The sequence below is a fragment of the Ochotona curzoniae genome, unplaced genomic scaffold (assembly GCF_017591425.1).
Source record: "Ochotona curzoniae isolate NIBS_2020 unplaced genomic scaffold, NIBS_Ocur_1.0 contig_1071, whole genome shotgun sequence".
NCBI lineage: Eukaryota > Metazoa > Chordata > Mammalia > Lagomorpha > Ochotonidae > Ochotona > Ochotona curzoniae.
In genome coordinates this window covers 25,373,294-25,445,382 of record NW_024464939.1, presented here as the reverse complement: position 1 = coordinate 25,445,382, position 72,089 = coordinate 25,373,294, and the positions used below count along the sequence as shown (strand labels likewise).

Genomic DNA, 72,089 nt, shown 5'->3' with positions numbered 1-72,089 from the left:
GTAATATGGACATTTTTATTAAGTTGATCCTACCAATCCAGGGGCACGTTAAGTTTCTCCATCAGTTACTATCCTCTTTTATTTTAATGTTTTATAATTTTTCATTATAGAGATCTTCCACTATCTTAGGTTAGGTTAATTACAAGGTAACTGATATTCTGGGCCCAGTGGCGCCGTGACCTAGTGGCTAAAGTCCTCGCCTTGAACATGCTAGGATCCTAGATAGGCACGGTTCTAATACCAGCAGCTTCACTTCCCACCTAGCTCCCTGCTTCTGGCCTGGGAAAGCAGTTGAGGATGGCCCTATGCTTTGGAACCCTGCACCCGTGTGGGATACCTGGAAGAAGTTACTGGATCCTGGCTCCGGCCATTGCGTTCACTTGGGGAGTGAATCATTGGACGGAGGATCTTCCTCTCTCTCCTCCTCTCTGTATATCTGACTTTGTAATAAAAACAAAAACAAAAACAAAAAAACAAACAAGCAAAACAAGGTAACTGAGATTCCATTCCACTATTTTAAAAGGGACTGTACTTAAAATTTCTTCCTTGGCCATGAGTTTATACTAGTGCCATTGATTTGTGTTTATTAATTTTGTAACCTGCTACCCTACCAAAGCTCTTACGAGTTTTAACATCTCTGGATTGAATCTTTTGGTTCTCTTATGTAAACAGGGATGATTTTAATTTCTCTGTTCTGATTTGAGTTCCTTTAATTTATTTTTCTTGCCTAATAGATCTGGCAAAGACTTCCAATACTATATTGAATAGCAGTGATGAAAGTTGACATCCTTGTCTAGTTCCATTTCTTGGTGGAAAAGCTTTCAGTCCTTACCCATTTAGTATTATCCTGGCATTATTTTTTGTTTGTTTTTGTATATTGCTTTGATTATGTTGTAGAATGTGCCTTCTATGCCTATCTTGCTTCAGGTTTTTAGCATGAAATGGTGTTGGATTTATTAAATGTGTTCTCTGCCTCTATTGAGATAATATTGTTTTTATTTTTTAATTTGTTGATGTGGTGTATCACATTTATTGATTTGTGTATGATATTCGACGATCCCTGCATGCCAAAGATAAATCCCACCAGGTCCGGGTGAATGATCTGCCTGATATACTGTTGGATCCTATTAGCTCGTAATTTATTGAGGATCTTTGCATCTATGTTCATCAAACGCATTGATCTGTAGTTCACCTTTTCTGTTGCATCTCTACCTGTCTTCAGTATTAAGGTGACATTGGAGTCACAGAAAGATTTTGGAAGAATTGCCTCCCTTTCTATTGTTTGGGATGGCTTGTGGAGAATTAGGGTAATTTCTTCTTGAAACACTTGCTAGAATTGTGCAGTGAAGCTATCCGGTCCAGGGCTTCTCTTGGTTGGGAAGGATTGAAATACTAATTCAATCTCATTCCTTGTTATTTAGATTCTTAAGTGCCTCATGATTCAGTTTTGGTGGGTTGTATGTGTCCAAAAATCTATCTGCTTCTTCTCAGTCTTCTGATTTGTTGGAATGTACTTGCTTGTAGTAATTCATAACAATTCTATCTATGTCCAAGGTGTCTGCTGTCATATGTCTTTTCTTTCTGATCCTATTGATTCATCTCTTCTCCATCCTTTTTTGATTGGTTGTGCTACTGGGAAATCTATTTTTTTAAAAGGATTTATTTATTTATTGGAAAGTCACATATACAGAGAGGAGGAAAGACAGAGAGGAAGATCTTCCATCCGATGATTCATTCCCCAAGTGAGCGCAACGGCTGATGTTATGCTGATCCGAAGCCAGGAGCCAGGAACCTCTTCCGGGTCTCCCTCATGGGTGCAGGATCCCAAGACTTTGGGCCGTCCTTGACTGCTTTCCCAGGCCACAAGCAAGGAGCTGGATGGGAAGTGGAGCTGCTGGTATTAGAACCAGCGTCCATATGGGATCCCGGTGTGTTCAAGGCGAGGACTTTAGCCATTAGGCCATGGCACCGGGCCAGGGAAATCTATTTTGTTGATTTTTTCAAAGGCTCAGCTCCTCGGTTCATTGGTGTTATGTATTGTTCTTTTAGCCTCTATTTGGTTTATTTCCCTCATTATTTATTTTATTTTTTCCTGCTCATCTTGAGATTGCTTTGCTGTTGTTTTTCTAGCTCCTTAAGATCTATGGCTAACTCATTTATTTGGTGCTTTTCCAATTTATTTTTTTATATTTAACTTATTGTTATTATTATCATTTCATGATACAGTTCTATAGTACCTGGGATTTCTCTTACTCCCTCTCCAGTCTCCTGCCCCCTCACTCAGTTCCCCTATATTATTACTATAGTATAGTTCTTCATAAACAGTCGTATATCCATCATTGCAGGCATGGACAATGGCAGAGAGTCCAGCATCCTATTTTCAAGATATAGTAACTAGTTTCATTGGGAGTCCATGTTTGGTCTGGAAGTAGAGATGCATACTGCATCTTTTCCTGATGTTCAATTGAAGAGAGCTTGATTATCATGTGTCTTAGTGAAGATCGCTTTTCATCAAGCCTGTTGGGAGTTCTATGCCCCTCCTGGATGTTGTTTCCCAATTCTTTCTCTAGATTAGGGAAATTTCCTTTATTGTTGCATTAAATGCATTTTTAAACGCAGCTTCTCTTTCTGCACTTTCTCGGACTCCCACAACTCATGATATTCTGCCGCCCAAACTGGAAGGTTCCCTGCTGCTGCCGCCCACGCCCGAGTTGCAGAGCGGCCAGAGTGGCCTTCAGTCACCAGGCCATCCCGGAGAGGTCTGCCTTCTCCCCACCCCGACGGAATTTCTCTCCCGTGGTTGACTCGGACTCGCTGGCAACTCAAGGGCATGTCTTAACCAAGATCAGCAAAGAAAACAGCAGGCACCTTGTGCCACCTAAACATAATCCATTCCACTCCTTCTTGCAGCAGACGCTCCATGACAAATCAGGGCCCGGGTCAACGAAAACTCCATTTGTCAAAGAGGCCCTTGATGAGACCCCCAAAGAAGCACAGTGAGTGTTTAGTTAGCGAGAACGCAAAGTACACATTTACAGTAGACAGATGCGTGAAGGGCCTTCTTGTAGCCAAACAACTTGGAACAAAACTCGCGGCCAATGAGCCCCTGTCATTTTCTGTTGAATCGATTCTAAAAAGACCTGCGTCTGCCATCACTCATGTTTCCCAGTAGTAAATTGCTAAATGGAAAGCTGAAAAAAAAAAAATATATATATATATATAATAAAAAATATATATATATATTTGGCCTTTCAATAGTGTCTTTCAATTCTTAAATACTTTTTTTTTTTTTTTGCTTGACCTAACTCTGTTTCCAGCTTTTTGTTTGTTTCCCCCTGGTGACAGGAACTATCTTCTAATTCTGAGATTCTTTCTTCTGCCTCCTTCATTCTATTTTGGAGACTCTCCACTGTACTTTTAATTTGCTCCACTGTATTCTTCATTTCTGATTTATCAGATTTCATTGATTCATTTTCAGTGTGACATATTCCTTAAATTCCTTGAACTCCTGCTTTACGTGCTTCTCGTTGTTGATAAGAAGCTTTATAGGGCCCGGCGCGGTGGCGCAAGTGGTTAAGTCCTCGCCTTGCAGGCCGGGATCCCATATGGGCGCCGGTTCTGATCCCGGCAGCCCCGCTTCCCTTCCAGCTCCCTGACTGTGGCCTGGGAAGGCAGTCGAGGACGGCCCAAAGCTTTGGGACCCTGCACCCGCGTGGGAGGCCCGGAAGAGGCTCCTGGCTTCGGATCGGCATAGTATCGGCCCGTTGCGCTCACTTGGGGAGTGAATCATCGGACGGAAGGTCCTCCTCTCTGTCTCTCCTCTCTGTATATCCGCCTTTCCAATGAAAAAATAATAAAAATAAATCTTTAAAAAAAAAAGAAGCTTTATAGCAAGGGTTTTGAATTCTGTGTCCCCATTTTCTCGATGTCTTCCTCAGTCAACTCTAAGGTTGGCAAAGGCTTTTGCTCCTTTGCATGGGAGTCTTTAGTAATACTCATTGTGCCTTTGTTTCTTCTTTTGCTCCTGGTCATTGTACTTCTGGTTAGCAGATTCCTCTCCTTGGGGCAGATTTCTAAACTGTGTCTCCCACAGGTCTACTGATTGTGTTTGGTACCAAGTTCTTCATTTGTAGTCATTTGTGCCACTCCTTCTAGTGAGTTTCAGCTCCAGGCTCTAGGCTTCCCTCATGGTCTCTGTAGTCCCAGCTTTTGGCTCATCACTCTCCACCCCCTTGAATCCTGTGCTGTGGCTACACTGTTGCCTGCATAGCCTCTCTCCCACTCCTTTTCTGAGCAGTGCCAACTGTCCTAAATAACTGGGTTGTTGTCAGTGTTGCTCTTGCTGAAACCTGCTGACTATTAGTTCTGAAGGTCATCTGGACCTATTTTGGGTGGAACCCATAGAATGCCAAATGGGTAGTGTTTTCACTGTGGAAACAGTGCAATGCGCTGAGCCGAATGTCAGCTTGCTACGAGCTTAGACATGTGCAGCTCATTGTCCTACCAGCCCCACTGACCAGCTTCTGCCTCAGTACACAAAATGGCACCTGATGTGACACTGATGGGTTTCTGGGTCTGCTGGCCATTAGGTCTGGGGGCCACCCAGACTATTTTGGGTGGACCTGTAGGATATATATATATATATATATATATATATATATATATATACCTTAATATGCCTCTCTGTATTTTTAGAATATATATATAATACATATTTAGAATATATATATTTAGAATATATAAATGAAAAAGAAAGGGACAACTTATAAACTATCTCATCATATTTTATCAATAAATTGAAAATCTTTACTATTATCACTAATAACATTTCTATTGCATCCTAAATGAGAACACATAATCTTTTTTTTTAATTTTTGGTTTATCACCTCTTAATACAAAACTCTAAAAGTCATTTGTAGGTTTATGCTGATACTTGCTTATGAAAAAGATCTTTTACAGTACAATGTGGATCCATTACATGTTTTTCAATTCCATAAACTTTTCAAAAGATTTTTTAAAATCAGGGATTAATTAGTAGGGCCACACAGATATCTCATATTTGAATAACAGTTTAAATCCTGGCTGCCCCATTCCCAATCTGGATTCCTACTAATACACCTTAGAAAGCAGCAAATGATGTAAACATACTTCAGCCCCTGTCACCCATGTGGGAAACTAGGAGGGAGTCTGTGAATCTCAAATTCAGGTTGGCCAAGACTTGACGGTTGGATCCATTTGGGGTTGTGAAATAGCAGATGGAAGATATCTATCTATCTATCTATCTATCTATGTATCTATCTATCTACCTATTTCCCTCTCCCCTCCCTTCTCTGTGTGAGTATATATGTGTGTCCCTTTCTGTGTGTGTCATGCAACCTTTCAAATACATAAATGAAGTTTCAAATAAACAAATGCAGCTTTAAAACAAAGGATCTAGTACTAGGGCCTCTGCCATCCACATGGAGATCTAGATGGACCTGAAGGTTCCCACCTTTGTCCCAGTTCAGCCCCAGATTTTGTGGCCATTTAGGTGATAGGGGGTTGTGAATCAGCATATGGAAGACCAATTTCACATGGTTTCTAGAGGGAGACTTAAAATGAAGTAGAAAAATCCATTTCCAAGTTCTTTAAGTATATAGAGATATGAAAATAGTTGATATGTTTACATAAATTTGAAAAATAAATTCACATGATGATTTTCAAGCATTTGACCTTAAAATACTTTTGTTTCTTCTTTTTGGGAGGAAATAAACTTCTATTTCGTATTTATTGTTAAAATGCCCTTGTAATTGGATAATCAAATGTAAATGTATTAGTTCCCCACTAGATGGAGTAATACTAATGAACCTTATCAAAGTAAGTTGAAACTGTTGAAAGCTGTTCATTAAAGATTAAAATATACACACCATATACAAATGAACAACTCCATATGAGTAATATGCCCTAGTGTTAGAGCTAAGCCCATAAAACTTTTACTTAAAAATAAAGTGACTTTTTTTTTTTTTGGTGAACTTGTTTAAGGTTTTTTGATAGAACACAAATAGGCATGAACAATAAAAGATAAAAATTCTTCCATTGGAGTTAATAAAAATTAAAATATCTGGTCTTTAAAAGACACTACTGTTAAAGGAAAATAGAAGTGGCAGATTGGAAGGAAGCCTTTGCAAAGCATATATCTGATGAAGGATGAACAAAGGGCCCTAACATGTCTACGAGAAGTGAGGCAAAGTAATAACAAGGAATTAGACAGGAGAGACATTTCACCAACGAAGAACTCTGGATGACACACAAGCACTGGAAAATAACACAGTGCCATTAATTGCAAGAGAAAACCAAATTAAAATCACAGTGAGATCCTTTTATCCAGTTATTTGTCTAAAATTAAATGAACTGACAGACAAGGAGCAAACAAAATGCTAATAAATTGCTGGTGAGATAGGAAATTAATGGTGTTGCAGTAAAAAGAAAAAAAAATCAGTGCACTCTCGTGGTGGCATCAAAACGGTATCAGATGCCCTAAGTGTTTGGACCCCTGACCCAAGTGGGAAACCTGGATGAAGTTTCTGGCTGCCGAATTCAGTCATGCACAGCACTGTCTGCTGTGGCCATCTGGGGAATGAAATACTTGGTGGAAGATCTCTCTGTCTCTCCCTCTCTCTGCAATTCTTTCAAATAAGTAATTCTTTTTTAAAAATGGTTCAATAATGTCTTCTATCCTCAAATACAAGGCATATGCCCCAGGAATCCCATTCTCACATATTTATTCAAGAGAAATGAAAACTCCATGAAGACCTAAAGGTGCATATTTACTCCTAATACCCAAAAGCTGGGGTGGGTGACAAATATTCATCCATTAATAAATGGCTAAACATTTTCCAATAGTGAAGAATTTACGGAAGAAGCATTTCCATTGAGCTTCGGAAAGATGGACTTATTTCATCAGACAGCAATTTATGGTAATCATTCCAGAAATAATGTGCATGGATATAAAATCAAGAAGATGCTGGAGCAGATGAATGAAATAAATGAATGGCACTTTCATCTGAGGTAGCAATATCAGGTTAGCTACAGGACAATGTTACTACAACAATTACGTTCAGCAAGCCTGGCCCACAAGCATTCTTTTTACTGTCCTTCAAAAAGTTGCTATTTATTTCAAGCCAGCTCTCCTAGCTTTGCATTAAATTCACTTAATCTTGTACGTTTTCTGCCAAAAATCTCATCCAAACCACTGTTTTTCCAATTGAATCATTAGTCTCTGGTTCACATACACGTGGTCTCTATCTCTGTGATATTAAGCAATGTATATGATTTCATCAATGATTCAGAACTCCCTTCTCAAGACACAGACTGAATGTTCAGGGTTTGAAGAGCTTCCAGGAAGCTGATCACATGGAGATTTCTGGCAGGCAGGGCACCAAGAAAGAGCAAACCTCATTCTACACATCTGTTTATCCGTATCCCTTGAAAGATCCTTTATACCAAACTGATAAAAGTGCTTTCCTATGGCAGCACGGTGATGTAGCAAGTCAATCCTCCACCTGTAGCACCCACATCCCGCACGGATGCCAATTCAAGTCCCAGCTGCTCCATTTCTGATCCAGCTAATGTATCTGAGAAAAGCAGCAGCAGAATCAAGTACTTAGGCCCCTGAATCAATGTGGGAGATCTGGAAGAAACTCTTTGCTCCTGCTTTGGACCAGCCCAACTCCAGCCATTACAGCCATATGAGGAGTAAACCTTAGGGTAGAAGGTGTCTGTCTCTGACTCTCATTCTCTCTCTCACTAACCCTTCCAAGTACAATAAATAATTTCTTTTTTTTTAAATAAAAAAAAAGATGTTTTCCTGAGTTCTATGAGCAATAGGAGGGGTGGCAGGAGTGCAGATTTGCAGCCAGTCAGTTAGAAGCATTGGTAAATGCCTAGGGCTTGTGACTGGCATATAAAATGTATGTGGGGAGGGGAAGTCCTGAAAACTGAGACCTCAGTCTGTGATATATGACACCCTCTCCCAATAGAGTTTTGTAATTGAATTAAATTGAGAGAACATTAACTGGTGTCCCCTGCAGCCCTGATTGCTTAGTGCATGGGAAAGAACTCTCGCATATGTGCTGTCGTAAGTGCATGGAATTGTGAAGGCATAGTGGGGAATATTGAGTCAGGATTGTTTTTTTTCCTTTCTGTATCTTTCGATCCCCATTGCCTCCTATATTAAGTGGCCGCAATGGCCAGAGCTGAGCCAATCTGAAGTCAGGAACCTGGAGCTTCTTCCCAATTGGCCATGTAGGTGCAGGGTCCCAAGGCTTTGAGCCATCCTCACCTGCTTTCCCAGGCCACAAACAGGGAGCTGGATGGGAAGAGGGGCTGCTGGGATTAGAACCATTGTCCATACAGCATCCCAGTACATGGGGGATGAGAACTTTAACCACTTGACTACAGTGTAAGGCCCCACAGAAGCAAAGTCTAAGTGATTTATGGAGACCAGAAAGCAGAAACATGTGTATGTTGGAAGAAGTTGATAAGAGCATGGATAGATAAGTATACAGAGTAGATAGATATACTGAAGATATAGTTAGTAGATTGATATATGGAAGAATAAATATAATATAAAACACGCAGTATTAATTCATTAATTTCAGAGAGAGCACTTGTATCTGCTGGTTCAGTTCCCACATGCCTGCAATGGCCAGGGCTGGACAAGGAGGAACATAGGAGCTGGCAGCTCAGTCCACGTTTGTTACATTGTGGGCAGGAATCCAACTCCATAGGCTATCGCCAGTGCCTTCCTGAATCCCCACCAACAGGAAGCTGGAGCCAGGACTTGAACCCAGACATTTCCTGCATATTAGGCAGTAGGCCAAGCACCCTCCTCTACTTTTATTTGTAAACTATGCTTTCAAATTTTCTTCTTAGGATGCATTTTATTATAAACCAACATTAGTACAATAAGGCAAATACCTAATTATGAGAAATAGAGATGCATTGAGATGAATGCTCCAAAATGTTTTTCTAGTCAAGGTTCAATGAAATTTGGAGACAATTGTTATGAAAAAAGAGAAACCATGAACCATGGTGAAGAGGAAAATGAGGAAACAAGATCTAAAACTTCAGCAGCTGATGGAGGATGATGGATGGTTGAGATCAGCCCGGAGGCGTGAGCAAAAGAGACAGCCAGTAAGGGCTAAAACAGAGGACTTAGCAGTGAGAGTGCTGTGGGAAAGCTCCTAGGAGAGCTTTAGAAATAAAATGTCTGGGGCTCGGTAAGTCAACACTTAGTAGGACACAGAGGAAAAAAGCAGCAAAATAACAAAAACAGAATGAAGAGGATGGATCCTTTGTGAAGATATGGCAATCAAAAGGCAAGAATGAATCCGATTAGCAACACTGTAAGATGCATATCACTGTAGAGGCCACCATTTGTAACACTGGTTTGGTGGAAGAATGCATTCTAAGGTATGAATTTCCAACTCACACAAATAAAAAGCAGCAAATGCATGATCAGAGACAATAGACCGAAAAGTAAAATAAATGATCACATTGTGATCCGTGGAGACATTTAAAATTTGATGAATTCCAAAGGAAATGCTTTAAAGCCCTTAATTCATTTGTACTTGTAAACACCATAAAATGTTGTGAAAGACCGTGACATAATTGCAAGAGCAATTCTCTAAAACCTTGAGAGAACTCCCATCTGGACACAATGTAAAGCTAAGATAATGTCTAGAAATAGACACAGGGTGTAGGAGTGAAAATATTTTTATTCTCAAACTCTCAGTCACTGCAAGTGAATTTGGAACATTGCTATAAAATATTATTTTAAATAATCTCTACACTTTCATGCTTGTTTTAGACCAAAATTTGCTATGTAACCTTATTTTGCATCAAACTTACCTGACAAATAATAACTCACTGAAGCCCCTAAAGGTGTTTTGAGACCAAGTTTTCCTCTTTGTCCTCTGTGTGAGCTGGATGTGATTTCACCCTCTCAGTCTAAAGCATGGGCCTCTCCCACTCGTCTCCTTCTTACACTTGCCTTGGGTATCCTTCCTATTTGTCTTGCTCTTTTAAACTAAAGATCTTTTATTTGTGTTTGTTTGTTTGAAAGGCAGGGCAGTAGAGAATGAGAGAAAGAAGGGAAAAACAAGAGAAAAACAAATGTCTCCCAGCTGCTGGTTTATTCTCCCACAAGGTCACAACAGCCAGGACTGATGCAGGCTGAAGCCAAGGAGCTCATCCTGGTTTTCTACATAGGATTTAGAGGCCCGAACACTTGATCCCTCCACTGCCACCTTCCCAGACTCATTGGCAGGAAGCTAGATCTGAAGTGGAGCGCCTTAACGGGAACTAGCACTCCAATATTGTGTGTGACTGTCTTAAATGGCAACTTAACACTCCATGTTATTTTTTCATGTTTAGACTTAAACTAATTTTCCCAAGGAAGAATTTGCCATAATGCTTAAATATTGCTGCTCACTTCCAGGTACTTCTTTTTTCATAACATTTACTTGACTTGCAGTTATTTTTTACTGCCTGATTCTCCAGAAGACTGTAAGCATTACGAAGGAAAGGACATTACCTGGCAAACAACCAGTTACCAATAAATAGTAATCATGGCATTGGAACACTGTGCGCTAACTTGCTGCTTGACGCTTGTGACATTGGCATCCCATATCAAAGTGCTTCTTCTAGTTCTGGATGCTCCAAGTCCTGTGCAGTTCCCTGCTAATGTGCCTGGGAAAACAAGGAAAGATAGTATAAGTTCTTGGACTTCTTCAACGAGTATGGGAGACTAAGCTAGCACACCAGACTCCTACTCTAGTCTGCCCAAGATCTGGTTCTTGTAACCATTCAGAGAATTAATTGGCAGATGAAAGCACTTTCTTGCTCTCTCTCTCTGATCTCTGCATCTCCCTTTCTCTGTCATGCAGCCTTTCAAATAAACCTTTAAAAATAAATAAGCAAAGCAAATATTAAGTGAATAATTAATGACAATAATAATAACTGATGACTGTCTCGGTTCATTTCCTATAACAGAAAACTGAGGCAGGGTAACTTTTCTTTTAAAGATTTATTTATTTGTTTGTTTATTTTTAGATTTGCTTATTGCAAAGTCAGATATACAGAGAGGAGGAGAGACAAAGAGGAAATTTTCCATTCATTGATTCACTCCCAAGTGGCCGCAACAGCTGGAGCTATGCCAATCCGAAGCCAGGAGCCCGAAGCCAGGAGCCTCCTCCGGGTCTCCCATGTTGGTGCAGGATCCCAAGGCTTTGGGCCATCCTACACTTCATTCCCAGACCACAGTAAAGGAGCTGGATGGGAAGCAGTGCCACCAGGATTAGAGCCAGTGCCCAAATGGGATTCTGATGCTTGCAAGGTCAGGACTTCAGCTGCATACAGGAGAGTAACTTTTAAAGAAGTTTATGGGAAGCCCAAGAGTGTGGTATTGGCATCTGGTGAGCACCTACTGTTGCAGACCGTGATGGAGGGCATCACACAGTGAGACAGAGCCAGTACAATAGCTTGGATTTCTCTTCAACTTATAAACTCCTAATGTGACCAGGAGGGGATTGCCCTCATGACTTCATCTGATTGTTACTTCCCAAAGGACCCAACCTCAAATATCATGCAAATTTGGGAAAGAAGTTTCCAACACATGGATTTCTGGTGCATGTAATCAGAGCATACCACAGGCCAAATAGAAAAATCAGACATTAGTACAGAATCTGTACCTACAAATGCAGACATGGAGGAAATACTTTTAGATTTCTGCAGTTTGATTTGGTTTCTACTTCAAAGCATGATTATATGAAGCTGGCCTAAGTTTTGTCTTTACCTTGTCATGAGCCAAGGAATGGAAAGGACATTTATTAGTCCTAGATGTGATCTGCCCCCTTAGTCACTTGGGATAACCATGTAAGCTGGTGTCTTCTTTGTTCCTATTCCTTTGAATTAAGGTTTCTCTGCTTCTCAGCATCCTTCAGTTTGTAGGATTCCTTTTGTTCATTGGTCCTGCAACCAGGTCCTAAAGAACAAGCTGGGAGGCTGTTGTAGCTCCCCATCTATTCAGAACCACCAAAAAGTGCTTCCTGCAGGACTCTCTCTGGAGTCCATCCTGGCAGTGAGGCAGTGAGACCCATGCACCTCCCTGGGTTTGGGCTGGAGGCAGAGTAACAAAGGGAGAGACAAGGAGCTTCCATGTTCTGGTTCACTCTCCAAATGGCTACAGCAGCCAGGACTGCATCAGGATAAAGCCATGAACCTGCAGCTCCATCCTGGCCTCCCACAGGGGTGACAAGGGCATGTGTATCTGCATGATCTGATGCTTTCCAATGCACATTAGCAGAAAGTTGGATCAGAAGCAGAGTAGTGGGGACTCAAACCAGCATTCCAATGTGCTGGAGGCATCACAAACAGCAACTTAGCCTGCTGTGCCGTAACATTGAGCACTCTTTTTTTTTTAATCTTTAGGCTTCTGATTTTAAAACTCAAGGGTCAAAAATACAGGGTTAGGCTGCAGCAACAACCAGCAATAGTTGGGACTGGTGGCAGGCTGGGCCACACTAGGCTGCAGCATCTGATGGCAAACACCAAGATTGGGGATGGGCTATGCCGAACTGGGTCAGAACAAGCACCAGCACTTGCAGATTCTGTGGCTGGGAACAGGCCTGGTTGGGGAGCGAAGAGGACACTCCAGCTGGGATGCAGTTCCCACTGGTGAGCAGGAGATTGGAACGGAGGTGGCAAACTGGCTGCAGTATACCTTGGCATGGATGTGGACTGTGTCTGGGGTGTTCCAGACTGGGCTAGGCTCCAGCACCCATTGATGTTTGTGAGAGCCAGGGTTGGTATAGGATGGGGTGGGCTCTCACCTAGACCATGGGGTTGGTATAGGATGGGGTATAGCATGGGGTTCAGTTCTCACTGAACCATGCGAGGCTGGATTTAGGGGTGGACTAGGAAGGATTGGGCTGTAACACCCAACAGTAAGAGCCAGAATGAGTGTGGGCTGGTCAGGCAAGGCTGCTATACCTGTCAGGACAGGAGGTAGGCCAAGTCAGGTTGGGCCAAGAACCTACCAGTGTGCATGAGATCTGCCAATGGGAGATGACCTGATAGAAGAGCTTGGGGAATTCCTCTGTCAGGACAAAATCCCTGCAGGTGAGCACAAGAATCAAGACTTGGAACATCTCAGACCAGGCCAGGTTATAGTACCTGCCAGCATATGTGTGTCAGTTCTGGGAGCTGGCCAACCTAGACCAGTGCATAACACTCACTGATAGGCCCCAGAACCAGAACAGGGTACAAGACAGGCAGGGCCTCAACACTAGCCAGCTCACATTATGACCAGGGCTGGGACGGCTCAGGTTAGGCTAGGCTGCAGCACCTGTCAGCACATGCTGAGGTGAGGTAGACCATGCCAGATGGGGCATCGACCTGCACATGTAAAATCGGGATGGTTGGGGGGCATGCAGGCAGGAGCCAGAGCAAGTACAGGCTGGTTGGGCTTTGTTGTAGCTTCAGCTTGCAAGTGTTGAGAACAGGGACACGTTCAGTTAAGCTAGATTGCAGAAAGTATAAGATCTGGGGCTGGGAGTAGGGATAATAGGGAAACTGTTGGTACCTCTCTGGTAGGGTGTAGCTCCCAGAAGTGAGCATGAGAAACAGGGTTGCAGATGGACCTGATTAGACAGTTAGTTGCACCCACTGGCGTAAGTGTGGATTGGATAATAATGGGATCAGTCGGGCAAACTAGTCTGCAGCACCGATTGATATGTACAAAAGCCAAATGGGATGTGGGACAGACTGGACCAGTCTGCTGCATACACCATCATGTGACAAAACCAGGACTGGGGCAGGCCTGGTGTAGTAGAGGTTACTGGAGCTTGCTCCAAATGGGACGCTATTCTGTGTGCATGAGGGCAAAGTATGTGGTGGGCAGGGTTGGACTGGGTTGCAGAATCCCTTGATTTGCTTATGAGATGGGGTTGAAGTAAGAACTGACCCAGCAACTGCCACCACCCGTGGACAAGGATAAGGGGGCTGGTGGTGCCACACTGAGCCTGATCCTGAACTGGCAGGCACATATAGAAGGAGCCAGGTCTGGGGTCACCTCAGATGAGGTTTCTTTATAGACTCCCCTCCCCCAACTGAACCAGTGGATTCAGATTTCCAATCATAGTATTTGTGGTCTGAGCGTGGAGCACGTGTGTCAGAACTGAGACTTGTCAGTTGCTAAAGACAGTACAGTTGATGACATGCCCGGATGCATCTGGGGGATATGGCAGTTCACTGGGCCTGCAGAGGACATCTAGTTCCATAGCAGAGAATGAAGGGCAGAACAAATCGGACAACTCTCTCAGCAGTGTTAATAGGAAGTATCTGGGTGAATAGACTCTAAAGTGGGCTATGTCAGCCAATGGATCTCGGAAGGATGCCCTCATCCTTGGAGCAATGAAATCAACAGCATTTCAGAACTATCAAAACCACTTGGGCAGTACCCTTAGAGCAGGCTCCCCACTGGGGACCCTAGGATGACACTGGGTGACCATCAGGCACTGAGCACATGATTAGCAATAACTGCCATCATCACAGTTATTTCATTTTAAAATTGAGGAAACTTAAGGCTACACAGTTGCCAGACAAATTGGCAGGGATATGAAGCCTGATATATGAGTCAAAAATCCATTCATTCTCTTTATATTTTTCCTCTACCTTTAGTACAAGGGTGCTTCAAGAAATTTATGGGGAAATTGAATGGAAAAAAATTCTTTTTGTGCAGCACTTTATTTTAAAGATTTATTTATTTTTATTACAAAGTCAAATATACAGAGAGGAGGAGAGACAAAGAGAAAGCTGTTCTGTCTCATTATTCACTCCCAAAGTGAGCGCAACAACCAGTTGTTTCAACTATTATATCGGCAACAGGTTTCATTCCTGTGTCCTAATTATGGACTGCTTTTCATATGTTTGTGTTTTTTCTTGATGATTGCATTATTTAAAATAGCTTCCAAATTAGTGCTGCAGTCTCTTATTTCGTAGTATGAGAGGGTGTATTAGGGAAAATAGGGATTGTGCTATTAGGTGTGAATTCAATGTTAATGAATCAACAATTTTGTCAAATAAGATGTCCTTAAGCAGAATAACAAGTAAAGAAGGTTACCTAATTAGTCCACTTATGAAAATATTGTGACTAGAGACTTGCAGGAACCTAGCTATATGTGTCCCCTGGGAGCAGTGATTCCATAATTGCTAATTTAGTGTTCAAGGTGACTTTGTAAAACCTAGCTACTGTAACAAGAGTTAGTTATATATTCATTTTAATAAACTAATTATTCTTTAATTTTTTTTTCATTATGGAGCCTTTCAAATAAACTAGTAAAAAGTAAAATAATGAAGCCACAGGGAACTGTCACCAAGCCTTAACAATCAGCTCATTACCAATCTGTTTCTTCTTTAACCCCTTCTGCTGGGGTCCAGCTCCAACTGAGTTCAGAACTTGAGAAGGGTGCATGGATGAGGCACAAAGAGGAACAAAATGGACCACTACAATTCAAAGAACATACAATGCGACAAAGCTGTCCCCTTTGCTTATTATTTTTTATTTTTAAACTACATTTACTTCATTTTATGACACAGTTTCACAGGCTCTGGGATTCCCTCAACCCCTCCACAATCCCTTCCCCCACACTGAATTCCTCCACATTGCTAGAGTAGTACAGATCATAACCAGTCATGATTCCTTCATTGTGGACATGGACCATGCAGAGTCCGGCATCCTTTTGTCCAGATAAATTTAGTAGTTTCATTGGGAAGCCATCCTTGGTCTGAAAGTAGGGCTGGCAGAATATCATCCCGTGCAATGAAAAGCCCCTACACAATTTCAACAACAATTTACAACGTCATGAAGTTAATTGACATGCTATTGAGTGACCAATATGTTAGAAAATGCAAGTTTCTAACCAATCCTATGACTACTTCATTGACATCTCAATTATAGTTTATACACAACCGGCTTCTATACACCTTAAAATAGTTATATGGTACTATTCAGCTGTCTCATGTCTATTTTCATTAATATATTTATACTTAAAGTATTCAAGTGTGATTTCTACTGAACTATGTGAAATTTAGGAAAGTCCAAGCAGGTTTATAATTCAAACAAGCCATATGTTAACAATTGAGGAGCAGAACAGTTTTAGGAGGGGAGTGCAGAGAAATCTTCAATATCTTAGTGAGGAGTAACTAATCTTTGTGTTCTACCTAGTTAGTTATATGTGAGTCCAAGCTGACCATTTTCTGTCTGGTTCTAAGCTTTCCTTGTTGTTCTCTGTCTAATCTGATTTTAATTTCTTTTTTGGGGGGAGCTCCAGAGCGATCCTGATGGTCATTGCAAGAGAGGGTGGGGACCCAAAGTTGGAACTGAATTAGGACCAGAGAAAGCTCCCTTCCTGAAGGAAGTTTACTGTTCTGTGGACCGCTCAGGGCTCCTGGCTGTTGTTCCGATGACATTAGATCCTGTGAGGAAGGATCTGGGCTTCTTCCATCCCGTGTGGGAGATCCGATAGGGAATGGATGACCTCAGAGTTCTTGGCTTGTGAGGGCACTCCAATTCCCCGTGGTCTCGTTGGCAGTTGGGATGTAGTCCTTGGTGCCTGTACTGATAGTCCTTGGTGAGGATCCAGGAGTCTCCAGGGTTGGGATACAAGCCTCCTCCTGTCTGCCTGCTCCACTCTGGGGTCCACCCCCCCACTCTGTGACTATGACCTCCTGTTAAGGGGCTGTCAGGGTCGCTTTTGGAACCCAATGTATGCCTTTATAGTTTTTGCTAATGTCTAATGCAGTTTCGAGTCTGCTTCCTGTAAGTTACCTGTTACAATCTTGACAGGTTATACTTCATATCTTCCTCACACACTCTAAGGAGGTAGAAGATTTCTCTGCTCTCCCAACCCATTACGAAAAAACATAGGGTATTAAAAGTATTGCAGGCTTTTCAGTTCTTTGATGTAGATTACAAGCAGCCTGTCTTTCATTGATTGCTAGTTCATTGGTTACAACACAATATCTTATTGCATGCGATACAGGCTATTTGAGGTTGAAATAATATTGCCTTTTACAGGTACTATTGTCCAGATTGACATAATATCATCTTAAATTAAGGCAAACATGTGCTATCTAACCTTTTGGAATTGGCTTATTTCCCTTAGCATAATGGTTTCCAGTTGGCCACAAAGAACTGCATTATATTTTTTATGTTTTTTTTAATAGCTGAGTAGATAAACCATTGCTTTCTTATCCAATCTTCTGTTGCTGGGCATTTCAGTTGCTTCCAAGTTTTTGCAATTATTGATTGTGCTGCTATGAACATAGGGGTGCATGTTGGTTTCTCCTGTAACAGATGTTTTGGATATATTGCTGGGAGTGCTATTGCTGGATCATATGGCATGCAGATTTTCTGTTGTTTGAGGGTTTTCCATACTGATTTCCATGGAGGCTGCACCAACCTGCATTCCCACCAGCAGTGGAGTAGGGTTCCCTTTTCCCCGCATCCTTGCCAGCAAGTGTTGTTGATGTTGTTTTGTATGTGAGCCATTCTTACTGGCATTAGGTGGTACCTCATTGATGTCTTAATTTGGATTTCCCTTATTTCCAGAGAACTTGAGAATTTTTTCATAGGCTTTTTTTGCCATTTGAGTTTGTTCAGTTGTAAAGTGTCTGCCCATTTCTTGAGTGGTTTGTTTGTTTTGGTGTTTTGGTGTTCTGGAGGTCTTTGTATATTCTGAAGATTAGCCTCCTATCACCTGGGTAGTGTGCAAAGCTCTTCTCCTATTTTGTGGATTGCTTTTTTAGTTTGTTGATTGTTTCCTTTGCTGTGCAGAAACTTCTTAGCTTGATGTAGTCCCATTTGTTTATTTTTGTCCCCTTTATTTATACAGAAGCAATCACAAGCCCTGGCACAGACTTTTCACATCATGGTCAAATGGGTGTATCCAAAAATAATTCTGCCATTTGTTTCACCTAAAAACAATAGAAGTTCCTACTACAATTCGTATTCCAAAACTCAATCTTGTATCACAAGGAAACAGAGGACCTAAAGATCAAGGAAAGAATGAAATACAGGTCCCTTGATTAGCATAAAGTCAATGGGGACAGCCAAGGCAGTATGAATAATACAAGGTCCTTTTGCAAGACATTATTATTGACATAGACCTCCAAACTCACATTGAGTAAAAAGCCAACTCCATAGTAGCAAACAATGCCTGAGTGGATAAGAATTCTTCCATAGGGTAGTCTGGTGTCCATGCAAAGGAAGGCAGAGCTGCATTCAGGCGGTTGTAGACAGGAGAGCCTACCACACAATGGGAAATTCCTTGCGACCCTGCCTGCAATGGAACAATACTCTTCACACCCTTCGTGTCCCCAACATTCACTGCACGGACCCCAGCACCCTTCTCTACCCATCCTTTCATCACCTGGACTTTGAACAAAATCCAATATATTGTATTACTTCAAGATTATTTATATTTTATGTCTTTAGCTCCTGTTAACTTTATGAAAATATAAGGATAGAAAGTAAAAAATTTTATAAGGTGATATGGAAAAATGATTACACAAATTAACACTGAATTCACATGTTGATTTACTCCTCAGTCTTTATGTATAGAGTAAATTAAAACATTGAGTCAGGAGCCAGCGTTTTGGCATAGTCAGTTAAGCTGCCACCTGCAATGCTTGCATCTCCTTCAGACACCTGTATCTGGATACAGGTAGGTGCTCCATTTCCAATCCAGCTCCATGATAACATCCTGGGAAATAACAACAGAAGATAGCTCAAGTGCTCAGACATGTGTATGCCTGTTGGGGACCCGGATGAAGCTCCTGGCACCTGGCTTCAGCCTAGCGCAGTCCAAGCCATTGCAGCCTAGAGGAGTGAAGATCTCTTTCTCTCTGTACTTTACCTCTACCTCTCTCTTTGTGTAACTCTGCCTTTTAAATACATCTTAAAAAAACAAGATAAAAACAAAAAAAACTTGAAATCATCTTGATTAGATCTTTCTTTTTCATTTAACATTAAATTATTTTTCTAGATCTCTAGATATCTGACTCTGAACAATGAGCAATGCCCCACCCCTGGTTTCACAGCAAGATTCCCTTAGTTGCCTGACATTAACAGCCCAGAATAGTTATCTGTCTGCCTGTTGCATAGTAACTGGATATTCCATAATAGTTTCCTTTGCTAAAAAAAATTTTAAAATCTGCTGAGCTGTCTTTGTAAGCTCCTGATAAAACTGTACAAAACTGGATATAGTCAGAGATTAAACCAAACTGACCCAAGAGTTACCTTATGGCTAATTATAATAATGGACATAAAATTAGATATTTTAAGACTTACCTATTTGAAAGGCAGAGCCACAGAGTGTGAAACAGATATATCGCATCTGCTGTTTTACTCTCTAAATGGTTAAAACAGTGGGGCACACAAGGCCGAAACCAGGAAGCAGGAACTTCTGTCTGGTCTCCCACATCGGTGCAGGGACCTTAGCACCTCAGTTATTTTCCGTTACTTTCCAAGGTGTATTAAAAGGGACCTGGATCACCAACACCCCATGGGATGCAGAAGTTGTAGGCAGTGGCTTTACACACTAAGCAACAATGCCAGCCCCAAAAGTAGGATTTGTTTATGCCCATGTTCATGGGACTTTCCACAGCCTTCTATTCTGCACCTAACACGTTCTGTGAATTAATTTTGTCAAGCTCTGCCATATCTAAACTCCATAAATCACCAGACCTTGTCTGAACGGGAAGGTACACTGGGCTTTTTATAATTTCCCCCATTGTTTTGCAAATCTATAACAAAGCTTCTCTTTCTCAGAAGATGCATTTGGTGCTTTTCTAGCAAGCAGTGTGCATGGCAGCCTGGGCCTGTTGCTTGTCAATATGTTCTTCTTAAATACTATAAAATGTAATTCTTTACATATTGTCATTTATTAAGTCATACTATTCATTTTCTGATGATATCTACTGTATATATATAAGAGATGGGTAACTGATTATTTAAAATCAACTTTTTTGAGTTAATTGTAGAGTCATATCACTGTAAGGAGAAAATATAGTACAATATGCACTTTCCTGTTTCTCACCAATGGAAACATCTTACAGAGCAATTTTTTAAAGATAGATTTATTTATTTATTTATTTATTTTTGCCATGACACCCACTCCAGGAGGAGTCCTTGGTTTATTTTGCTTTTTTTTTTTTTTACATTAACATCTACCATATATATAAAACAGCTAAGTGCAAGCTTAACATCAAAGTTTCTATGCAGTTACATCTTGTTTAGCATTAATAATCATAAACTGATAAAGTTTTTTTGGGGGGGAGAAAATTAAGCCACAATTTAAACTTTGCAGTATATAGTGATTAAGCATGGTTTTACAGAACTTTGCATTTTAACAATTCAAGAATAGAAAAGTTTTAGACAGGTGAGTAAGGAAATCCCCAACAACCCAGTGAGTGAGGAAGAATTTAACTCTACATCCTACCTAGTAAAGTCCAGGAGAAGCAAATAGAGAGAACTTGACCAATAAGTCTGTTCCAGACTTTCTGTATCTATATCTATGAGTCTTTCTGTCTATCTGAAAAGCCAAATGGGAAGCCTGATCAGTAAGGTACAAGCTACGTGATTATCAATTAGCTGACCTTTATTAGTCTCTGTCTATCTGAACTAATTTGGGGGCATACAAGCAACCCAGATGGTCTTTGTAAGAGAGGCTTGGGAGCTAAGGCTGGAACTAGATAAGGATCAGAGAAAACTCCTCTACTGAGTCCAGAAGGAAATTTACAACCCTTTTATCTCAGAGTACCACTGGGGCTCCGGGCTGTAGTTCTGATGTCACCAGACCCTATGAGAAGGTTTGGGGCTGCTAACATCCTGTGTGGGAAATCCAATAGGAAATGACTGACCTCAGAGTTCTCAGCCTCCGAGGGCATTCTTATTCCCTAGTATCCCTAGGCAGCCAGGATACGGTTCTTGGTGTCCATACTGATAATCCTCGACTAAGTATCCATTGGTTTTGTGGCAATAGCACTTGGGAAGCCTCCAGGAGTCTCTGGGACTAGGATACAGAACTCCTCTTACCCTCCTGTTCCACCCTGAGATCCCCTCCTGCTCTGCAGAGCAATTTTACAACCTGGATAAAAACACTGATGCAGCCAAGATACTAACCTTAGGGTTGGCAATGTGGCTCAGAGGGTTAAGCTGATTCCAGTTGCCTTCATCCTTCGGCTACTGGTTTCGATCCTGGTTGCTCCACTTCTAACTCAGCCCCCTGTTAATGCACCTGGGAAAGCAATACAAGGGGCCCATCACCCACATGATAAACGCAGGCAGAGTTCCTGTCTCTTGGCTTCAGCCTGACTCAGCTCCGGCTATTGGAACCAGTGCAGGAAAGATGTGTGTGTGTGTGTGTACACAGATGCACTGATATGTGCTTGTCTGTCTGTAACTCTACGTTTCAAATAAATTTCAGTCCAGGACATATAGGATAAATTCCCCCAAATTAAACCTTCCAAAGACCTCCCTTCATCCATCTGAGGGAAAACAAAAACAAAAACAAAAACAACAATAAGGGGAATAGCTCAAGATTTGGCAAGAGGTTTCTAGCTGGAATCCATTGACAATTGAAACACAAGATATGAAGGACAGAGTTATTGGGTCAGAATTAAAAGAGGCAGAATTAGAAAATGGGAAACGGATGGTGAGAGGTCTCGGGAAGCAGTTTATTTGTGTTGGGGAGCACATATGATGGCGAGGCTGTAGGATGGTGGTACTCATGTTTGTAATCCCTTAAGAACATTAGTGGGGAAACTGGAAATTCAATAGTCTGTTATTAATAGTACTGCATTAATTCCAATATCCTAGTGTCATGGTTATGCAAGCTGTGACTATTAACAGAAGCTGAGGGGTGCAAAAGGGGCACCAGAAAGGACAGCAAAGGCTGCCTGGTACCCAGGTTCGTTCCTTTGCGTTGAGAAAGAACTCACAGTGATGCAAGCAGTAGATATTTTGTTGAGAATATTGAAGTATACACTGCAGAGTAAGGAATTAAACTACCTTGAGAGTTTAATCCACTGAGGGCAGCTCCAACTCTGAACTGAGTTTAACAGTATATGTTTAATAAAGGAGAGGTTAAGGGAATGATCATGGGCTTTCTGGGAAGCACATGGGGATGTCCCAGAATCTTCAGATGGCTTAATGTTTTCTGTCATGGTGGTTGGTAAGCAGTTCGTTTAACATACTGCTTATCACAAAGAGTGTGCAATGAGTTTGAGGCCAATCCAGGTCAGCCTCTGCCCCTACACAGGTGTGAATCCAATCTAGGCAGAAGAGGTATAAGGAGTTATTCGAACATCCCACTCTGGAACCGGGGGCCATTTCCTCCTCCTCACAGCTCACAAAATTTGTGCTGGTCCACTCCTCCAACAATCAGATAAAACCTGGCTTTTACCTGAGAACCCTACCCCCAACCTCTCCCTGTGACAATTCCAGGCACCAATCCCCTGGGGCCTGCCCTCAATCCCTTCCAATCCCCTCACCCCCTCCCAGCTTGTCTCACCTGAATGACATAAAGAGCCTCCAGGCGCATTTCGGCTCTCTCTTCTTTTCCCTCTTTCCCCCTCTTTCTCCCTGTTCCTGCCCCGCTGGAATAAAACCTCCTAAAGTACCTCTTTGCATCTGGTGTTTTCAGCTCACATAGAAGAACTAGTTTGTGGAAATTAGCTGAGCCTAATAAGGTAAAAACTTTAATTGCTTTTAAATAACAAGAGGAACCAATAACAACTAGCTCCAGGTGGCTCAATTGGCTCCCTCTAACCCGCTATCTCACAGGGACGCTGTATCATCTAACATTTCTGCAAGTCTGAAAGGATTTCCAAATAAGGTAGCTTTTGAGGTGGGCACGTGGTGCTGTGGCTGTCACTGGGCACATCTACATCCTCCAGTGTAGTTCAAGTCCCAGCTACTCTGCTTTTCATTTCAGCTTCTTGCCAAGGGTCACTCAGGGAGGCACTGCCTAAGGGCTCAAGTGCTTAATCTCTGACAGGTGAGAGACCTGGGTTGAGTTTTGGACTCCTAGCCATGTCCTGGCCCAGTCCTAGTTGTTGGGAGCATTTAAGAGTGCATTTGTTGGGCCCGGCACCATGGCCTAAAGTCCTCGCCTTGAACGCGCCAGGATCCCATATGGGCGCCAGTTCTAATCCTGGCAGCTTCACTTCCCATCCAGCTCCCTGCCTGTGGCCTGGGAAAGCAGTCAAGGATGGCCCAAAGCCTTGGGACCCTGCACCCGTGTGGGAGACCTGGAAAAGTTCCAGCTTCCCGGCTTCGGATCGGCATAGCATTGGCCGTTGTGCTCACTTGGGGAGTGAATCATTGGACGGAAGATCTTCCTCTCTGTCTCTCCTCCTCTCTGTATATCTGACTTTGTAATAAAAATCTTTAAAAAAAAAAGTGCATTTGTTGTGGGCATTCCAACCAGCAAATGAAAGATGTCTATCAATGCTTCGAATAAGATAATAATAAACACAAAAGAAAACAATTTTTTTTCTTATTGAAAATGGAACATGCAAGCATCTTAAGCACCATTTTTGTGAATGTGTTTAAGTAGCTTTCTCATCTTAATCCTAGAATTCCTGATTCACTCAACAGGAGTGAGGTCCCAAGAATCTGTAGTAAGTTCCTTTCCTGGAAGATGTTGCCTCAGCATCAGGAAACCCTTCTACTACAAGATATTTTGAAACTTTCTTCTTATCCTTGTAAATTTCCCTGAAGTAATCACAAGAATGAATGAAAAGACCACTGGCTTTTTTTTTTTGCTTCAAGGCAGATCTATTTATTTAGACTTTTCTTCAGAGCTCTCAGTCATTAGTAGTTGTACCTTATGCCTGGCATTCAAGACACCTCCTTTTAAATACACACGGATCAATTCTCAAGTGGAATTTTCCATGCATGGTTCACTTACTAAGTTATTCAAAGATAATAAAAAGCCTTACAGGTGGTTTTGGCTTCAGTATTGGTGAAATGTGATGACAAGATTAAATACTGTTAGGTAACTAAGTGAATCTAGTCAAGTGCCAAGTTGAGTACATAACTCACTGCTAAGTAGTTACCTCTTACCATCCACTCTTCCCTTTTTCTTAGTAAACTCCCTAATTTTTGTCTGTGCCCAGGGCCACCTAGAATATATTATTCAGCTTTGCTTCACTTAAGTATCTTTGGAAAACTGAGTTTTAGTTAGTAAGAGGTAGGCGGAAGTTAGAAATACAAGTTCTACCGAAATGTTCTTAAAGAAAGCAGATGTACTTTCTGGTGATGGGAATGACAGCTGGAAATTGAGCAGTTAGCACAGACCATACCCCACCCGCGTTTATGAGGATGGAAAACAGCAAGCTACGAGTGTGGACCTGTGACATCCCAGCGGCCCAGGCCCTTGATCACCTCCAGGCTACTTTTGTGCGATACAGACTTCTAGCTCAAGTGTGTCATTTTGGAGTTGCTATTCAATATGCAGCGACACAAGCAGTCCTGCAGAGACGAGAGCTGTGCAGAATGAAAACGCACTGCCTAGAAGCACCAAGGCCGACTTGGGAGTAAATGAGGGCTCACACGCAAGCCTCTCTGAACAAGCTGTACCTCCAGCTCTGTTCACCAGCAAGCTGACAAGCCGCCCTGAAGGCGTGCAATTTTGTCTGCTCTCTAGATTGTACACAGGCACTTTTCCATGTAGACAAGCTGCATAGTCTTGAAGGCAGATGGAGATGGCTTTAGGTAGTTCTCAGATCTACTACAAACATTTTTAACATAATGAAGTGGGGTGAGATCTAAAGGCAGTTAGCACTTCATTCTGCAAATCCACAACTCACTGCTAAGAGGAATGACTGAAAGCAGACACTCACCTGGCAGTAGCGCAGGGTGGCTACAGTATAAGCTTTGGTGCCACACGGCCTGTGTTCAAACCCTGACTTTACACTGTCCAGCTGCAGTATTCTGGATACATTTCTTAATCTCGCTGTATTATCAGTTCTTAAAACAGCACTTAATATACAAGGAGGCTGTGGAGATTGAAATCATTACCGTAGGTAGTGCATAAAGAGCGCTCGATAACTGTAAGCTGGAGTTATCATTCTGGGAATCACTTAGCCAAGGAAATGGGAACTTGCGGTGTGTAGCCAGTCTGTTGAGGGCTAGTTTTGTGCCAGCAATTGCACACAGGTGACCTTGTATTACTCATGCGGAAGTTAAGGCTTAGCAAGGCTTACTAACTTTCCCAAGGTTATGAAAACAATCCTTGCTCATCTCGAGCTGGAACTCCTAGGGAACAAAATCTAAATGGTAACCGAGTTAAAGCCAGGCTGAACCTTTCCATACATTTCCTCTTGTATAGTCTCAATCTCCACGGCTCAGAACTGGTGTTCGCAAACTCTACCACTATGCAGGTATCCACGGACATGGATGGGGAGACTGGAGCCTGAGTCACAACTCAAAGGAGCAGGGAGTTTGGGGAACGGAGTGGAAGGGAGGATGGCCAACCCCAGGCAAAGATTGAGAGAGCAAGAGAAGCTGGCTGACAAGATCTTACCTTCCGTTTCAATATAAAAAAATAGCCTCACAAGGTCAATTTCAGTTGAATTACCCAAGGCTTCTAACATATTGTTGCACTGGCAATCATTAAACCCGACAATTTTGTGCGGTCTAAATTCTCACTTATTTGAAGTAAAAATTATCCGTCACTTTCACTGCCTCCCATGAAATCCACTCAGTTGGAAAGCACGACCTCTAGGTCGTTGCTGCAGAAACACCTCAACAAAAATTTCAAAGCGTTGCAAATCGGCTTCGGTTTTGCCCACAGGTAGAAAAGTTAACTTTATCCGTGTGTAATAAGACTTTATCTTTGCTTTTAGGACAGGCAAAAGAAAAGTGCTGTAACTGTTTACCTTTACTCAGGCAACTTGATTCATTCATAAAAGTGTACTACTGAACGTGCGCAAAAGGGCTCCAAGTCAACCCGCTAAGTCCAGGCACCGGGGCGGCCGAGTCTGCACGTCGCCTCGAGCCTCGCCGATGGCGCTGCCGGGGACCGGAGGAAACCCCAACCGGCCAGCGCAGCTCCCGTGCGCTTTTACCTGTGTGGGTGACACAGCTCCAACCCAGCCACCTTCGCTGCACGTGCAGAATCGTGGGGACCGCCTACCAACCGTGTCCCGAGGGCGGCTGAGTCACTGAGCCGCCCACAAAGCCTTGGAAAGCTCCCAGGCGCCGCTGCTGAGGCCTGGCCATAGCGGCCCGCTGCGCCTTCTCTGCTGTCCTGCGCCTGCGGGTGGCCGCGCCTTGCAGCGGCTTCTAGAAAGTCCCCACCAGCCAGCGCCTCCCGCGCCAGCCCTGCTCCCACCCCGGCCGCCGCTGCAGCCCCGGCCCCGCTCAGCGCCCTGACCAGCGCTGCAGCCCCGGCCAGGCTCAGCGCCTTCGAGAACCAAGGCCGAAGTCGTGGCTGCAACCGTGGTGACGCCGCCGCCGCCCCGGCAGCAGGGGCGCGCTCCCTCGGCGGCGCATGCGCGCGGGGGGCAGCCGGATTGGGAAGGGGCAGGCGGGGAAGGGAGGCGGGGGGGGGGGTCCCGTCTCCGATGACGTGGCCTTGCAGGGGCGGAGCCAAGGCCGGTGGCGGGAGGGTGGGGGAAGGAAGCGCGAGGTGAGCGCGGACGTCAGAGTGGAGAGCGGAAGGTCAGGGAGGCTCGGAGCGGAAGTGAGACTAAGGAGCCTGTCCGCCATTGTGGACCGGAGAAGCGGAGCTCGAGAGGGAGCGGAGGAGCGTGGAAGCGGGAAAGACGGGTCCCCCTCGCCGACTCCCGAGCGCAAGGCCGTGGTTTGGGCTCCGCAGCGAACGGCGGCGGCTGGAACAATCACTAGGCCAAGGGCGGCAGCCAGCTGCTGTGAGTGCAAGGGGAGAGGCCCAGGCGGCGGCGGCGGCGGCTCCTCTCGGGTTGCGGTGAAGAATGTCAGCCACGAGCGTGGATCAGGTGAGGGGGCGAAGGCCCGGGGCCCGGAGCTCCACCCTCGCGTGGGACCCGGCCTCCTCCCCGCCGCCGCCGGCCCCCGGCACGCGGCCCCGGGCGCGAGTTACTGCCCTGGCCCGGGAGCCTGCGGCGCGGCGAGCGCGGAGCCGAGCGGGGCGGAGGGGGCGCCGCTCGCAGGGCCTCGGGGCGCGGATCCCGAGCGGGCCGGGGCCGAGCGAGCCTCCAGGACGTGCATCCCGAGCGGGGCCGAGCCCGGGTGAGCTCCGGGATGTGCATCCCTAGTCGGGCCGAGGCCAGGGGTGCCCGGGACACGGATTCCTAATGTCTGGTGGGGTGGCTGGGAAGTGGGTGGTTTACGCGGGTTCTACTCCCACGCGAATTTTTTTCTCTTTGGGTAACACACTTTCCCTCTTTTTTCTGTTTCTTTTTACCACACCTTTCGTTATGCTCCACAGAGACCTAAAGGGCAAGGAAATAAAGGTGAGCTTGGATTTTGTTTTTAAATCGTTTTTCCATGTTGCCTTGATATAGAACTGTGTAAGGTTTTTTTGTTTGTTTTTGCTCCGTTTTTTGTTTTGTTTTGTTTTTTAGTCTAAGATTGGAGAAACACTTACCACGGCTAAGTCAAGTGCAATTCAGGAAAAAAAACAACCAAAAAAACTTGTGTAGTTCCCTGCTCTGAAGGCAGTGTCACGGGAACCAAAGCCGTGCACCAGCTTCCTAGTTGGGTTTCAGTTACTCAGGTATTACAGTGTGAATGTGATGATATTTCGTTAGTTTTCCAGTTTATCTGTGTTATGTAACTTATGCTACAAAACTCTGCATGTGTCTCTAGCCGAGTATGGTTTTTAATTGGGTGCTTTTGATTTGACTTGTCTGAATCACTGTGGAACGTTCAAATCGCGTCGTGTTCCATGTTACCTTCATGGAAATTGTGGTAGTTAACGAGTGATTGAGTGTGGAAGTGAGTTGTAGGGGGATGGGAGTGGTCAACACTGAGCTTGAGTGTCGTCCTGCTGTGTTGTGCTCCAGACTGCTAGGTGTAACTCCCCAAGGACTGGCAAGGCAACTTGGTGAGGCTTCCAAGAACGAGGGTGATGTGATTTACCCCTTAGCAAACGCACCGTTGAAAGGAAAGCATTGAGAAATCCTCTTATCAATGTGGAACAATGCAGTAATGCACAGGGCACTGGTCATGTGACTTTAGTAACTATAGAACAGTAACTGTTCCTTTGGGATGGAGCCAGTTAAATAGCATTGCAATCAATTCTGTGTTTATAAAATTTTGTAATAGAGCTTGAAGTTAGACCATGTAGAAATGGAGCCTCCTGTTAACTCAATAACCATATTACTTAGGAAGTAAAATCCAGACCTAAGTTCAGTGTCATTTTTGGTGCCTTTTGCATTCTTAAGGTTTTATATACTATTGCAAGTTTGGTTTATTTGAAAAGGAATAGGTTCTGAATAAACATTAATTTTTCTCAGTTGTAGTATACTTTATATAGGAATTTGTATGTACCAGCTGTGTAGCACTCTGTAGATGATATACAACAACTATTTTGAATTCTTATTTTTAGAATTTCAACTTATTTTTAGGATTTTTGGTGTTACAGGCACAAAACTTCAGAATTAGATATTGCTTACTTTAAATGAACTTTTAAACCTCCATTAAGTTCTAAAGAATGATGCTTTAATTTCTGTTTTTGCTAGTCTGCCCATTAGGAAGCATGTAGACTTGGAGGTTTGTGAAATCTGTGGTCATTATTGCCTAGCATAAATTGTTTTATTGTAGATCAGTGGGGAGGTGGCAGTTTGCAAGGCTATTTGAAATGCTAAGTGTTTTGTATTACCTGCTTTAAGGTAAGTGCCTAAGTTCTAAGAAGTACTTAAATTTGTTTGATGAAAAGAATAGAACTGCTCACAGCCTTGTAAGCCCAGGGCTGTGTTACTGGAAGTTTGATTTATGATGGCCGTTTCACTTAGGCAAACACTACTGACATCTTTGATTTTATTAATTATAAAGTACATTATGGCTTAATTAGATATAATTTTGGAGGGTTATTTTAATATATCAGTATCACTTTTATCAGGAATGTTTGGACATGCAAATTGTATTTGTTTGAATAGTTGTTTATTCCATGCAGTTTTCTTTCCATGGTGTTGTTCAGTTTATAATTTCATCCAAGGGTGGTACTCATGGATTGGAATTCCTTGGAGTCATGAGTTCTGATACTTCCTGTGGTTACTTACTTGACTAAATGATCTTGAACACACAAATTTTTATTGTCAGAATTCCCCCACTAAAGTGAAAGTGATAACTAGCTATAAATCCTTATATATAAAAAAAGGGTTGTTATAGTTAATTACCACAGTTCACTGCTTCAGGAGCTACTAACTAAATTTCTTTTTGGCCGTCCTCACTTTGTCTATTATTAAGGTGCAGGAAGACTATTGTGTGGAGTTTTGGTAAGAGAAAAAGCATTGCTTTACTGAAAGAATTGAGAAACATTTAAGTTTGCTTTGTAATGTGTGCTGCTGCACGTGCACAAATTACCTGTTACAAGACAGAGGCATCACTGATAAAGATACGTGTATTTGATAAAAACTAGTGTGTCTTTCTCAGCTGATTTTCAGGTTGGTAAATTTATAGTGCGATTGCTGCGTTTACTTTCATCAAGCAGAAAACAATTACTTTTCTTGAACTAGAATCTCTGTACTCTTAAGAATATGAGTAAATATGAATTTGGAACTTAGCAACCTTGTGAAAAATGCATATCCTTGAAGTTGATGTCAGTTACAGTTTTGAATGCATGTTTCTTTTAATTACTGTAATTTCACAGCTGCTTTTTACCTTTTTCAATGATCTTCATTGACAGCACTTGCCCTGCACCTGGCTTAGCGTCTTTATTTTCTGCCAAGTGTTTTTTTTCTATATATCCTTAATGTCTTAATGTACTAAAGGAGCTAAAGGAAATTTCTTATTAGTTTCTTTTGTTAAGGCAAAAATACTTCTGTCGCATAAATTCTAAGTTTACTTGTTTAATAAATTGTGAATCTTTTTAAACTAATTGATGGTCGTTGTTTTAAATACCTTGTTCTAAAATGGTACCAAAGAATAGTAGAGGGCCTAGTGTGGTAGCCTAACAGCTACTAAAGTCCTTACCTTGTACAAAAACTGGCTTCCCATATGGGCACCAGTTCTAGTCCTGGCATCTCCACTTCCCATCCAGCTCCCTTCTTGTAGCCCAGGAAAGCAGTCAAGGACAGCCCAGAGCCTTGGGACGCTACACCTGTGTGGGAGACCTGGAAGAGGCTCCTGGCTCCGAGCTTCTGATTGGTACGGCTCTGGCCATTGCAGCTGCTTGGGGTGTCGGTCATCTGACAGAAGATCTTCCTCTCTGTCTCTCCTCTCTGTGTATTTGACTTTCCAATAAAAATAAATAAATCTTAAAACAATAGTAGAAATTTAAGGCTAAATACTCACCTCTAGTCCATAGTTTAAGCTCACTATTTTTATGTGTTGCTGAGAAGAAATCGCTTGCTGGAATCAAGCTCTGCTCTGCTTTTACATGTGATCACAATCATATTTGGACTACTAGGTTTTACATTAGGTTTATAGATAGGCAGATTTATGGCAAAGATGCTGTCCTTTTTCCTCTCCCCTTTCCAATAGAGGAACAAGTGCAGCATTTTATATATTTAAGAAGTAGGTATGGCTAACTAAGCTTCAATGCTTCAGAAAGATGCTGGGAAATACTTTGTGTTGGCAGTGCTGTGTTATTTCCTCTCCCTATCCTTCCCAGAAATTATTTCAAAACATATTGCTGCCATTATTTTAGGGTTCGTTTTATTAATCCTCAAAATGTGCCTAGAAGGAGATGGAGGGTATATGGTGGTATCTCTGTTTTTGTTGGTGGGGAAACTTGATGCGCAAATCTATTGCCTTTCCTTACTTGATGCGGTCAGGACCAGAGCAGAGAATCCCTGACTGCTAAGGCCTGTATTGTGTCTTGATTTGACTCTGCTTCATAAAGCGCAGGAAACGGGAGAATCATGTAAGTCATCCTTCTTTTTTTTCCCCTGAAGAACTTTTACAGACTATTGATGCAACTGGCTTGGATGGCATTACTCTCAGTCTCCAGACTTCAAATTGTTCTTTAGCTCAACCCTCAGTCCCTATCATGTGGTTTATACCGCCTCAGTGAAACCAGGTGCAAGTCGACCTTCAGGTTGCTCTTGGCATCTGAGAAGCAGTGCACCACACTAAGAGGTCGGCAGTTGACTGCTGCACCAGTTGACTACTGCGCAGTGTTCCATGCTACTTCACTGTTTGAAAAAGGCTAAGATTTTACGTATTTCTGCTTCCAAGCCACTGTTGTTCGTTATGCTACATTTTGGGGTGAGCTAAGGCCATGACAACGTTAGGGATAAACCGTATTTTAGAGGAACACACAATTCAATCTATAACCCCAACCTGAAGTTACAGTATTTTGTAACACTATTTTTGAGCATTATATCGTTAAGCATTCTAACCATCTCTTTGTTTTTGAGAGATTCAGTTTTTTCATCTCACGTAATTGTAGTGATACCACAGCAAATAATATGTCTCTGCATGGTTCTAAAGTCATTTTTATTTTTTACTAAATTTTTATTATTTTTTAAAGATTTATTTTTATTACAAAGTCAGATATACAGAGGAGAGAGAGAGAGAGAGAGGAATATCTTCTGTCCAATGATTCATTCCCCAAGTGGGCGCAATGGTTGGTCCTGCGCCAATCTGGAGTAAGGAGCCAGGAACTTCCTCCAGGTCTTCCACCTGGGTACAAGATCCCAAAGCATTGGGCCATCCTCGACTGCTTTCCCAGGCCACAAGCGGGGAGCTGGATGGGAAGTGGAGCTGCTGAGATTAGGACTTGTGCCAATATAGGTTCCTGGCGCGTTCAAGGCGAGGACTTTAGCCACTAGGCCACGGCGCCAGGCCGTTTAAATCGTTTTTAGGCCTGTATGAACCTTATAATATTGAAAGTAATGATGTTTCGTATCAAGATGAAAACAAGTATTTATTACTAGTAGCGTTGAGTAGGAAACACCCAGGGGTGAGAGATGCAGTCCCTAAGTGGGTATCACCTATCTTCTCATGAGACTTTGGACTTAATCGGACTTAATCAGGACCCTCTCACTCCTGGAGTTTGTGCTCAGAATCGCTCGGAGAGTGTGCAGAGTGACAGCTCTGTAGTGTTAATAAAGTTGACTTCTGAACATGTGCAACTTTTATTTTTTTAAGTCATTAGATTTGCTTTCTCATATGTTCCAAGAGTAATTGTGCTTATTTTCGGTGACTTGCTTTAATCAATACTTTCAAGTAAAGGCCCTTTTTTTTATATATATAATTCAAGTGCTTTTAATTGCATTTTTCATAATTGTATTCATTCTGATGTTTCAAGTGCCTTTAGCTGCTTTTTAAGCTGCAGACATCTGAAACATATGTAATGTTAGATCAGAAATAATTCATTTTATTTTTATCAGGTTAATAGGTTAAAAGGTAGAGGACATTTAGAATCCTTTTTATTGATAAAATTCCTTGAAATAGATGTTAACAATCTGACATATAACATGAGGGAACTCTTTCCAACATTTTACTGCCAAGTATTTCCTACTGTGTGGAGATTGGATGTTTAGGGTTTGCTGAGGAAAAGTGTATTTGACTTGCATTTATGTAATCTTGGGTTTATATATCACAAAATAAGGAAGTTTTTTGTGGTACATAAATGTATTCAAAATAAAGTGGAAGAGCCTTTTTAAGAGAAGAACTCAGGATTATTTTTACCGAGTTGCCTTAAATAATCTTACACATGAATTAGACTGCCTCATAATGATTTATGCCATTTCTAAATCAAATGTGCTTTTTTAGTTTCAGTCCAAAACGGTTCGATTCATCAAAAAGATGCTGTAAATGACGATGATTTTGAGCCATACTTAAGTAGCCAGACAAATCAGGTAAGTCTTCTGACTTGATTTTAGAAGAATAAACATGTTAGTGTCCAGTTATTTTTCACATAAATATTTCAGTTGAATCTGACAAATACTATGTAAGTAGCATTTGCAGATTTATGGCACAGGAGAGTACTGTTTTATAGTTAACTGGAATTACATTATGAAAAACATTTAAAAATGAATCTTTTCTGTATGTATTTTGTTTAGCATTATTTGTTAAAATTTAATCTTTCAGTGGCACTGTGATCTTCATAACTAAATTAGATTTGCATAGATACAAGTTTATGCAGAGTATTTCTAATTTTGGTTTAATGCAGTATTTTGTTTTTCACAAAGCATTCAAATTTGGATTTCAATAATTACTGAAAGTTAGGTTTTAAGAAAAATTGGTAATATTAGCGAACAGAATTACAGAGTTTAAAAACATACTTCTACTTTGTAGGCATTGGGAATTTCATTAAAACATGTAATTGGTGAGTTTTGAGGATGTGTGTATAGGAATAATTTAAACATTAAAAAACAATGAACAATAATATTTGGTACCAATTTCTGTTGTGTCACTCCTAGAAAACAAACTTTTAAAAATTGAGTTTGAATATCAGTTTCTTTAGAGAGGTCTTTCTGGAATAAAACTTTTTGTTGTTTGCCTTTTTAAAAATTAAAAGTGATCCCTGGAATTTGAACCTTTGCTTTTAAAATCATAAAGGAACAAGGAGTCAGATACTATTATAGAGCTTAACAATACAGTTATGGGAAAAATTAAGCCAAAACTACTCTACAATGACTTCATGGCTGTGGAAAGGTGATGTGGCCATCCTGAGGGACCTCTGAGCCACAGATCCAGCATGGGTGCCTTGCAGGGAGTAAGTAAGGGAGAAGGAAGAGCAGCTGGTGACATTGGTGAAAGTCAAGCTACTCTGAAAGAATGAAAAATGTTAGTTCACATTCACAAAATTTGATCAGAATTTTCTACATAAATGTTTTTCTACGTGAATGCTGTGAAAGGACTTTCAAGGTGTTTAGATTTCTTAGAAAATAGGAAGTTAAGTGATTAGTTTTCTTTGCTCCAAAAATCTGGAAATCCTTGTATGCTTTTTTCAAAATTCATGCTTTGAACTTCTGAAAACTTCTATCACTGGAAAGCAGACTGGTGGGAACTGTAGCACAGGTTTTGAAAGAAATAGTAGGGACCAACGTTGTGTCCTGTTGGGTTAAGCTGCCATTGGTTCTGGTTTGGATGCCATCTGCTAGACTGTAATCCAGCTCTCTGCTGATACACCTGAGAGCACATCAGAGGATGACCCAAGTCCTTGGGTCCCCATACCCATGCAGGAGACCTGGATGAGGGTCCTGAATCTTGGTCTTGGCTCAGCTCAGCTCAGCCACTGCTGCCATCTGGAGTGTGAATGAGCTCTTAGAAAGCTCGCTCTCTCCTTATCTCTAATTCTACCTGCCTTTCAAATAATGTAAGAAATCTTGAAATAATACTTTTATTACTTTCTCGTTATGCCAAAATCTCAGTTGAACTCACTACAATATTTCAATTTATTTGAAGAATTCTATTAATAAGTGCCCTCCCCATACAAAAACCACCTCTGTGACCAGAGAAATTAGGGAAAGTTATTGCTATACATAATTGGACCCTTTTGATTTCGTTTTTGCTACTTGACTTTGGAGTTTTTGTTTGGAATTTAAATGAATTTCTCTTATGAAGCACCTTTGACTTATATAAATGTATTTTTAAAGAATTTTAGTAAACTTTGAAAGAAAGTATAGGAATGCATGGGAAGAATTTTTGCTTGGTGATATATAGCTTATAGTTCATTATTTGTCATAAGGACTGGAAGCATTTTCGCTGCAAGAAAATTTTTGTCCCTGGGGGTTTTTGGGCATTCCACAGAATTGCTTCAGGAGACCAGAAAAGATGCCCTTGGATATGACCAGTGCGGTAGGCAGAGCCTTGCTGTGTTAAATATATATTTTAACAATTAAATTATTGATTAACTCATGATATTTGAATCAATATACTGTTCATGTTCTATTTGAAAGGAAATTTAAGTTTGATTCTAGTAAGGATGCAATACTGTATATCTCCTTGCTAGTACTGAAAAGGTTTTCAGCTAAATTTCTGTTAGACTGAAAAATCTAATGACATTTTTACATGTGTTTATATTTTGAAAAGTAGTAGCACTGTAAATTATTGTAAGTAGAGTTGATTATAGAGAAAAATTGAAAGCTACTCGAAATTTTAAAGGTGATTGCCACTAAGTGATGGTTGCTCTGGTCTTAGGCTTCTGATCCTGCTGCCTGCTAATGCTGTGGGGAAGGCAAAGTTCCTAAACCCCTGCCGCCCATGTGGGAGGCCTGACCAGAGTCCTTGGCTTCTGGCTTCCATCTGGTCCACAAGTTGGTTTTGCCTGTTGGAGAAATTGGGGGTGCAAGGGAGGGGGCACTGTTGTATAGAGGAACTCGGTTGTTCTGCTTTTTGAAACAGTAGGCTTAAAAAACATTGACCCTATGTCCTTGAAACTTGTGTCACATGGACATAAAGTCTGAACTAGGTTGGAAATTATGCCATTTGTATGGTGATTCACATTTTAAAGAAGCAAAATAAGTTTTAGTGAATTTGTTGAGTACTGTGTATATCATTATTGCACTTCTGCTCTTTAGCAGTTCATTATGAAAATTTTCAAACGTGAGGAAACTGTTATAGTGAGCACATATAATTATTATATAAATTTTGCCAGTAACATTTGTCAAGAACTTTGTCACATAATCTATTTTTCCATCTTCTATTCTGTTAATTTTTCTTTGTGCATTTCAGAGTAAGTTGCAGAATTGATATACTTCTTAATAGTTCACCTTCCATATCAGTGAGTAGTGTTAAATATGTTTACATTTTTTAGTTTTGAAGTGTAACTTGCTTCTAATAAAATACACAAAACAATTGTAAAATTGGGTCGTTTTGGTACATACTTCTATACCAGCAGTCAGACAGACTGTAATACCTTCACTTGTAAGTTTTGTCATTTAATTTTGTAATTGCCTCTAGGTGAAAATCATTTTTTGTTTATAAATTGTTTTTTAATTATGTAAATTTATTAGGCACTCATTAACATGATTCATTAATATAATGTGGAATAATTAAACTTATTAACGTATCCACCTCAGATATTATAGTGAGAACATTTAAAATTTATCATCACCAGCATTTGCAATTTTATTGTTTATTTGAATGGTATGGTTAGAGAGGTAGAGACAGAAATACCTTCTGTTCTGGTTCCCTCCGTAAATGACTTCAATAGTTGAATTCAGGCTGAATTCAGGACCTGGCAGGTTCTTCCTCATAGACTCGTGCTCGCGGGCCATCTGCTGCTTTCCAAGGCCATTAGCAGGGAGTTGGATTTTAAGCGGAACTACTGGAGCTCAGACTTAGGCTCCTGTGGGATGCTTGTGTCACAGAAGCAGCTTGACCCCATATGCACAATGCCAGATCCCTGAAAATTTTCTTGAAGACTTGTTTGTTTATTTGGAAGGCAGAGTTGGAAAGAAAGAGATCTTTCATCTGCTGATTGTTCAGATGACTGCAGTGGCCAACGCTAGGCCACCTTGATGCTTGGAGTTTCTTCCAGGCTGCCCACAGGGGTGGCAGAGGTAGACATAGGCTATTTTTCTGTTTTCCTAGGCCATTAATATTGAGCTGGATTGGAAGTCGAGAAGTCAGGACACAAACCAGTGCCTGCATGGGATGCAGGAGTCCCAGGCATTATAGCCCACTGTGCTACAATGTTGGTCCCACTGTTTGAAGTTTTAAAATGCTCTTTTGGTTACTGCTTTTATTGACGTGCTTTGGAAGTGAAAAAAAAAACACATTATTTTTCCTTTCTGGCATTGTGTATTCTTTGACCTTCATTCTTTAATGACTTTGAACCCCAGCTTCTGTTACCACACTTTTATGCTCTACTTCTGTGTCTTAGATATTACTGTAAATAGTTGGTGAAGCAATAGGAGACTTTATTATTGCTAGCTGATTAGATCTGCCATGATTGCCTTAGAGATAAAACTAAGCTTTAAATTATTTTCCTTGTTGGTTAATAGTAATCTTGTTCTTTACTATTACGATAACACTCCTTAGATTGATAGTCTAAAGAACTAGCAGTTAAAAGTGTATCTTAACATTTAATACAGTTAATATCGATTCTACTTATAATTCAAGATTATTTTCCTGCAACTTTACTGTTTTACCAAAATCAAAGCCTTGGCGTTTGAAAGACTGGTTAAGTTAGCTCAGCTCAGTAAAGCTAAGGAAACTCGAGATGGGAATAAATGGCTATTGCATATCAGCGGAGGAAGGAGACCATTATATAGTACACTCTTACAGGCTCTAATTGGACATCTTTATCAGATAGGAACAACAGAAAATCTTTGGCTTTTTTTAGCCAAAACTGCTTCATAGTTTTTAACTAACAATTGCAAGCTAAACTATTATTTTAGACAGAATTAATAGTGTAGGGGTAAAGTAGTGAAAATCATGGCGGCCTCAGCTGGAGAGGATTTGGTCCTATTCTGACACAGGGATAATGGAATTGATCAAAAGTTATGCCTTTGTAGTACAGGCCTGTGATTTATTTATTTATTTTATGTTGTTCTTAAAGAATTAGTCTAGGTTAGATAATTGCTGAAAACTGTATTAGCAAATTGTAGTCCACGGTGGTTGGCCTGGTTTTTCTTCTGTTTCTCCTTGTTCCACTTCCCTTGTCTGCCTCCCCCTCCCCTTTTTGTTTAAGAAGCCCTTGATACTTTTTACTCTTTGGTCCCTTAGTTTGTTTACCTCTCAGGAATATTATAAATGTAGAGGAATTAGGAACTTGATGCGCAATTCTTGTGTTGAATTTGCCATTTGTGAGGTGAAATAAGCATTTGATACTACATCAGTGTAGTTTTGTAAAAGTTTTTAAAGAATGAACTACTGTTTTTTACTAGATCTGCTTTTCCACTTCTGCAAGCAGGTTAAAGCTTGTTGAGCCCAGATCTCACTGCCAATATTCAAAATTCAAACTTTGGAATCCATTTCCTTTGTATCTAGCATGGATGCCCTACTATTGTGCATGTAGAACATACTGTTCTGTGACCGTTTCTATTTGACTAGATTTTCTTTTAAGGTGTCTTGAGGTCTTTTTCATAGTACAGTAATTGAGTAATTTGCTGAAGTAAAGACAGTTTTGAAGAGCAGTGTATGTTTAAGTAACTTTCAGAAAAGGGATGAGGACCATTTTTAAATTGTTTTGGAGTTCTTTTGAGTGTAGCTTGTTGTTTTGAAGTAGATTTTTATTTTAGTGATCAAGGTAAATGTGTATATCTTCTTTAAGACTCTCAATTGAAAATCATTGCTGTGGGGGGAGGGAAAATCCCCAAGCCTATAGACCTGTATCATAAAATACATAAATTAAAAATAGAAAATCATTGATATATTTGAACTTAGGTTTCTTCTGGTCGCTGTGTTTAAGACGCCCATATTTCTGCAGTGATGCTAACTACTGTGTACTGGTTCCAAACATGTTCTGTATTGCTTTCATACCCATACTGGATTTCTTTCCAATGTGTTTCAGAAATAGTTAACATAGTGTTGCTCTAAATTAGTAAATAAAAGCGTGTGGATAAGATTAGTAAATGAATGCATATTAATATCAGATGTGTTTGAAAAAAATCTTTTTTTTCTTTAAATAATATGGAATAACAATTTTTTTTTGTTTTGCTTTATTGCAAGCTTTATTGTTAATAAATATTTGCTAGGGGAAATTTAAATGCAGTTTTGTTGGGATCTTTATTTTAGTTGTATCAAAAACCTTTTTGAAAGAAACTCTGTTTCTCAAAGACCGTGGACAGTTTTAAGTTGTGAGATGTCACAAGTAACTTAGTACAGTTAAACATTGGTCTTTTTGGGGAAAAAAAAACCATTATTTGAAAGTCAGAGAGGGAGAGAACTTCCATCTGCTGGTTCACTCCCCAAAGAACATTAATGAAGTTGCATGCAGGTCTCCCACATTGGTTAGTGCGATCCAGACATCTCAGTTGGGGAAACAACTCAAGATTGCAATGATAAGCCTTAAAGAATCAGTGTGTTCAGGGTAGTATTTACTATGTTACTATCATAGGTACTTGGTTCATGTATTTTTCTTGAATGCAGAGTATGACACCAAACTGTCTTAAGAGGGTAACAGCAGAAAAAAGTGAGCTATGAACTTGACTCCAGGGAACTTAGGATAAGATTGTAGATAAATTAAGTCCGTAATCAGCCTTTATGAAGTTGACCTTCCTTGGGGAATGCCATCTGTCCCTATTAGATATTAGTGGATGGCTTTCATCTTGCATTGTTCTACAGCTTCTAAGGCTTTGTCCAGATGGCGCATTTAACATTTAAATATAAATTATAGATAAAATATTACCAGACTCTTTGGCATTAGGAACCCATTTTCAAAGGTAATCTGTAAGGTACTGCGATTGAAGAATTTGGTGCCTTGAATTTTGTCAAGTCATTAAATTCATGATAACTTAGCATTTTTTAAGTAGCTGAAATTGCGATATTAATGAAGATTGCACAAACTTTCTAAAGTTTAAAAAATGATCAGGAAAGTGATGATAAGAAAACTTCATTAGAAGGCATAGACAAGGCAAAACAACACAAAAACACCTAGGCCGTGTTATAGGCATAATTTTGAGTTTTCTTAGAATGTGAGCATTGATTTATTTTTCCTTGTGAAAATGTGAATTGTAGTGGCTGAAGTAGGCTTCATCATTTTGTTCAGCTATAACAAAAATAATTCTTCTAATTTGAAGTAGTTTTCAGTTTATTGTTGCATGTAAATTTTCAAATACATCATTATATAGATGTAGTGTAATAGCTGCAAATCCTAATTTTTTTCTGCAGAAGTTTGTAAGACGGCTTTTTGTAGAATTTATCCAGAGGACTAAGCTCTTCCACAAAGATAGTGCCAGTCCTATTCAGGCCCTTCCCTCCCAAATCTCACAAGAATTTAAGATACGAGCACTTACAGTTATCTTGATGAGATTAGATTTGAGGGTTTCATTTTCTGTAGTTACAGCAGCTGTGTTTTTCCTTCTTTTCTCTTAAGATGTTATTTCACTACTGATTGCAGTCTTTTGTTTTGCAGAACAACAGCTATCCACCAATGTCAGATCCATACATGCCTAGTTACTATGCTCCATCCATCGGATTTCCATATTCTCTTGGGGAAGCAGCGTGGTCCACGGCTGGAGACCAGCCTATGCCATATCTGACAACCTATGGACAAATGAGTAATGGAGAACATCATTATATACCAGATGGTGTATTTAGTCAACCCGGGGCATTAGGAAATACCCCTCCATTTCTTGGTCAACATGGATTTAACTTTTTTCCTGGTAATGCTGATTTCTCTACATGGGGGACAAGTGGATCTCAGGGACAATCAACACAAAGTTCTGCTTATAGTAGCAGTTATGGCTATCCACCTAGTTCTCTTGGGAGAGCTATTACAGATGGACAGACTGGATTTGGCAATGATACTTTGAGTAAGGTGCCTGGCATTAGCAGTATTGAGCAAGGCATGACTGGACTGAAAATTGGTGGTGACCTAACAGCTGCAGTGACAAAAACTGTAGGTACAGCATTGAGCAGCAGTGGTATGACTAGCATTGCAACCAATAATGTGCCCCCTGTTAGCAGTGCAGCGCCTAAACCAACCTCCTGGGCTGCCATTGCCAGAAAGCCTGCCAAACCTCAACCGAAACTGAAACCCAAGGGCAATGTGGGAATTGGGGGTTCTGCTGTGCCACCCCCTCCTATAAAACACAACATGAATATTGGAACTTGGGATGAAAAGGGGTCAGTGGTAAAGGCTCCACCAACCCAACCAGTTCTGCCTCCTCAAACAATAATCCAGCAGCCTCAGCCATTAATTCAACCACCACCATTGGTGCAAAGCCAACTGCCTCAACAGCAGCCTCAGCCGCCACAACCACAGCAACAACAAGGACCTCAGCCACAGGCCCAGCCCCACCAAGTGCAGCCGCAACAGCAACAGCTGCAGAATCGCTGGGTAGCTCCTCGCAACAGGGGCGCTGGCTTCAACCAGAACAATGGAGCGGGCGCTGAAAACTTTGGTTTAGGTGTTGTACCTGTCAGCGCTTCACCGTCTAGTGTAGAAGTGCATCCAGTACTAGAAAAGCTAAAGGCCATAAACAATTATAATCCCAAAGACTTTGATTGGAACCTGAAGAATGGACGCGTGTTTATAATTAAGAGCTATTCTGAGGATGACATACATCGTTCCATTAAGTACTCTATCTGGTGTAGCACTGAGCATGGTAACAAGCGTTTGGATGCAGCCTACCGTTCCCTGAATGGGAAAGGCCCACTCTATTTACTCTTCAGTGTGAATGGCAGTGGACATTTTTGTGGAGTGGCTGAAATGAAGTCTGTTGTGGACTATAATGCATATGCTGGTGTCTGGTCTCAGGATAAGTGGAAGGGCAAATTTGAAGTTAAATGGATCTTTGTCAAAGATGTTCCCAACAATCAATTACGGCATATTCGCTTAGAAAACAATGACAACAAACCAGTAACCAATTCAAGGGACACCCAAGAGGTACCCCTAGAAAAAGCTAAGCAAGTGCTTAAAATAATTGCTACTTTCAAGCATACCACCTCAATCTTTGATGACTTTGCACATTATGAAAAGCGTCAAGAAGAGGAGGAAGCCATGCGTAGGGTAAGCCTACAGTGATTTTTGTATATGGGGGTCTTTCTTTTTGGGGAGGGTATTGAGTACCTCTTCACATTACCTTTTTAGAGTAAGAATTTTATTTGATGGATAGAAATAACTTGGGTTAAGATAAAAGAAACTATGAATACTGTTGAAGAGGCTGTTTATCTCAAATAATTGCTGCTTTTCTCCTTGCGAAGGATAACTTCTCCAGTGAATTGCTTCCTACCTTGTTTTCATGTGATAAAGACACTGAGTCTTATTGTACATCAAAGCTGAATGGATTCAAGACTTTTAAACTGGCCAGGGGTTCTGTCACTGATTTGTGAGAAAAATTTGTTTGGACTTTGAAACAAATAGCTTGTGAATGTTTGTTCATTTTGCACTAATGAGAAATACAAGTGGTTTTTAAAGTATGAAACTCCTGATGAGTTTTCGTACAAAAAAAAAGTGCTTGTACAAAACATAGTTGAATATTAGAGGAAGATGAATTAGAATTAGGAAGACTTGGGCTTTAAAATTAGACACTAAAGAACTTGATTTCTAATCTTGTATTTAACTTTTATAAGACTCAAGGAGACTTCCTTATAATTACATGGACTGTGCTTCTATTAGAAATGGATCATAGGCTTGAATAGGATAAGACAGGCTGGACAAGCGTTTTCTGTTCCATATTAAACATAAAATCGAGTCTTTAAGTTGGAAAGAAGAGAATGGACTAAATATGCAGCTAGCAGATCTTTAATAAGGTACTTTTAGATTTCCTTTAAGAAAAGTGGGGTGACTTGGAAGCCCCTTCATTCCTTGGAAAACGTTTGTTAATAATGGTCAGCTGCTGTGTAGAAACTAAGTTAAAGCAGAAACTTAATTTAGCTTTGGCTGTATGTAAAATGTCAGTGATTCATGTTTTTGTGTAGACAAATGTCTGTGGCTTTTTGTGTGCAGCAAAAGGGAACTGCTTCAACTAATATTACTCACTGGTGAATAACACTGAGATAATAGAGCAACAGTTTCCAAACCTTAGGACAAAGTAGATACCAAAGTAGAGGCTTTTTGAAAATGCAGGTTGAAATTGATACATTTGATGAAGGACCTGGCATATACTTGTAAATCAAAATTTTAAAGCTTACTTAGTTTTGTTTGGGGTTGTGGGCAGCATAGCTTGGTTACTCTGCGGCCTGTGACACTGGCATGCCATATGGTTGCTGGTTCCTGTCCTGACAGTTCCACTTCTGATCCAGCTCCCTGCTCCTATGCTTGGGAAGGCAGCAGAAAATGGTGGTGCTTGGGCCCCTGCACCCACATGGGAGACCCAAAAGAAGCTCCTGGTTTCATGTTGGCCAACCCTGGTTGCTGCAGCCACTTGGAGAGTGAAGCAGCAGATAGAAAAATCTCCGTCTTTCCTGCTCTTTATATAACTCTTTCTTTCGAACACAAACATACACAATCAATCTCTCTCTCTCTCTCTGTAATCCCCTAGTTCACTGTACAAATAGCTATGAGATCAAACCAGAAGCTGGGAACTCGGTCTAAGTCTTTTCATTTTTCATGTGGGAGGGAGGGATTCGGGGCCGTCACCTGTTGCCTTCCCAGAATGTGTCTTAGGAGGAAGCTGGATTTCAAATAGGCGAGTTGGGATCTGAAACAGGCATTCCAAAATGGAATGCTGATGTCACCTGTGGAGTTTTAACTTCTGTGAAAAAGGGAAGCACACTGTCTGCTAAATGGCTCAGTTGAATTATTAGAAACTTTATTTTGGAGTAATAAAAGTTGTTTATGTAAACTGCTACTGAAAATTTTACATGAATGGCTGAATATAGGTTTTTGCAGTTTAAATATGGAAATTGATAGAATTAGAATTCAAATTTTTTAGCTTAAAAGGTTAAGTAAAAAGATCATGTTATAACTGTAGCAAATAGTGATGGATCAGGAAGAGTGACTTGGAGTATAAAAGTTGGGATGCTGGTGAGATGATCTTGTTTGGGACGTGTTGAGAAATATAGATTGCAGAATACCTTTGACCAGGCAGTAGAGATGTGGGAGCCCTAGACTGAAATAATTTCTTTAAATTGTTTGAGAGACAGGAAGGGAAGCAATGGCTGGGACTGAGCTGATTGGCAGCAGGAACACAGTTGACCTGAGCCGTCCTTGTTGCCTTCCAGGACCTGCATTAGCAAGGTCTGGGGCTGGTCATCCAGCTCAGGTACTCATTCACACAGGGATCTGAATAAAATGTCTTACATGCTAGGCTAAAAAAACGCCCACACCTGGTTTTGTTGTTGTTTGTTTTGTTTTAGCATCTTTTAATACAAATTTTTAATGATAGAGCTAAATTATGGCGTTGTACTCACAGTGACTTAAGCAAGAATTATCTTATTTTTCATAGCCAGTCTTCTAGCGTTTTACCTTTGACATCTTTATTTGTACTCTTACTTAATTTACTGTTATAATTTTCAAAAAGAATACAGTGATAGCATATTTTTCTAAAGTCTGAGTTAAAGCTTATCTTTGGCCATTATGTGAACAGCAGTCTGGCTGAGTGTGGAAATTTTAGCTCACAGTCTTCTGTTTGAGAATGCAGACTTTCTAAAGTTTTTATGGAGTGGTCAAGACTAGTCTGGATTTCCATTTATAAATTGTTGCTTCTGTTTGCACAAGAGATTTTCCTTCATTTTTTTTTCAATATAAACATGTACAGCATGATTTTTTTTCCTTTGTCCTTTTTGTCTATAGACCAAGTTTTAATTTTTTTGTTTTCTGTTTTCTTTATGTCACAGTATAGTTTGAATCTGTCTGGAAATGCCATTGCATCTTCCACTGCTGTTCTAGGCCACTAGCAGGGAGGGAGTCGGATGGCAAGTGGAGCAGCCGGAACTAAAATTGGTGCTGGGTGGGATGCTGGCACTTGCATGCAGATGATGAGTTTGTTGAGCCACGGCACCAGCCCATTGAGAGTAGTCATTATGAATTGAAAACAATTTTAGTTTTCTTTCTTGATCCTTTTCTTTAACAAATACAGGATGACTTAAAATTTGTGTATGTTAGGAATCTAGGTACAGTCTGACCTAGTCATCTTAAAAATATGTAAACCATTGTATTAAAAGTGTGTATTATTTTAAATTGCCTCACAGTATGAAATCGTGTGGTGATAAAGTCTTGTTTTCTTATTTTGTTGGTTCAAGTACCATAATAAACATAATAAATTATGTTTGTCTATAGACACTATTTACTTGATGTTGAGTTAATCTTTTCATAACAGAAAAACTCCACCAAACTTTACTGTCTCAGCAGAAAACAAACTGAATTTATTAGAAAATGTTTCAGCTGTTATATTCTTTTTTTTTTTTTTTTAAGATTTATTGTTATTGGAAATTCAGGTATACATAGAGAAGGAGAGGCAGAGAGGACGATCTTCCATCTGATGATTCACTCCCCAAGTGGCTGAAATGGCCAGAGCTGAGCTGGGCTGAAGCCAGGAGCCCAGAGCTTCTTCCAGGTCTCCCACCTGGGTGCAGGGTTGCAAGGCTTTGCTTTCCCAGGCCACAAGCAGGGAGCTGGATGGGAAGCGGAAGTGCTTGGATTAGAACCGGTGTTCATCTGGGATCCCGGTGCATGCGAGGCGAGAACTACTGTGCCAGGACCCTCTGCTGTTGTATGTTAATATTTGAAAAACAAATTTAATGTATGCTCTATTTCATTTGAAATAATATGAAGGAATTGGAAAAAAAGAACTAGCTACTAGTGGACGGTTCTACTTCTGAAGGACAGTATGGGTTATAATTTAATCTTAGAGCCTCATGTGACTACAACATCAGTCAAAGCCTGAGCCTAAGAACTTCGGTGATCCTGGTGGTTCTCAGGATCCCAAACTCGCAGATATTGTTACTGCCTGGCCAGGCATATTAGCGAACAGCAGGAAGGGTTTGGAGCCACCACTGTGATGTAGGAGGCATAACAAGCTGTGGCTGAAACGTGTGTGCCACGATGCTAGCCCTGCTTTAATTGCTTGTAGGAGTGTTTGTTTCCAGGTCTTCGGAGAATTTCAAGGGTATGCATGCTATGTTTCAGTTAACCTGTATTATCACATGTTTGAACCCTGAATGTTCTTAGCTGTTCTATCATTTGTCTGTCAGATGATTATTAATAAGGCACCAAGGATAAGTAATCTGTATTTTTAGTAAATTTCATAGGTTATTTTTATTAGTTTCTCCTAATGTTTTCTAAAATTGTTTTCTTCTAGTTTATAGAAATGGGATTTTAAAAAAATATGTTTCTATCCAGTGATAATTTCTAGTTTTGATAGTGTTTTTTGGTTTTTTTTGTTTTTTGTTTTTTTTTTAAGATTTATTTCTCATTTAAGTGTTAACTAACTTATTTTTGTTTCAAAGACAGAGTTAGAGAAAGGAGGGGTGATGGGGTGATAGATTAGAAAGGAGGGGTGATAGTTGTTTTTTTGGTTTTTTTTTTTTTTTTTTTTTTTAAATATAAACTGGTTCATTCCCTGAGTGGCCAGGGCAGCCTGACTGAGCCAAGCCAGAGCCAAGAGGCTGCAGTTTTCCTCTGGTCGTCTTTCCTGGGGTCCAGGGAGCCGGGCACTCAGGCTGCCTCCCTCTGCCTTCCTAGACTCGGCCTCACTAGTAGGCAGGTCCTGGCTTGGGTACTTGTGCACTACGGATTACTGGACGTAGTTCGTGGCTCCTGTGGTGTGGTCCAGCTCGGACTGTCAGTAGATGGGAGATCTCAGTCTCTCCCTGTCTGCTATCACTCTTCCAAGTAAGCAAGTGTAAAAACACCCTGGGAATTTAGTCCTGGGTTAGATTGCTTCCCTCCATTTTTCTCTAAACTTTCTAACTCCATTTTGAATAGTATACTTTATTTCGGGTTTACTTGGCACAGATATGTAATAGTAGTTCTTAAACCTGCAGTTACTACCTTATTTTATAAGAACAAATTGGGCACTAATACCTTTTAAAATAGTTTTGTCTTATGATTGTCCAGAGAGGCACAAGAGTGGTGGTGTGTCATTAAAATGGAAATGGATATTTTGAGGAAAAGTTGGAGTTGATTTGCAAAATATCATCATTGTCCTTTCCTCCAGACCGTGTGGTTTTGAACTTGTTCCACAGTACAGAAGTGCTTTGTTTCCTTAGATTTTTTTGTCTTGTGCTTGCTTGATACCAAAGGATCTATCCCGGTGTTGAGAAATTGATTGCCAGAAGCTCATCTCAGTGTTAGAGCACTTTAAAGACTCTGATCTCGTCTACGGGGCTTTGAGCAGCTGGGATTTTTATCCATGTGTTAAAAACTCTTATTCTGTCTACTCTTCAATATGTGACTTTTTAATCCTTTGCAGATTTCATTGCTTGTAGCTCATTAATCCTAAAGAAGTGACTATTAGATATTTTAACTTCAGCTCATCCACAAACTTGGTTTTTCTTTGAATCATATTTATTGTGCATTTTCTTATTTTTAAAAATACAGTCTGTTAGATTCACTGTTTTTTCCTTTTATTTGGAATATAAGTAACACTTTTCTCAATAAATAGCAACTATTAGTGCTCTAAAATATTACATTTCTGTGTTTCTGAAATGTAGTGTTTGATATTTGTGGTTGCAGGTTACATTTCTAAATTTTTAAGGATTACTTTAAATTTATTTCAAAATAATGTTAGATTTATATTACTGTTGTAAAGCTAGTGAAGTGAGTTTATATTTGTTTTGCGCTAATATTAATATGTACAAAGTCCTGTGTATTTCTATGAATTGAGCAAGTATAATGCAGTTGACTGCATTGCAGCCTTGGGTCTCTGTGATCAGGAAGCTGTAATCAGTGAAGATGCTGCACAAGCCTGCATACTCAGCTATGAGGAAGGAACGGCCCAGTGGCAGGCTCAGTGTTGCTGTTCAGTCTCTCACCGTTGCATGTCTTGATCTGCACTGGCCAGGCATTTGCGTCTTAAGTGTTTGCTTGCTTTTTCTGCTTTTCAGGTATGGCATTGGTGTTTTCTTCTGCTTTCCCGTGCTCAACTTCTTTTTGTCCTTGCTGAGGGTTTTGGATTTAGGACTGTGGTGACACCCAAGTGCAGGGTAGGGGAGAAACCCTGTAAACACACAGCTCTTTCCTCATTGACTCCATAGACCTTGCATGTCAGAAATGCCATTGTCAAGTGACTGTGCCAGTTATGGAAAGGGGAATAAGGTAGAATGGAGATGTTTTTTGAAGTGAGATCATTAATAGAAATTTAAACAAAAATGTGTTTTGTGACTTACTTTTGGAAGTTTTAGGTCCCAAAGAGTGTTATCTGAAGTGTTTTTGAACTGTCACTTGAGAGTTTATTCTTGCTGTACCATATCATGGCCCTGTTTATGTAGCTCACCTTTTCTTTACTGCTTTGGTAATTCCAACACCACCAGTACATGTTGTTAATATGCCAGATGTGTAATATGTACTTTGTTTCTCACAGTAACACTAGAAGATAGGCTTTCATAGGTGTTCTTTTCTGAGTCTTAGCCTTTTTAATGGTCAGTAGATCAGAGTTTACAGACAGCATTGCAGAGGTTCTGAAAAATTGGACAGTAGTCTTCTGTAAAATGGGAGTTCTCTTGATGAGTGTTTGCCTCGATCTACCTTCGATCAAGGCATCCAAATGTGAATTCTCATTGAGGACTTTTCCTTTTCCCTTCCAGGTTCATGTATCCAGTTTCCTCTTTGATGTCTAAATTTAGTTGTCTCATAAACATAGTAATGTGACAAGTGTTTCTTTGCCTGCCCCCCCTGTGTGTTCCATCTACATAACTTGTAAGGATCACTGTTCTTCCTGTATGTCAAAAATCCTGGACTCATCCTAGTGGTATTTTATCATTGTTTTTATTTGTGCTTGATTGATTAAAAACCCAACATTTTAGAAATTTCTGTTTTCGTGCTAAACACCAGATTCTAGTTTTTATTCTGTTTGCTTTCCTTCATTTTACTTTTGTTTCACATTTCACTATCTGTCCTTTTGACTTTTCTCCTTTTATGGAATTACAATTACTTATCTTTTAGGGCTGCATTCAGTTGGATATTGAACTCATTGCTCTTTTAGTGTTTGCTTTCAAATCCATTATGTATGTGAATTTTAAAGTGTTTAGGGGAGCACTTTGCATGTATTATTGTTGTATGATATAGAATTTTTCTCATTTTCATTAAGGTTTTTGGGGGAGTCTTAGATACGTGCTTTAGAATTTTCAACTGTGGATTTTTTTTCCTTGTTATGTGTTTCCTTCAGAAGTTGGTGTCACAAAGTGACATCTGTGTAGTACTTATTATTTGATGTTTATTGACATTTGCTTTCCAGTTTGGTGCTCAGATACTTTGACATTTTTTGTTTGCTTTTACAGATTTATGTATTATTTGTTTCTTATTTACTTGAAAGGTAGAGAGGAAGAGAGGATCTTCCATCTGCTGGTTCATTTTCCAAATGGCCGCCTCAGCCAAGATCTTTTTCCAGGTTTCCCACGTGGATGCATGGGACCCAAACTTTTGGGCCATCTTCCACACTTTAACAGAGAACTTGTTACAAAGTGATGTAGCCAGGACTCAGAGCTGGTGCCCATCTGGGATTCTTTTCTTTTTTTTTTTAAAGATTTATTTATTTTGATGACAAAGTCAGATATACAGGGAGGAGGAGAGACATAGAGGAAGACCTTCCGTCCCATGATTCACTCCCCAAGTGAGCGCAACAGCCAGTGCTGCGCTGGTCCAAAGCCAGGATCCAGGAACCTCTTCCGGGTCTCCCACATGGGTGCAGGGTCCCAAGGCTTTGGGCCATCCTTGACTGCTTTCCCAGGCCACAAGTGGGGAGCTGGATGGGAAGTGGAGCTGCCAGGAGTAGAAACGGCGGCCCATATGGGATCCTGGCGCGTTCAAGGCGAGGACTTTAGGCCACTAGGCCACGCTGCTGGGCCCACATCTGGGATTCTAATGCACCAGTGAGGAGCTTAACCTGCTTAGCCATAATGCTTATGCCTTATTTAATTCTATGGTGGTTCATTCTGAAGTGAACTTGTAGCATATGTCCTCTAACTCTTTGAATTTTTTTGTTTTTATATTCAGTCTATAATTTTATTTTAATCCCTCGCATATTTTATCAAATGACAAACGCATGAAATTCTCTTACTGTCATGAATTTGGCCACTCTATGTAAAATATGCAATTTTTAACATGTTTTTAAACTTTGCTTTGTTTAATGTGATAGCTTTTCCCAAACTCTGATATGCAGTGTGAAATGACCATTTTTATCTGCAACAATCGCTTTGCCTTTAATTCCACTTCTGTTCAGTGTTAATACAGTTTTATGAGTTTTCATTATTTCTTGTTATGTTTCTCCATTAATGTTAGTTTTTCTGCATTGTTATTTTAAGTTTATCTTGCAGGTCATTTATGACATAATTTTTTAAAATTCTGAGTGATGTTTTGTTTTTATTAAAACAATTTATTGAGACTTGTTATCAGCAAGAAATTCTTTATTTTTTCAGTCTTTCTTTTGTGCCTTTGTAATTTAGATTTTCCAGGTTCCTCCCCCTGCCTTTTCTGTGTCCTTTTTGACTAATGGAATTTTAGTTTGTTCTTCATGTTTTCTTTCCATTGAATTGGAAGTAATGCATTTTTTTTCCTACTCAAAGTGATACATTTTGTATGTGAACATATTATGGCACATACTTAAAACTGCTCATTGAAGGTACATAGTTTTACTGAAGTGACAGCTCAGACTTCATTTAAATAACTCATTATCATCAGTTTGTGATTGGTCATTTGCTTGGCATTAACTCTTTAACTTTACCAAAAAATGGTTGCTTTTGTTTTTTTCTGTAGTTTTGAGTTCTTTATGGAGTTGACTGATTCTCTGATTTTCTTCATTTATGGGAAGAAACACCACACTCTCACTGTGCCCACTATCTTCGTGTTGTGTCTCTGGCTAATCAAATGCTTCAGGATCTCATACACATCTGTTTCCTTCAGCAAAATACGAAGTCTGTTAGAATCTTCATAAAAATAGACAACAACTGGGCCCGGCGCGGTAGCGCAGTGGTTAAGGTCCTCGCCTTGCACACCTGGGATCCCATACAGGCGCCGGTTCTATCCCAGCAGCCCCGCTTCCCATCCAGCTCCCTGCCTGTAGCCCGAGAAAGCAGTCGAGGACAGCCCAAGGCTTTGGGACCCTGCACCCGCGTGGGAGACCCGGAAGAGGCTCCTGGCTTCGGATCGGCATAGCATTGGCTGTTGTGCTCACTTGGGGAGTGAATTATGGGACGGAAGATCTTCCTCTATGTCTCTCCTCTCTGTATATCCGCCTTTCCAATAAGAAATAATAAAAATAAATCTTTAAAAAAAAATAGACAACAACTTCATGTTACTAAATACTTGTTTTATCTGTTGTCCCCTTTTGGTGGTATTGTTTTGTTTGCATTTAACACTTGTGTCTTTTCCTTTCAGTATGTGTCACTGCTATTTAAGAGTTTATGAAATAATTTTATGTGTAGTTGAAGGTGATAAGACTTTTTGTTGAAGTATCCTCCAATAACTATGGCTGTGTTAAGCTCCAGAAAATAACAAGAGGTTTTAAGTAACAAAAACTTGAAATTCTCTTTAGATTTTAAAACACAGTTTTGTGTTGATGTCATAGAAAATGGAAATTAAGTCGGTATGGACAAAATGTATGCATTTTGTTAATACAAAAAATAAAATGAGGGCAGCAAAAAAACCCGAAAAAATCTCCTTAGACCACAGTTTAGGTACCCATTTACTTGTTAGAACCGTGTGTTGGCAGAGCAAGCTTACACACTGGCATCCCATGTGGGCGCCGGTTAATGTCCAGGTTGTTGCACTTCAGCTTCCTGCTTATGGTCTAGGAAAACAGCTGAAGATGGCTTTTGTCCTTGGGACCCGGCACCCACTTGGGAGACCTGGAAGAAGCTCCTGGCTCCTGACTGGCTCAGCTCTGGGCTGTTGTGGCCATTTGGGGAATGAAGCAGTGGATGGAAGATATCTGTCTGTCTCTCTAAATCTGCTTGTCAAATAAAACAAAAAATGAACTAAAAAATTAGCTCTTAATTCAAAGATGACTCTTGAGACCTGTAGAACCCTACCCAACACTCAGTTCCAAGAAGCCATCCGTACTACATGCTTTCAGGTAATGGGCAGATGCCCTGTCACTGCTTCCATTTTCAACAACAAGATTTAGAGACCAATATTTGGTTAGTAATAAACATTTTGTTTAATTTTCCCTTGAATTGTTTCTGCTTTATTGAAAGGAATACATTTGAATCTAGCACTCTTCTTTCATGAAAAGAAGAATATTATTTATTTGAATAGCAGAGTTATGGACAAAGAGAGAAAGAGAGAGGCAGTTTTTTCATCTGCTGGCTTACTCCCCAAATGGCCATAGGTGGCTGGAGGTGGTCTGGTCTGAAATCAGGAGCAAGGAGCGTCTTCCCAATCTCCCAGATGGGTATAGAAGCCCAAGCACTTGAACTTCCTCCGCAGCTTTTCCAGACACATTAACAGGGAGCTGGATCCGAAGTGGAGCTCCTGGGAATTGGACTGGTATCCGTATGGGATGCTGGCATTGCAGGGAGCAGCTCTGCTCAACCACGGTGCTCTCCTGTCTCATTTAATGTGAAGAGTGAGAAGATGCTGAAGGTGATGCGGTTTGAAGTAGTTTTATTAAGTCTTAATTTTTGTAATTTTAATAAGATTTAATGCAGTGCTTTTACGTTTCCTTGTACTTCACCCTCAGTCAATAGTTTTCAAGTTGTTATGAGGGCCTTTTTTGGGTCTGTTTCAGTCTTCATCATGAAAAACTCAATTGCAAGAATTTTAAGGGCGTTATTGCAATATTCTCAACTTAAATAATTTTGGGACTAGAGAATCTAAACTTCCTAAAATGAATCTTAGTATTTGGGATTTTTCATTGAAAAGACTGTGCTGGTTATGTCACTATGTCATACAGAGGTAATAATAACCAGTTTTAACTAAGTACTTGGTACTTGAAGAACCCTGTGTGGAGGTTGCTTATATATGTGCATAGTTTAATGATAATACTTGTTCTTTATGTTTCTTTTTTCTTCCAGGAGAGAAATAGAAACAAACAATAACCGTATGAAGATGTCCTGTTAAAATTACAACACTAATGATGTAGACTCTGGAAATGCCTAATCAGTCAAAGACGAAGTAATTAAAGCTTTTTTTTCTGCTTAAGGTGACATCTTTGAACACTTTAACACACAATTGACTCTTCTTGTAATGGTTTTCATCAGCGCATCTGCCCTTCTACTCTCACCAAACACACTTGAGAACTGTAACTCGTCAAGCACTTTTCTGTCCTGAAGCTTTTACCAGTATCTGCTGTCTTTTGTAATTATGCATCCTAGCTAAGGCACAGAAGACTGAATGAATGCAAGGATTCATTAACTCTTTGAATTTGTTAAATACTAACAGTTAACAATTAGAAGTGGTTCAATGATGTAAGAGTCACACTGCTTCACCTTTTTCTTTGTTGTAGTTTTTAAATTGTCGATTTTTAGCTATTTGACAGATTAAAAGCAAAATAATCATGCCATATTTAGTCCTGAAGTTGAAGTCTAAATGTTTATGTGAAAAATTATTGTAGTAAACTTTTAATATGGCAAAGCAACCTTAAGCTCTATTTTAGCCAAATGAAACATAATCTGAAATTATATTAGAACATTTCCCTTGTCTTCAAACTGTTTGGTGTAACAGAATATTGATATGCAGCTTGGTGGATTTCACCAATTAATGCACATTCTTCTCCCTTCCTTCCCTTAATAATATGTATACTGAAAAATGTGCATTTGTCTGAGGAATTATTTTGTTTGCTACCACTTAATGAATCTCAAAATTTTGAGTAAATGTACCTCAGTCTAATCAGACTTTTTATGACCTTTATAACTACATTTAAAACCCTTAATTCCTATTTCTGGGTGTTTGCGAGCCTGATTGCTATCATGAAGTAAAAATTTATTATTCTAGGTATTCACTAGCTAAATAAACATAGTTCTTGTTTAGCAAGTATATACTGTTCCTCAACTCTTTTCTCCAGCTTTTGCAGTGTCCTGGCATCCTTCAAATACATTGAAAGTATGGCCTTGATCCATGGGTTAAATCAGCATCTAAGTGAATGTGTTGATGTTTTATTGATCAGATCTATATAAGTGAGAATACAGTGTATATCTGGGTATTCTTGTAGTTATCTTCTTAACATCTTTTCATTAATTACATATCAACATTGATTTTATATCTTGAAGCAAGTTGATTTTGTAAAATTGTGTCAAGCATCTGTATTAGCTGATTTGATGGCATAAGGTTGTGAAAATGATGTAGTGTCCCTTACATTGCTCGAAAGGAGGAAGCTATGAAGGAAGATACATTAAGGGTGGAAATAGCAATACAGTGGGTTTGAATACCTTGATGATTTGCATTACTCCATTTATGTTTACATCATGTTTAGAAATGTTTTGATTTCTGCTGGTCTTTCGTTACTTCAACTCAAAAGCCTAGTGACAGTTAATTTCTTTGAGGCTTTCATTTATATAACTTTTGTACAATATTTCTTAAAATCTACAGAAACTGTATTTAACTGAAATAAAAGTACAGTGTTTGTAGGTGACCATAGCTATGTTACAGTTTTGAGCAGTCCTCGTGTAGTTGTATCAATGTTTACTGAGGGGAACATCGAACTATTACTGATATAAAGATTCTCTTAAAGGAAAATTGCACCTATTTTACCTTTTTACAAGTAAGCCATGATATCTTATAACATGTTTCTTAAAAATTGATGGTGAAGGTTGGCATTTGGGTGTAGTCACCACAGCAATGTTCCATATCCTTGAGACCCTGTAGGTAGGACATGTCAAAGATAACGGGTGTCATTCAGAGGGTTCTGTTAGACACAGTTGCAAAAGGGTGGCCTTGTAGGTAGGATCTGAGTCCTTCCCATGAGGTTCTCTTTTTCTTGGTGCTTTACTAGTATCTCTGGATATTTTTTTTTTACGAAATTAGTTGCATTATAAATGGACTCATTTAACTTGGATGATGTTTCTCTGTAAACAGTGTCATGGAGACACCCAGCAAGGCCAGTTACAGTGGACTCAGACATGTCAGATGTAGCCGAGAGTCTGTTCACGGTGAGGAGTACGTCCCAGTGCCTTTAACTAGGATTCTAATCTGAAGTGAAATGGGTGCAGCATTCCTTTGGGAAAACACACACACATATACTTTTCCATTCAATTGATAATTTCCTGTTTCAGTTCAGTTTTTTCCAGAGCACCCACCCACCTTCTGTTCCTTCTCGGTCTGTCACCGTATTACAAGATGATTTTCCTCTCAGTGAAACTGTTACCGGTTGTCTGAGAAGCACAACCAACTGAATGTTTCCTAACTGTGGGGACCCAAAGGGACAGGACCTGGGTTCTGTAAGAGGAGACATGTAATCAAACGTTTGAATAATCGTAAATCACAGCATTATTGGCCCAGTAAATTTCTTGCTTAATGTTTTTCCAAGTTCTGGTTTGGGTGTTTCTTTTTAAAGTTATGTTTTGAAAGGTATTATAGTTTGTATATTTCACAGTAAGAGGGAAAATGTAACCAAAATTAGTATTCTTTCTCTATACATATTGGTACTTGAAGACTCCTTTGGAAAGAAACCCAGCCTTTTCCTAATTTTAGTACTTAATTTGTCATTTTAACTTAAGTGATCTTTCTAATTCAAAAGTTGTTCTTTTTGAGTACCATGCATGGGGGTAAGCTGATGTTAAAAAGAGTTTGGAATAAAAAGAATCAGCTTAAGTCATTTAATCATTTTAAGTGCATTTTGCTTCCTTTAAAAAATAAGTTTGAGAAATTTAAGAGAATTGTGTTTTCACTCAGTTTTGCATATCTTTTGTTATGCCATGTAAATTCCCTTTTTCATATGATTAAAGGAAGGTTATGATAAAATGATTAGTTCATTTACATTCACTTGTAGCAGTTACATGAGAAATTGAATTTTGTCTTGTTTGGGTTTGTTCATTCCTGTGAATGATGGTACAGTTAGGTGAGATTTCTGTTATGGTACCCAAACTCACCATTTGGTCCTCTTTAATCTTGAGGGTTTCAATAAAAATTGTTCACTCATATCTGTGTTTTTTTTCCCATTTATCTTTATAAAACTGGATTGCCTGTCAGAAAATATTACTGTATTAATGGGTGCTTTAATCGACTTCCTTTTAAGTACACATGTCACTTGTTCTAATTGGCTGTTTTTAATAGTTTTTTGTTTGTTTAAAGGGCAGACTGAAAGGAAACTTGTAGCTGTTGGTTGGTGCCTTTGATGCTTGCCACCTCGCAGCAGCTGGGGCAGGGCCAGGTAGAATTGGGGCAGGTGCAAATCAGCCTGGGTCTGCAGCAAATGGCAGAGACCTTGCTGCTTGAGTCATCTTGTGCTGCCTTCCAGATAACACATTAACAGGAAACTGAATTGGAAGTAAAGCTCGAATTTGAATCTAGGCGCTCTGATGGGGAAGTGGGTGTTCCAAGTGATGTCATTTGTTTTTTCTTTAAGATTCATTTATTTTTATTGGAAAGTCAGGTTTAGAGAGGAGACAAGGATTTTCCGTCTGCTCCCCAAGTAGCTGCAACACCAGGAGCTGAGCCGATCCAAATCCTGGAGCATCCTCTGGGTCTCCCACACGGATGCAGGGTCCCAAAACATTGGGCTGTCCTCAATGGCTTTTCTAGGCCATAAGAAGGGAGCAGCCAGAATATGAACTGTCACCCATATGGGATCCCAGTGCATGCAAGGTGGGAACTTTAGGCACTAGGCTCCCATGCTGGGCCCCAAGTTGGTCATTTGTTAGCCATTTTTCTTAATCTTTTTTTTTTTAAAGATTTATTTATTATTTTTATTACAAAGTCTGATATATACAGAGAGCTGGAGAGACAGAGAGGAAGATCTTCCGTCCAACGATTTACTCCCCAAGTGAGCACAACGCACGGTACTGTGCTGACCCGGAGCCAGGAGCCAGGAACCTCCTCCAGGTCTCCCACTTGGGTGCAGGGTCCCAAAGCATTCGGCCGTCCTCGACTGCTTTCCCAGGGCACAAGCAGGGAGCTGGATGGGAAGTGGAACTGCCGGGATTAGAACTGGACCCATATGGGATCCTGGCACATTCAAGGCGAGGACTTCAGCCACTAGGCCACGCCACCAGGCCCCAGTTTTCTTAATCTTTATTCAACCAATGTGTTATGTATTTTTAATATTATACTTGGAACAAAAGAGAAATAAAAGTGCCTTTGTGATGCTCCGGGAGCAGTCATGGCCCCCGCTGTGTGATAATCCTATTGCTCTATGCTTACTGTTCTTGATATTGAGACTTTTGTAAAGATCTGCATATTCTCTAGGATTGACAGATGTGGGCAGGACCTGTTCATGGTGATGCTGCATGGTACATTGAAGTTGCTGGCAAAAACCACACTAATTTAGTTTTGTGTTGCCAAAACTACCATGATGCATTTTGTACTGCTGCTTTGTGGCCAGTTATGATTTTAAAAGAGTCACCTGGGTGCCCTATTTTGGCATCCAAAGCCACTGGATTTTTTTTTTTTTTTTGATCATTTGTGTATGAGGCGAGGGTTGTGTCTTACACACAGTGTGTTTTAAGTAAATAGACTAGTCAGTCATTTCCTTGATGGAACCTATTATTTGATAGCTGAGTCTTACTTTCTTACCCTGCTTAGTAATAGTAGATACAGTGATTCAAATCTATGAGTCAAAGTTGTTTTGTGTTCAGAAATTAATGATCAATTACGTATTAGCTTACTGATTACTTGTTTTGCATCAAGATTTAAATGCTGTGCATTCTTTGTTCTGTTCTCCAAATAAAATAGAAACAGGTCTGTCAGCTCTGTAGTAAAGATGGCTTAAATATTGTTTATATTGCACACCAAATTCAGAATTGATCAACTCTGATTTTTGCTACCTCTAAAATACTGAGACTAAATAAATTTTTCATAGAACTGAGTATGTAAGGAAGACGTGAGAACACAGTGAACGCTGGTGGGTGCTCTAACCCTTTCACCCCTCCTAATGCTCTGTGAAAGCAAATTGAAATACCAATATAATTTTTTTAAGATTTAGTTTACTTTTTGGAAAATCAGATAAACAGAGAGGAGGAGACAGAGAGGAAGATCTTCTGTCTGCTGATTAACTCTCCAAACGGCCACAATAGCCGAAGCTGAGCCTATCTAAAGCCAGGAGCCAACAGCTCTTTCCAGGTCTTCCACCAAGTGGGTGCAGGGTCCCAAGGTTTTGGGCTATGATCAACTGCTTTCCCAGGCCACAAACAGGGAGCTGGATAGGAAGTGCAGTAGCCCAGATACAAACTAGCGCACCCATATGGGATCTTGGTGCATTCAAGGTAAGGACTTTAGCTGCTAGGCTAACACACCAGGCCCTAGTATGCCATTTTAAACATTTTGAATAGCAACGCTGGTGTTAAAGCGTAGCACATAAGCTATTGTGAGTGATGCTGGCATCCCATATCCACACCAGTTCGAGGAGTTCCCTGTTAATGTGCCTGGGAAAGCAATGAAAGATAACCCTAGTCCTTGTGTCCCTGTGGTCCTGTGAGAGCCATGGAGGATGCTCCTGGCTGTGGCTTGGCCCAGCTCTGGCTACTGGGGCTATTTGAAGGAGTGAACCAACATAGCGAAGATTTCTCTGTGTCTCCTCTTTAATTCTCACTTTCAAATAAGTAAAGATGTATTTTTAAGATGAAGTATTGAAGATTTTTAAGAGACAGTAATTAGAATGGGATCATTGCCTGAGAGACTGTCTTTGAATTAGGAGTTGAAAGACCAAACTTCCAGGTATCTCTTGTCAAACACTGAGCCAATCATTTTGTTTTTAATGTCCTTGGTAATAAAGTAAAGGTGTTAAAGTAGGATGCATCTAAGGTTCTTTGTTCTTCTCCAGTTTGGTAGTTTATGATTTTTACATTGTTTGCTTTGTAGTGGTTGCTAATGTTCTACTAGGAAAGAGGTTTGGCAAACCAGTGCTTTGGTAGTGACCCTTGATTTTATCCAGAGATTAAGTAATGAGTATCTTGATAATACTCTACTGGTTAAAAGTAACCCACTGCAACCCCCCCTTTTTACAACATTAATGAAGAGAAGGAAGAAAATATCCCAAAAGAAGCTTGCTTTGTTGGCCCCCACTTATTTCATTGTATGGCAACGTTTTTAAATGGCTGTATTTGAAGACAGATTCATGGAAAAATTAGACCATGAAGAGAGTTTCTAGATACCTTTTCTTGGTTTCCTTTTCTTTTTTTTTTTTTTTTAGTAGATTTGTTTTAAAGACAGCTACAGAGGGAATGAGAGAGGTATCTTCCATTTGCATGTTCATGCTCCAGATTGCTACAAAAGCCATGATTAGTCCAGAATGAAACCTGGAGCCCAGAACTGCATCCATGTACCATTTGCCAAGGCACATTAACTGGAAGCTGGATAGTACATGGAGAAGCTAAGATGCCAGCAGGCATGGTATTGCAGTGGGGGGACACTACAGTGCTGGCCCCCAGCTTCCTTTATTGACAACTTAAGATTAATAACAGGGCCCAGCGCGGTGGCGCAGTGGTTAAGCTCCTCACCTTACACCCCGGGATCCGATATGGGCACCAGTTCTTATCCCGGCAGCCCCACTTCCCATCTAGCTTCCTGCCTGTGGCCTGGGAAAGCAGTTGAGGACGGCCCAAAGCTTTGGGACCCTGCACCCGCATGGGAGACCCGGAAGAGGTTCCTGGCTTTGGATGGGCATAGCATTGGCTGTTGTGCTCACTTGGGGAGTGAATCATCGGATGGAAGATCTTCCTCTCTGTATATCCGCCTTTCCAATAAAAGTAAAATAAATCTTTTAAAAAAAAAGATTAATAACAAAGTGAAATGTGTACTCTTTGAATTTTTTTGTTCTTAACCTAATGTACTATTTTGACCCAGGATTTCAGCAAGGATATCTATCGTACAGTTTTAGTTATTCATTGTGATAATTTCTTGGGTTTTGATGGGACCATGCCAAATGTATCCCCAGTGTTACTTGACTTTTGGTATTGGCCTTGATCACCTGGCAAAGGGAGTGTTGTCAGACTTCTGCATTATAAAGTTAACGGTTCTTCCATTTTATAGGGGACTGAGGAACTTACTGCCTACACTTGAATGGAAAATTTTCCTTGTATCTTTTGTTTCATTTTTATTAAGGTTTTAATTTGAAAGGGAGAGTTGGAGACAGAAGAAGATATCTTCCATTTGCTGGTTCACTCCCCGTATGGCCACAAAGGCTGGGCTAGTTAAAGGCTGGGAAACCAGGAGCTTCAACCAGGTGTCCCATGTGGATGAAAAGGCCCCAAACACTTCGGCCGTTAGTGGAAAGCAGCTGAGATTTGAACTGGCGCCAAAATGGGATGCTAGTATTGCCTCTGACAACCACAGTGCTAGCCCTGTTCTTGCATTTTTAAAGGAGAATCTAGGAGGCTTTTGTTTTATTGTTACCTGTCTTTATCCTGGTGTGTGTGCCAATAAATTTTCCTTGTTGCTTATATCTATTTACATTGCACTCTCCCTTACCCCGCTGTGCACACTCCGTAACTTTACCTCCGTTTTTACAGGATACCCAGTACTGGTAGGATTGCAATGGAATATAACATCTGTTGCTTGGAGTAATTATAATCATTTGTATAGAAGAGCATTGGGTCTAATAAAAATATTAAATAAGTAGTGACTGAAGATTTAGATGACAGGAAATCTCTGTTTTGGGTGTATGGGTGGGAAGGAATGGTCATTGCAATTTAGCTAAAGAGAAAAACCTGAGGTATGGCGATCACAATATGTTTAAATGACACGTATTTCTTAAGTAAGTAAAATAGCTTGACTTGTCATGCAATATGATAGTCAAGAGTGTGTGTTTTGTCAGCTGATAGGCCTGTGCTCGAATCCTGGGTTCAGTGCTTACCTGCCAGTTAGCACAGACTTACTGATAACTAAAAATAATGGTAAAAGAATGTGTTAGTTGACTGTTGTCTCTTGCTTCTGCCAAAATTTATAACATTGATTGCTGTTAACAATTTCTTAGTGAAATCTTTACTGCTTAGCTACAGGTTAGAGGTTGTAGTCAGTCATAATTGGTTACCTTTACTTTGCATGTCTCATAAGACACAGTGACCAGCAGCCATGTCTTTTCTCACTAAGAGTAAACAGTGAGTTTATCTGCTGGAGTAGATGGCAGAACCAAAGATGAGTTAAACATAGTAAGAAAACTTAATAGGAGAAAAGTAAAGCGGCTAGAGATGAAAAGTCAGATAAAGAACTTCTTACTATGCTTATTACAAATGTCCCTTGATATACTGAATGCCATTTAAATGTTTAAGTGTAACATTACATCTAGCAATGTTACTGAAATTGTGCTGGTTTCAAAAGATCAGATAGGGGCCCTGGTGTGGTAAGCCGGTGGCTAAAATCCTCGTTCGCCTTGCATGCATGCACTGGGATCCCGTTTGGGCACCAGTTTGTGTCCCAGCTGTTCCACTTACCATCCAGCTCCTTGCTTGTGGCCTGGGAAAGCAGTGGAGGCAAACCCAAAGCCTTCAGACCCTGCTGCTTCATGGGAGACCTGGAAGAAGCTCATGGATCCTGGTTTCAGATTAGCTCAGTTCTGGAAACTGCAGCTACTTGGAGAGTTAACCAGCAGATGGAAAATCTTCCTGTCTCCTTTTCTTTCTGTTAATCTGCCTTTCCAATAAAAGTATATCTTTAAAAAGAATGATGTAGTTGGTATATACAGAATTAGAGCATAGTTCTAAATGTTGTGTGTATTGAAAAGGAAACTGTGTCCTAAAATAGGAAAGTTTAGGGAAAAAAAAGTAGCTTTCGTAGTTTTACATGCTAACATAAAGCTACTGTTCTGATGTATAATTTGGTGCTCACTTTGGCAGCACATATTGTAAAAAATTGGAACCAATCTGTACATTGTTTGTACTCCTTGTACTTGCCGGACCTACTGACTGTCCTCTGGGTGCCGAGTACCGTGGTCACAGTCTACTTTGTGCTTTGGTATAAACGGCCTCAGCTCAGACACAGCGCCGAGTGCTTACAGTGCTTGCAAGAAGCTTATCCTGTTGGAACTGCTGTTTCAGATGACTGTTGGTCTTGACATTCTTTCTCCATCTGTGGTATTTCTTTAGAATTGTCTTTGGTGGCTTTTGTTTAAAAGTTTTCTCTTTGGAACTCGTTTTGACCCCCTTCTTGCTGCCCAGGGATAATTCCAAATGAGATTTGAGTTTCGTTTCATATATGATGTGCTGTCAATGAGTATGCAGCGAGGGACTTAGTGCACACCAGCTCTTCAATGCAGGCATTGTAGGCAGCATCGATGATCCTGATTTTGTTAGTAAAATGGTCAGAGCCTCACAAGTTTTTTGATGCACACACTCAGCATATGGTATATCTTGCCTGCTCACACATACATGCAGGGGGCCAATCCTAGTGTTGGAGCTCAGGCATGCCTGCTGATTGCTTCTGCTTCAAGATAGTACTCTCGATTGCCTCCCATTTGCAGTGGTTATTGCCAGTTTTTCTATGAAGATTGGCTCAGTGCTGAACTGGAAAGAGCTGACGACTTTTAAATTACTGCTCATCAGCTTCCTTATTTAGCATTGGACCTATTTTTTAAACCAATCATTTTTTAAAGATTTATTTATTTGTATTGGAAAGGCAAATTTATGGGGGTAAGAAGAGACAAAGATTTTCTGTGTTCTGGTTAGCTCCAAGTAGCTACAATGGCTGGAGCTGAGCCAATCTGAAACCAAGATCCATGAGCTTCTTCCAGGCCTCCTACATGGGTGCAGTGTCCCAAGGCTTTCGACCATCCTCTACTGCTTTCTGAGGCCACAAGCAGGGAGTTGGAAGGGAAGTGGAGCAACTGGGGCAGGAACCACTGCCAAACGGCATCTCAGCTCTTGAAATTCGAGGATGGACTAGGCCATCGCACTGGGCCCAATCCCATTTTTAAAAGTTTAAATTACACTGTTAAGCCCAGATGGATCTCCCCTTGATTAAATAGTTAATATACTGCATGCAGCCACACGTGGGTGTGTGTAATAGTAATACTTTGTAAATTGATGTAAGATGCCTTGATGTTGCTTAAAAAGGTTGACTCGTGTATTTTGTAACTAACCTGTAAGAAATGTTTCCTGTATGAAATGTTGGAGAAAATAAAAGGATTCAGCAACAGTTTCTGCAGTCTAACCTTAAAGGCTCTGAAACCATAACAAGTTGTAAGTTTGCTTTCTTTGGGGGACATGTATTTTGTTTCTCCGAGTTTGTGTAAAATTCTTCTACAGTATTCCCTTTTAATAAGGAAGAATTTTGCTGGAGGAAGAGGTGTTAGCCATGCTTTATCTCAGAATTTTGTTCAGCCGCAGTGATTTTTACTGCTTTCCAGGAGCTATTTGAAAGGTTAAACATTATAAATGAAACAAAAAAATGTTTATCAGTAATTTGTGTATGTAGAAATAAGCACTTGGGTTGGTTGATTTTACTTGCAACCAGGTTTTATTTATTTGAATCATTTATTTGAAAGGCGGAGTTAAGGACAGAAATCTTCCATCTTTCTGCTGGTTCACTCCCCAAGTTGCCTCCATTTGTTCCAGCCAAGGCCATTGCTTCACTCCCCCAGTGTCCACAACTGCTCTAGGCTAGACCGGAGGTTTTCTGGGTTTCCCACATGCAGCAAAATCTCACGCATTTGGGCATCTGCTACTTTTCCAAGAGTATTAACGGGTGCTGGCTTGGAAGTGAAGAAGCTAGACTTAAACAGGACGCCAGAGCTTTAGGCCATGGCTTAACCCCTTGGGCCCTGGTGCTGGCCAGCGATCAGATTCTACAATTGAAGATTTTGTTCAAGACATTTTGGATAGTTTTGCAGCACAGATTTATGTTTGCAAAGGCACAGTTTTTCACACGAGCATATACTATCAGACTTGCTGTTTTAGTTTATGCTGAGAGTTTGTTGAAGAAACGTCCCCATTTACACGAAGGTCAGGACTTTGTTCTGTTCAAGGGATACCTCAGATATTTTGTCATCGTGGAGTTTGAAATACAGTTTGGGAGTACTGCACACATCCACAGCACACGCTCCGTTACTGCCATGGAGCAGCTTTTGGCTGGTTTGCATAATTAGATCTCTACTGCCTCTGGTCTCTTTTTTTTTTTTTTTTTAAGATTTATTTATTTTTATTGGAAAGGCAGAGAGGAGGACAGATAGAGAGGAAGATCTTCCATCTGATGGTTCACACCTAAAGCAGCCACAATGGTTGGAGCTGAGACAATCCAAAGCCAGGAGCTTCTGAAACTCCCACATGGGTGCAGGGTTCCAAGGCTTTGGGCCATCCTTGACTGCTTTCCCAGGCCACAAGCAGGGAGCTGGATGGAGAGCTGGGCTGCCAGGATTAGTACTGATGCCCGTGTGGGATCCCAGTGCGTTCAAGGTGAGGACTTCAGCCAATATGCTATCACACTGGGCCCTGTTCTCCTATCTTAATGTTGAGTGTTCTGGCAGCTTATTAATAGAGTCAATAATGTGCATTTAAAGTAATATCTATTAATGTGACAATATGTAATATAATCTCAGACTTTAATGGGTTTGGACTGCGGCAACTTAAACTTCTTACTTTTAGGGTTCGTTTTTTCCACGAGTTACTGAGGAACTGCAAATGCTCCTTATTCGTGCGGGCCATATTTGGTATTTGTCAGTAGAAGTTAAAATGGAAAACTTATGTTAAAGCATTTGTTGTTTCCTTCAATAGTGTCATTCTCACTTCTTGATTTTGTTGTTGCAATATTGCTTGGCATATAATACTTGTAAAACACTACACGTGAGTGTGAATAAGTCTTGATGTTAGCAGGAGTGCAAGCTTGGCACTGCAGATGCCCTCTGTTGACTCCACCTCATTTTGATGGTGGACTGTTTGGTGCTTATATTCATGACAATGGAGAGAAGTTTGGTGGAATCGCTTTGAGAGGGAGAGATATACTCAAATCCTTGCAGCAAAGCCAGGAGCCAGGAACTCGGTCCAGGTCTCCCACCTGGGTGCAGAGACTCCCACTACTGGAACCATGGCCTGCTGCCTCCCAGGGTGCACATGCTTTGAAAGCTGGAATTGGCAGCAGAGCCGGGACTTCAGCTGGCACTTGCGTGTGGGATGTGGGCATCCCGGCAGCGTGGCTTCACAGCTGTTCTACATGTCCACTTCAGCAGCCCCTTTTTTGGGTGACACACAGCTCCTCTTCGACTCAGGTAGTACATTAATGTGTTTCCTTTGTGATCTCATTGACGCAAAGCTTCACCTCTTAATGAACATATACATTAGACAGATTTTTTTTGATGACCTCTGGCTTTCAAGAATGCTCAGGTGAGAGGTCAGATGACAAACTCTCCATCTGCAGTTCATTTTCCCAGTGGCCCAAAGCTGTGGCCAGAGCCTCAGGGAGTTTCTACCCACAGGTTGCAGAAACCAATCTACTTGAGCCTTCGCCACTGCCTCCTAGAGTCTGCACGAGTGGTGAAGCTGGAGACAGGAGCCTGAGCCAGGTTTCAAACCCTAATATTCTAATGTGGAATGTGGGGCATCTTACCCATCGTAACTGGCATCCTAACCCTGGGGTAAATGTGGACTCTTTGATTTGCTTTAAAATGATTTTATCCGGATACTTAGAAGGGAAATATTTATTTTAAGCTTTGATCTGTCTTGCCTGTGTTTGTCCCCACTCTTCCAGTTCGTATTTTCTCTCTCATGCTGCTCGCTTCACTCAGTTCTGCTCACAGACTCATCAGACAAAGGTAAACAGAAGCAGTGGGGGGAGTTCTCAATCACTGATTCTCTTCTGCACTTTGCTGTGTGTCTAAACTGTTCAGAAGAGCACCTTCAGTCCACTGTTAACCAGCTTGTAACTCACCAAATCTCACAACCCTACTCACCTGTTAGCCAGCCATTATTAGCATTTCTTAAGCACAACTCTATATTCCTTTCCTACATGTCCTGCTTTTTTTATGTAAGAATGGAGAATATTTACAGGTGCCAGTGGATACTACTTGTAATATTTTTAGTAGCAAATAAAATATGAAACTTAGCTTTTTTCACTATTCAGCCACATTGGCTTTCTTCCAGAAGCTCTGTAGGTGCATAGCACAGGGTTTTCCTGTGCCCTCTGTTTATGTTGGATATCTTTTTTTCTTTCTTTCCCCCCCCCCCCTAAAATATTCTGCTAAAGGAAATAGGAGTCTGTCCTCTTCATAGACATAGTTATCTAAAAGTATGTGTGTGTGGACTTGTCTGTGAACTGCGAGATTCCCAAAAGAGGGCTTTGTTAGGTACAGAACTCAGGAGCTACTAATTCAGTAGTTGCTTCCAAGCTTGTTGGGTTGTAATGGCTGAAGCTGTGATTGCTGCTAGCAGCGGTAATCTGCACTGATTGGGAACTGGAAGTCAAAGTCTCGAAACTGCTGATGCATAGATAGGGTTGGTGCTGCTGCTTGCCTGGGAGAGACCATGTGAATTCCATTTTCCTTACTAAAGGGAAAGTTGGCTGCTTGATCATTTCCCCCTACTGCCTTTAGTATTCTCTTTGTTCTTTTGAGCCCCTTCCCTCCCTCCATTCAAATTCCTTGCCCTATATCCTCCAACTTTAAACACTCACCCCCTCACCATCCATCCTTCAAATTGCCTTTGGTTTTCAGTTAAACTGAATCTTCTCTGGCTCCAGTGAGGTAGGTGAATATATTATGGATCACTGAAAATGTTTAGAATGTAGGATGGCGGGGCAGGGAGGGGAGTAAGTATTTAATCCCACCTTTCAGCATACAAATGAAATGGGTTGGGAGGCTGGAACTTCCTCAAGGTCATAGCGAAAGAACCACGGTTTCAATCCCAGGTTTCTAGTTCAGATTTCAAAGCCAAACACATCAGAGTCTCTGTTCCAGATCTACTCCTTCCTTGTTGAGTGACCAAACGAGTTCCTCTGTGTTCTTATTTGTGAAGTAGGAAGCTTCTAACTCAGAATTGTTCACAGAGTTGAATGAAATGCAGTTGAACTCTGCTTCCTGCCTCTGCCTGAGTGAGTAACTCTGGCTTCTGACCGTGAGGCTCTAAGGTTCTTGGTGGCTTGGCTGGAGGCCTTTCACCTTCCCTGTATTCACTGGTAAATCTAAGGCCTTGGCTTTTCAACTTGAACATTGCCATACTGGTCTAGAGAAGCAGTGAGATGTGCAAAGTTTTGATGAACAGAAAAATGGTGTAAGCTTTAGAGATGGATGCTTCCTTGTTACTGAAGCACCTATAACACTTATCATTTTGGCAATGTAATCACTTCCTTTAAATAATTTTTACCACCATGTATTACCCCAAACATTGACTTTAAAAATGTCATTGAATAATAGTACAGGAATGATCATTGAAATCTTAGATAAAGTGGTAAGGATTTTATCAGTGTACTTTCACATTATCCAGTTCAATATAAATTGGATTACTCTGCAGGTTACTATAAAAGCTACACAAAAGGACAGCAGGGGGAGCTATTTAGATTTGATTATATTGCCTTGATTGAGTTTTATGTTTGTTGTCAATGCACAAGAGAAGCTTTATGATATTAGAAGGATGGACATGGGAGTTGGGGAGAGGTTGCAAAAATGGTCCCACCCCTACTCTATATCTGCCCAGTTTAATTCCATTAGCATCCCCATCACTCCTGTGAAGGAAGAGGTATAAGAGGCAATTGCCTATCATGTCTGTCATCTTCATGACTCCTGACTGGTTCTGCAACCAAGTCTGGCATTCCTGCTTTAGTCACCATTTCTTCTGCAGGTCTCAGGTTTCCTTGTTGGAATCTTCTCCCTTTACATATAGGTATAGAGATAGAAGAGTTTGGATGCATAAGGATGTTCCTTGACTATTGTAAATTTAGAAAGAACCAATTTGTTCACCTGCAAAAAAATGTAAATCTTGTAGTCAAATTTTTTTTGAGATTTATTTGATTTTATTAGTAAGATATACAGAGAGGGCAGAGAGAAAGATCTTCTGTCTACTGATTCATTCCCCACGTTGCTGCAACAACTGGAGCTGCACTGATCTGGAGCCAGGAGGCTGGAGCTTCTTCTAAGTCTCCCACATGTGGGTATAGGGTTCCACTGCTTCAGGCCATCCTCCTCTGCTTTCGCAGGCCACAAGCAGGGAATTAGATGGGAAGTGGAGTAGCTGGGAAATGAACCAGTGCCCATATGGAATCCCGGTGGATGCAAGGTGAAGATTTTAGCACTGAATCATTGTACCAAGCCCACAACCAAATTCTAAGCCACCATTAATGGTTATGTGGGAAGATGGATTTTCTTTAATTGGAAAACTCATAGTAAATCTGGCACAATCGCTCAATGGCTAAATCCTTGATTTGCGAGTGCTGGGATCCCACATAGGCGCCAGTTCAAATCCTAGCTGCTGTCTTTCCCTTCTAGCTCTCTGCTTGTGGCCTGGCAAAGCAATAGAGGATAACCTAAAACCTTGGGATCCTAAACCCCTGTGGGAAATCTGGTAGAGTCTCATGTCTTTGGATTGGCTCAGCTCTGGCCATTGTAGCCACACGGGGAGTGAGCCAGCGAACAGAAGACCTTTCTCTCTATCCACCTTGCAAATCTGCCTTTCCAATAAAAATAAGTTTTTATTTTCTGACACTATTTTTATTTTTGATGATTTTTACATAGTTGATTAGGATAATAAGGGTAAACAGCTACAGGAAAGTGGGCAAAGCTGTTATTTCCACATTCTCTTTTTTTCCTTCCTGTATACTGGGGGAAGGAAGGAAATAAGAGGTAAAGCTACAGTGAGCCTCTCAAATGCATCTGTACCTTGGAATGGAGGACAGCCACCCGACTCCACCCCAAGGTCCCCGATGTGGGGCATGCTCTGAGGGTTCTGCACAAGAGATTTGGACAGTTAAACAGTTCTGAATTATTGCTGATTTTGCCACTCCAAGCACAATGAAATCACTCCAGAACCCACTGGTTGATATAGTCCAATTTTCCCAAAGCCTTGGGACCATGCACCCTGCATCCTGCACTCTTGCGGGAGATCTGGAAGAAGTTCCTGGCTCCTGGCTTCGGATAGGCTCAGCTCTGGCTGTTGCAGCCACTTGGGAAGTGAACCAGCAGAGATGATCTTTCTGTGTCTCCCCTTCTCTCTGTGAAATCTGACTTTCCAATAAAAATAAATAAATCTTTTTTTAAGGAACGTATTATTTTTATGGGAAAGGCACAGTTACAGGCCAGGGCTTTTGCTGAACCAGCTAATACTCCTGCACACACCAATACCCTTTATGGATGCCAGTTTGTGTCCCAGGTCTCCACTTCTCATCCAGCTCCCTGGTTGTGGCCTGGGAAAATAGGAGAAGGTGAACCAAATCCTTGGGCCCTTGCTGCCACATGGGAGACCCAGGAGAGGTTCCTGGCTCCTGGGTTTCAGTCAGCTTTCTCTGGCAGTTGCAACCATTTCAGGAGTGAATCAGTGGTTGGAAGAGCTTTATCTATTATCTCTGTACATTTGCCTTTAAAATAGAAATAAATAAATCTTTAGTGGTGGGGCAGGGGTGAGTGTGTGTAGGGGGAAAGGGGAGAGAGAGAGATTGCAAAGAGGAGAGAAAGCTTCTACCCAATGGTTCAATCCCTAAACAGCTGCAACAGCCAGTGCTGAGTTGAACTGAAGCCAGGAGTCTGGAGTCTCTAAGGGTTTCAGAGGCCCAAGGTTTTGAGTCATCTTTCACTGCTATCCCAAGCCATAAGAAGAGAGCTGGATCAAAAGTGGAGCAGCCAAGACATGATCTGGTACCCATATACGATTCTAATGTCTCAGACAGAGGCTTAGCTTACGAAGCCATGCTGCCAAACCCTATACTTAATTTTTTTTAAAGTTTTATTTATTTACTTAAAAAGAGTGACAAAGAGAGTGAGAGACAGTGGTTTAGAGAGAGAGATTCCTCCCACACTTCCCAAATTGCCAAACAGATAGGCCAGGCTGAAAGTGGGAGCCAGGAACTCTGCCCAGACCTTCCAGATGGGTGGCAGGCCCAAACACTTGAACCATCAACTGCTGCTTTCCCAGGGCGTCCGCATGAAGCTGGAGTAGAAGTAGAACAGCCGGGGCTGCAGCTGTTGCTCTGATACCCAAGCTGTCCATTGCATGCAGTCCTTCAACCTACTGCTCCTAATGCTGGCCTCTACATTTAGTTTTCACACATACTTTAAATCACTTTTTAAAAAGATATTATCACTAGGGTAATTTCTGGAAACACACACAAAATATCTCTACACAATGGTCATTTCTGAATTGCGATGCTAGATTTGCTGGCCTTATGGCAGTAAATGGAGAATTATGCTTTTTGATTTACATCCTTCTTTGTCATGGACTGTTATAAGCTCATGATTTACAAATAAACTTAAGTAAATTTGTTAATATGATTTACAAATAAACTTAAGTAAATTTGTTAATGTTCCAGTTCAGTTCCAGGTGTGTCTCTGAAGCCTTTCCTGATTCCAGTGGTGTGATTTAAATCATGTTCCTTGGTGATCACTAAATCATAATTCTGTTTTCTACCTAAGATAAATTAATGTACTAGAGTCAATTGTTGCTTTGGTATCAGGCATTACTATGTTTAAATATGATTCAGCCTTTGCTTCCTGTTTGATATGGGGCAAAAAACTTACCCTCCTTTAGTTTGGGTTCCTTACCTTGAGAATGAGAATATTGATTTCATTTCTGAAAATTGTTGGGAAAAGTTTGGGATGAATTTATGTCAAATATCATAGTGTGATAGCAGGCAGCTGTGAGTGTTTGTAATAGGTTATGTGCTAGTACTGAGTGCAGATTGTTTCCTCCATTCATTCAGCCTTGGGCTTTTATCAAGTAAGTATGGTAATGGTTTTGGTACCATTACTCTTCCATGGTGTTACATCATTCCTCAGACTTGCATATTGAATGTACTGTCTCATTTACTTCAAGCTATACTCTCAGTGACTTATTTGGATGACCAACCCTATGATTGGAATACTAAAGTCTACTGACACATTTCTTAGGGATGTCTAATGGGTTGCCTAGAGGATGAATATACAGGTAACATTCAAGTACCCCATCAGGAGGGGCTTCCACATTAAGAGTAAAGTTTTGATATCTTCAAATCCAAGGACAGACAGTTTCTACTTGTGTTGTCTCCTCATGTTGTGAGTTGCCCAGTTAGCCCGAGGCCAGGAAGAATGGTCAGGTAGGTATTGCTATGAGAAGGGTTCAGCTGCCTGCCTTGGAGAGGGTAGCTGCGTAACCCCGGCAGTGTCTTCTTTTCTTGAGTTAACACTTTAAAGGTAGCTCTAGATTTCACTTGAATCCTTTATTAATTTGAGGTAGAGGAAGGATGAGAGGCAGGAAAAGGAGGGAGAAAACACTCCCAGCTGTTGGTTCACTTCCTGAATGCTCCCAGTGGCCAGGAATGGACTGAGAGAAAACAGGAAAAGCAAACCTAGGCCTTGTGGTTGGCAGGAACCCAACTGCTTGAGCAAGCGGCACTGCTTTCTAGGGTCTGTACTGGGAAACTAGGAGCTGCAGCCAAGAATCAAATCTAGGCATGGGATGCCAGCATCTTAACCTGTGTCTAAACCACTAGGCCAAAATCTTGCCCTTTATATTGGCTTTAATTGTGCGTTTATTTTGAAGTTATATGCACTATTTCCCCTGCACCAAAACTGAGTCAAAACAATTTTTTTTTTTTTTAAGATTTGGTTATTTTTATTGCAAAGGCAAATTTACAGAGAGAAGGAGAGATAGAAAGATCTTCCATTTGCTGGTTCACTAATCCACCACCATCAAAATGGGTGCAATGATTGGCACTGAAGCAACTCAAAACCAGTAGCCAGGAGGTTATTCCAGGTCTCCTACACAGATGGAGGATCCCAAGGCTTTGGGCCATCCTCTGTTGTTCTCTCATAAGCAGGGAGCTGGATGGAAAGTGGCACACCCATATGGGATGCCAGTACTTGCAGGCTGAGGGTTAGCCAATTGAGCCATCACATCAATCCCACATTTTTGTTTTTAAATTGGATGAATAAACAATGCTATGACTTTTCCAAAGCTTTGTAAATACTTCCAA

General features: G+C 40.8%; 1 protein-coding gene and 1 pseudogene across 2 annotated transcripts; both read left to right on the top strand.

Moving 5' to 3' along the window:
• Positions 1-3,172, top strand: part of LOC121164877 — a 5,244-nt pseudogene extending 2,072 nt beyond the window's left edge.
• Positions 3,173-26,757: 23,585 nt separating this feature from the next.
• Positions 26,758-55,997, top strand: YTHDF3 (YTH N6-methyladenosine RNA binding protein 3). Of its 2 annotated transcripts, none has more exons than XM_040994977.1 (5): positions 26,758-27,069; positions 27,522-27,546; positions 32,978-33,063; positions 40,233-41,831; positions 52,937-55,997. In XM_040994977.1, the coding sequence occupies exons 1-5, from the start codon at positions 27,046-27,048 to the stop codon at positions 52,958-52,960; spliced, it is 1,758 nt and encodes a 585-aa protein (XP_040850911.1). In that variant the 5' UTR covers positions 26,758-27,045; the 3' UTR covers positions 52,961-55,997. The 2 variants fall into 2 exon arrangements, with proteins under 2 accessions (XP_040850911.1, XP_040850918.1); XM_040994984.1 differs by having other exon boundaries at positions 26,814-26,982.
• Positions 55,998-72,089: the final 16,092 nt, after the last annotated feature.

What these genes read in the sequence shown, in the direction of transcription:
- YTHDF3 (XM_040994977.1), top strand. Translation starts at nt 27,046, where the DNA reads ATGTCAGCCACGAGCGTGGATCAG. An exon ending in TAAAGGGCAAGGAAATAAAG is followed by an intron (nt 27,547 to 32,977) that starts GTGAGCTTGGAT and finishes GTGCTTTTTTAG; the next exon opens with TTTCAGTCCAAAACGGTTCG. An exon ending in AGGAGGAAGCCATGCGTAGG is followed by an intron (nt 41,832 to 52,936) that starts GTAAGCCTACAG and finishes TTTTTCTTCCAG; the next exon opens with GAGAGAAATAGAAACAAACA.